This window comes from Carya illinoinensis, chromosome 11, assembly GCF_018687715.1.
Source record: "Carya illinoinensis cultivar Pawnee chromosome 11, C.illinoinensisPawnee_v1, whole genome shotgun sequence".
Taxonomy (NCBI): Eukaryota; Viridiplantae; Streptophyta; class Magnoliopsida; order Fagales; family Juglandaceae; genus Carya; species Carya illinoinensis.
In genome coordinates this window covers 25,844,402-25,916,490 of record NC_056762.1, presented here as the reverse complement: position 1 = coordinate 25,916,490, position 72,089 = coordinate 25,844,402, and the positions used below count along the sequence as shown (strand labels likewise).

At 36.7% G+C, this 72,089-nt stretch overlaps 2 non-coding genes across 2 annotated transcripts; one reads left to right on the top strand and one right to left on the bottom strand.

The window, feature by feature from the left end:
* Nucleotides 1-31,441: 31,441 nt before the first annotated feature.
* LOC122283557 lies at nt 31,442-31,548 on the top strand. The gene has a single exon (XR_006230956.1). It is a non-coding gene; the product is annotated as a small nucleolar RNA R71 (small nucleolar RNA).
* A 30,555-nt stretch (nt 31,549-62,103) lies between these two features.
* On the bottom strand, nt 62,104-62,212 carry LOC122283489. The gene has a single exon (XR_006230891.1). It is a non-coding gene; the product is annotated as a small nucleolar RNA R71 (small nucleolar RNA).
* Between the last annotated feature and the right edge of the window lie 9,877 nt (nt 62,213-72,089).

Below are 72,089 nucleotides of genomic sequence, written 5' to 3'. Positions count from 1 at the left end.
CAACCCATGTGGTAAAACCTTAGATTTGGCCTTTCTACATGCAATGCACCTGCCACATATTCGAATGACATCTCTTCTCATCTTAGACAAAAAAGAATGTTCATATAAAATTTTTAAGGTTTTCCTGACACCAAAGTGTCCTATTAATCTATCACCATGTGCCTCAATCACCAATAATTCACACATAGAAAAACTTGGCACACACAATTTGCTTTCTTTAAATAAATAACCATCATACTTATAAAACTTATCGAATACTGCCTTATCACATACCATATACACATCAGAAAAATCAACATTATCGGCATACATGTCTTTCAGATATTTGAACCCAATCATCTTGGCACTCATAGAAGTAAGGACACACCTCCGTGATAAAGCATCAGCAACAATATTCTCCTTATCTTGCTTGTAACGGATGGCATATGGAAAGATCTTGATGTATTCCATTCATCTAACATGTCTCTTATTTAATTTACCTTGACCCTTGAGATGCTTCAATGACTCATGATCAGTGTGGATCACAAACTCCTTAGGCCACAAGTAGTGCTACCACGTCTCTAGAGCACGAACAAGAACATAAAATTTTTTGTCATAAGTGGGATAATTCAGGCCCACCCCACTTAGCTTCTCACTAAAAAAGACCATGGGACGCCTATCTTGCATCAAAACGACTTCAATTCCTATTCCTGAGACATCACATTCAATCTCAAAAACTTTGTTAAAGTCAGGTAATGCTAACACAGATGCAGAACATAACCTTTCTTTAATAGTAATAAATGCATTCGCTTGATCAACCATCCAATGAAATCCAACAATTTTTTTAATTATTTCAGTGAGTGGTGCAGCAATGGTGCTAAAGTCCTTAACAAAATGCCTATAAAAGCTAGCCACATGATGAAAGCTTCTTACCTCAGTGATACCTTTAGGCGTTGGCCACTCCTCGATGGCCTTGACTTTCTCTTCATCCACCTCAATATTTTTTGTACTAACAACATAACCATACAAATAACTTTTTCCATGCAAAATGTACATTTCGTAAAATTAGCATACAACTTTTCACATCCCAACACATCTCAAATGCTCAATATGTTTATTTAAGTGCTTGGTGTACACTATGATATCATCAAAGTACACGATTACAAATTTGCCTATGAACACACACAGGACATGGTTCATTAATCTCATAAAAGTACTAGGTGCATTTGTAAGTCCAGATGGTATAACCAACCATTCATAAAGTCCATATTTAATCTTAAAAGCAGTTTTCCATTCATCTCACTCTCTCATTCTAATTTGATGTATCACACTTTTAAGATCCATTTTACTGAAAATACATGAGTTATGCAATTCATCAAGTATATCACATAATCTAGGAATGGGATAATGATACTTTATCATAATATTGTTGACCGCTCTGCAATCAACGCACATTCTCCAAATCCCATCCTTCTTTGGCGCTAGTAGTACTGGTACTTCGCATGGGCTCATGCTCTCCCTCATGTACCCCTTGCTCATCAAATCTTCAACTTTCCTTTGAAGCTCATTTGTCTCCTCTAGATTACTCCTATAGACTGGTTGGTTTGGAATAGCAACTCCAGGTACAAAATTAATTTGATGCTCAATGCCTTTAATGGGTGGCAACTCACTCAGTATCTCCTCCAGGAATACATCCTCAAACTCTTGCAACAAATAAACAGCCAAAATAGGAAGAGATTAGTTAATTTCATCAAGATTAAGATAAGATTATTTTTAAATAAGAAAAATCATAGGGCGATCTGTTAAGAATGCCCTCTTAACCTCACTCTCTTTTGCATAAAAACTCATATTTGTCTTTCCTTTTCTCTCTGCAGGCTCTCTTTCTTTTTTCTCTCGTGGCTCTACTCTCAGTCACCTATTTATTTTCTTTTTCGCTCTCTTTTTTTCTTGAGGCTTTGGCCTCATCCTTTCTTTCTGCTCAATGTCACTTTTTAGCTTCAGTTGGTCCTTATAGATATGTTTTGGGGTTAAAGGAGGAAGCTTGATTGTTTTGCCATCCTTTACAGCTTAAAGATGTACCTGTTCTTGAACCCGTCATGAATCACCCTCCTATCATACTACCATGGGCTCCACAACAAAATATGACTATCATGCATAGGCACTACATCACAAAGCACCCCATCACTATATCTTCCAATGGTAAAAGCCACCAAAACATGCTTATTGACCTTGACTTCTCCATATTCATTCAACCACTGCAGCTTATAAGGTCTAGGATGCTTCAGTAAAGGTAAGCCCGACTTCTTACCTAGGTTGGTATTAGCTACATTAGTATAACTTCCCCCATCAATAATCATACTACACACCTTGTTGTTTACATAACATTTAGTATGAAATATGTTCTCTCTCTACTACTCTATATCATCTATCTTAATTTTTGTATTGAGAGCACGCCTAGCAATAAGAGACTCACTTGTTACGGGGTATTCCACTCCATCATCATCACTAGCATCAACCAACTTGAGCATCTCATCACTATCATCCTCACTCTCAGTCATCACCTCTCCATTGTCACGCATAATATTCGTCACCTGCTTATTTGGACATTGAGATGCGATGTGCCCTGAACCCAAACATTTAAAATATTTAATATCTCTATTCCTTAAAGGTTGGAAATCTACCTTAGGTTTATCTTACTAGTTCCTTCATATTTTCCCTTAGATGCTTCAGCCTTCCAATTTGCTATAACTCGATCATTTCTATCCCACTTTGATTTTCAAGGAGTGTTAGAAACGAAGTATATCTTGCCGCCCCCTTCCTCTAAATAATTGTGACGATAAAAAATCAACTTTATTTTCTTCTCCCACTCTAAATAGGTTTCAGGGTGATTTCTACTTTGGAAAGATGGTATTTTCATTTTGATGCTCTCAAGGTTCCTATATACCCCATCTCGACCCCTTGGATTTCCCCTAAATTCTCTTCCTCGCTTACCTCCTCTAGGTCTATCCATTCCATCCATCCAAACTTTAGATGTTATGTCTTCCCCATCCTCATCATTTTCTTCATTCTCATACTTATTTTCAATGATATAATCACATCTCCTCCTATCTTGCCCACCTTGCAGATTTGTGTATCTTGCTAATCTATCCTATCTCTCACCTCCACCAACACCAAATTCAATAGTTCAAACAGTTGTTGCATGTCCTGCGACACAAAGAATAAGTTATTCACTTCCTCTTTTGGTGTTGAGTTACTCTTATGAGACATCTTAATGCGCTGCACAACAAGAATGTTAGTGGTAAAATCTGACACTTTCTTATGTGTTTACACTCAAATATTGGCACTCCACTCATATTTCACTCTTAAATTGGCATTTTCCTGATATTAGTCTCACACTCTCTTACCTTTTACCTCACTAGTTTTCCCCTCCAAGTTCTTTAAGAATTAGTTGAACTAAATCAAGATGCAACCTAGTATTATTCCAACTATCAATAGATCTAAGAAATAAGAAAGAATATAATGACACAAATCTCAAAGAATTTGTAAGAGGAAAAGAGCAATTAGGATCAATTAACACCAAATCACTTAATTTTCGGATTGAAACGTATTTCAAATAGCTATATCAAAAATTTCTTTCTTTTTATTTTGTTTTAACTATGTAGCAACCTTTGAATATGCTAGCCTTTTTTATTTTTATTTTTTATTTTTTTTATTTTTTTAACTAGGTAGCAACCTTAATTGCAATTTTTGAAAAACAATTGATATAATTTCAACAACAAGAAACGAAAATAGAAAGAACGAAAGCAAAAATTATAGATCTAGAAATTATAGATCTGGAAATTTCAGATCTGGAAATTAAAGCAAAGATTATAGATCTAAAAATTACAGATCTGGAATTCAGTCACACGGAATTAACAAGGAAGTAGAAGGAAACACAGATTATGAAAGAAACAGTAACATGCCTAGGACAAAACCCTAGAACATGGCAACTCTAAGCAAGGCAACCCTAGAACATACTTAAAGATGCAAGAATTAAAAGATAGAATCAGACTTGATTTGGAAATCAAGCTCTGATACCAAATGATATGAACCCGTGGGATTGAAATCCCTTGAATCCCACAATCCAATTGGAAACTCACCCAAGAAAGCCAATAATCAAGTTAATGAGATCTAGACCTGTTGATATCTTGTTTCAAGAACTTAGATTGCAGTGAGAACACCACATTAGTTTTTGCCTTTGATAAGTTCTTAGTTTATTCAAGAACAAGTGGAGAAAATTAAATTCTCTTTGAAAAATACCTCATTCACTAATCAATAATGCAAAGGACGGTTACAAGGTTTTATAAAATCCCTTCCCTAAAACCCTAGGTGTTGAATATGGCCCTTAACAAAATAAGTATATGGGTTGAACCTCTTAAAGCCCAAATAACCTAGACTACACTCCTATAACTAATAATAGGAGTCTAAATTAAAACAGGTCTAAAGCCTTCAACCACATAAACATAACAATAGGCCCACAAGCCTATACTTATTGAAATAAAAATCAACACTAAATCCCTAAGTCATGTCACCCCCTTTCATAGCTTGTATCACATGGATTAAAGTTGGTTCTCCTTGTTTAAAGCCCATCTTGAATGTTGGGGTCTTGTTAGATGAATTTGGAAACTCAACTTAAATGTATTGCACCAATCCTTGTATTGCTTTCTTAATCTTCTTAGCCCTTAACCTAGTGGCATAACCATCCGACTGGTCAAGAAGAAGATCTCTAACTTAGCCTTCCCAAAATTCCATTTCTCAAACTCCTTCTTCACCCAAAAGGCAAAAATATGCCTCAACCGAACCTCCTCTTCTAAATTTGCCCGATCCTCAATGATCCAAGGGGTCAAGTCATCCATACCCAATAACAATTAAATAATCAAATGTTAAGAGAGAGAGTGAGAGAGAGAGAGGGAGAGAAGAGAATAATCCATACTAAAGAAAGGAAACCTCTTAGTCGATTAACCATGTCCCCAACATACTCCCCTCTAAGAGGGCAGAAGGGACCTAGGAGCCTCTCCCCTTGAGTCCTCGACACCGAATCATGACGGGATCCAAGAGAATAACGACCTACGGTGATAAGGTTAGGAGAGATCTAGCCCCTAGGAGCACGACCAGCTTGCTTGGCGAAGTGAACATGCTCCACCATGACAGAATCAAGTAAAATGAATACCTCCTCATCTCTATCACCCTTGAAAGGATGGCCCTCCTTGAGGGGAGAAGATCCCTTGTCACCCCCAAAGGATGAGTCAAAAGAAGAAGGGGCGAGTCAGTGGGTGGGGTGTCACCCCTAGAGACAATAGTAAGAAGACAGCTTGGAGTAGTTTCTCTACCTCTATGATCCTCCTAGGGCTAGGGGCGACCAATGGTTCCTGATCTTGATCTTGACCATTGTCGACCATTAGTTAGGTAACCCTTGATGGTGTCAAGGTGGAGAGGCCTAATGAGAAGGTGGCACAAATATCTGTATCCCCCTCTCCTCTGCCCTCTACCAAGTTAGCTAAAGAGATTGTAGAAAGCTCGAAAGAAGCCGAGTGGGCCAAGCCAACCTCTCGAGAACGGTGGTCAAAATTGAAGGTGACGGCCAAGTCAGTAAGTGCTTGGCCCATCAAATTTTCAAGATTGTCAAGGCTAGGGAAAGTCCTATGTGTCGGCAATTGTGCAATGCTAGAAGGCGGGGTCAACGAAGGATGGTTGCTAGCACGAGCAGAAGTCACTGTGCCCACCCCAACGCCACTCTAGTTCTGGGACAAGGGCAACTCGAGAACTTCAATGCCCCCACGACGAAGGGGATTCTCTAGCATAACCAGAAAATGGTCAAAGTTGGCTTGGGTTAAGAGGACCTCAGTCAAAATAGTGTCCTCATTCTCCTAAACCCTAGTCAGGACCTCGGTCAATGTTACTTTGTTCTCACTCTGACAAAGTAACATTCAATACTTTGTCGTTAGGAACTCTAAGCCAATTGGCGTTAATAGGTAATTTGCCCTTTAGGGCCTCAAGACTAGGGAATTGCCAACCTTGACTTGAACAAAAAATGATCTTTCTTCGCCATTGTTTAGCATTGGAATGGAAAGATTAGAATCACTCAAGGCATCTAGAACGCATATGAAAACTACAAATGTTGCCCGCAGTGCCCCTAATCAAGTAAACTACAAGGAATTCGTGGGCTGTCAAATATGGATATTCCTCTTGTGCAGGCTCTAAAACCATTCACCACATTATACAGCTACATAGAAGGACCCACCAAGCATGGGAGTGAAGTTGGGCGGGAGCCAACTTCAAGAAATCAAGAATGTCGCACACTGGGCGACAAAAGGGGAGTCTTAAGCCATGCACAAAAGCACAGGTTGGTAGGGCTACCTTCTTAGCAAAGCCTTCCTCATCAACTTAGTAAGAATCATATATTTCGAAATCCCATAAGAGTCCCTCAACTTAGTAATATACCCAATGGTGAGAATCGAACAGCAGCCAACGCCCTCAAAATAATGAATGTCTTTCTGAATGGATGATTCTAGAGCCCACAAAGGTTGTAGTGAGTAGGAATTTGGGTGGAACTCTGTTGGGCCATTGTAAGACAAAGAAGGCTAGATTCTCATAGCAAGGACTAAAAAGAAGTCTGGGAGTTAGAGGGGAAGATGAAGAGAAAAGCACAAGAATTTAAAGGAAAAAGGGAAGAAAAAAGAAGAATAAAGAAGTGGTTATAAAGAAGAAATGGAGTGATGGTTATGTCCTTGAGCAGGAAAACGTAGAGGTTGACAATGCCATTATGACATGATCTGATGATGTAATGGAAAGAGGGCATCAAATCAATTGCATAATTTCCAAAGTTTAGGAGCATGTATCCCAAAGGCAAGCGGCTATTGGCATCCTCAAAGCCCTAGGGAAGTCAATTGTCGAGTGGGGTATTCATTTGAACCTCACCCACGGTGAGCATTAGTATTACCACCCATTTAATAACTACCACATCTATGAAATAAAATGTGGACAGTTACGCGCCTGAATGGGAAGTGAGTAACACATTAGCATGTCATTGAACTCCACTCACTCATTGTCACTAAGGATCAGAAGTACAAACAGTCGACAAGCTGTGTAGCATTAACATATCATTAAATCCCCCTCGCACCCACGCCAGGAAGATTAGCAGGTAACTGAATGGACCTTTACAGTCTAGAGACAAATGAGCCCAATCAGGAAGCCCATATGATACAAGCCCAAAGCTAGAACGATTTAGTGGCTTGAGTTTAAGAGACCTATACGAATCTATAAGGTAACCACCGAGTAGATCATATAAGATGATTAGCTTATTAAGTTAGGATAAGTCCACCCTTTTTGGGATGACTACCATATCAAGTCGATAAGAGTAAGGGGAGGATCCTATTCACGATGGATACTTATAAGTAATTTCCCCATCCCTATATATGTGACAAGAAGGTAACAACTCAGGTAATTCAACTCTTAGAATCTTTGTGATATCCTTTCCTACTCATATTTGACTTAGGCAATGGAGGTTCTTTAGGCATTCTGAGCTATCAATTTCCTTTGTTGCAAAAAGGGTGTGTTGGTGAATGGTGCTTGGAGAGGCATTTGGTTTAGGAATGAGCTGTTCATTAGGCCACAACAACTATGGAGTATGAGGTATGGGACCACAACAACTATGGAGTATACACTACATGAGACACAACAATTGTGACACTTAGAATACGTGGGGCTAGAACAACTGTGGAGTATGTATTAATGTACTCACAGCTGGTGTAGATACCTGTGTTGTGATAGGGACACACGGCTCATGGGGATCCATGTAGCACTCGTATGGTCACTTTATTAATTAAGTCCATTGAACAAGATTTCAAGGTTATGTATTTCACGTTCAAGTCATGTCTCATGTTATGTTAAGTTTATATTCATGTCAAGATTCAAGTTCATGTCCATGTTATGTTTCAAGTTCATGTCATGACAAGCCAAGTTTCAGTTTCAGTTCAAGCTATGTCAACTCACGCCATGTTATGTCAAGTCATGTTCTACTTATTATTTCATGCCATGTTATGTCAAGTTATTTTATGCTTACTATTGACTTTGATTGCGCATTTATGCCTTTACTGCCATGCATATATCTTTAACCTGTATGAGAGTTTCTTATTAACTTGCTAAGATTTGGAATCAAATCTCATCGTGGCAATCCTAGCTACCATTTCCCCCAAATGGTAGGTGATGTGTCAAAAACAGAGCAGGGAGTGGACATGGGCAGAATAGAGGAGGTTAACTAGAAGCCGTAGATGCGATGTGGAGCTTACAGCCTCTATAGTTAGGTTTTTTGATAGTATTTTGGCCTCGTGGTCGAGTTACGCTAGTTACTCGACAAACTAGCCCAATAGTATATTTTGGTAATGTAATATGGAGCCTGTTCTCCCATATTTTTTAGATTACAGTCTTCTAAGACCTGTACTGTAATCGTGGATGTTTATTTTGTTAAGTATGCATGGATTACGTTTGAACTATTTGGGATATTAAAAGTTTGGTGCATAGTATTGCTAAAAAAAAATTATTCACTGTGAATATTGCATAATGCTATATGCATGTTAGAAACATTGCATCTTGTATGTCATGAACGGGGGCAGCTAACCTTGTATTGCATATCCAGACACTTCAGATGTCTATCCGATCCCAAGCGAAATCTTGGGGTGTCATAGCCTACGCCAATTCTTCACTACTTCTATCTTGCTAGGGTCAACTGCTATGCCACTGCTAGAAATTACATGCCCCAAAAATTTTACTTCTTGAAGCCAAAACTCACATATATTGAGTTTTGCATATAATTAGTGTTCTCGCAATCTTTCTAATACTAGACCTAAATGTTTCCTATGCTCCTCATCACTTCGAGAATAGAGCAGAATATCATCTATAAACACCACTACAAAGCTATCCAAATAGAGCCTAGGCCCTAAAGATTCGATTCATAAATCAATGAATGATGCCAGAGCATTGGTCAAATCGAACGGCATTATTAAGAACTCGTAATATCCATATCAAGTCTTGAAAGTGAACTTAGGAATGTCTTGCTTCCTAATCTTAAGTTGATGGTATCCTGACCTCAAGTCTATCTTTGAAAACACCAAAACTCCTAGTAGCTAGTTTAACAAGTCATCAATCCGAGGTAAAGAGTACTTATTCTTTATTGTTACCTTGTTTAACTTTTGATAGTAGAAGCACATTCTCATCAATCCATCATTCTTCTTTATGAATAATATTAGTGCACTCCATGGTGAAGAACTAGGTCGAATGAACCTTTTATGTAATAATTCCTCTATCTAGGCCTTTAGCTCCTTTAACTCCGTAAGGGTCATTCTATAAGGTGCTCTATGTACAAGGGTGGTTTCTGGTTTTAACTCTATAAACTCTATTTCTCTATCCAAGGGTAGTCCAGGTAATTTATTAAAAAACACCTCAGAAAATCTTCTACCACAGGTATTCCCTGAACTCCTTTGGATTCTTCCTCCTTTTCTACAATGAAAAACAAATAGGCAGTTGCACCTTCTACAACCTCTTCTTAACATGACAGGCTAAAACAATCAATGGGGATGCCTTGATGGGTTATCCACTTAGCAAATCCTATTTGTGGTGGAAGGTTCAAATACTACTTCTCGCCTACGACAATCAATCTCATAATGTCTAAATTACCAATCCATGCCTCACATCGAATTCCATTAGACAGAATTCAATCAAATCAACCTTCAACACAAGTCTCCTGACTTCTAACAGATAGTCCCTGACTACTTGAGTACAACCAATTATGCTTCCATCATGATTTGTTACCAAAAACTTTCGGGGCAATAGTTCCATAGGGAAATCACACAGTTGCATAAAAAGTAGTGGATACAAAAGACTGTGAAGCTCCATAATCAAATAATGTGCATGCCATAAATTGCAGCAACTTAACCTTGCTTAATTAAGATATTGCTATCACTAAGAGCTTATACAAATCTAACTATATTGTTGACTAAGGTAGGGTTAGAGTATTACTTGCAATGCCAGCCACAATCCACTTGGGATTTGGTAGACTCTGAAGCGTCGGGACATGCAACACAAGGTTACCCACTCCTATTCACGACAGATAAATATGCAATGCACCTAGCATGCATCTAACAATATGCAATGTTTACAAAGGTTAATTTTTTTTCTTTGAGCAATACTATGTACCAAAAATAACATATCCCAAAAAGATAAACATACTTTATAAAATTCACATAACATACATTCAAAAGTTACAATATATGTTCAAAAGATTTGTAACATTATGAGCACTGAACGTGAAGTAAACATGATGTGAACTGGAAGTGAACCGAACTTGAAATAAACATGATGTGAACTGGAATTGAACTGAATTTGAAATAAACATGATGTGAACTAGAACTGAACTGAACTTGAAATTGAACATGAACTTCGAAGCTTGTTCCCATAATAACTACATAATTAAACATAAATTGTGGATTGATGAGAAGAGCATCGTCTTCAGGAATTGGAAACTTACTTTTGACAAGTATTGAAATTATACTAATCTAGACTTTATTTATAAAATTTACTAAGATTGTTTGTAATTGCAATTTCAAATAAAATCAATTCAAAGAAAAAATTTTGTAATTGCAATTTCAAATAAAATCAATTCAAAGAAAAAATTTAAAGGAAAAGAAAGCCGCTGTTCAAAAATCAAATTAATGAGAAATAAAACTTTAGAAAATTGATTTCGCCTAATCCCTCACCATGCTTCTCTCATCTAACTAATTGAATTTAATTTTTTCTGTTTGTTAGCAAATCTCTAACTCATCCAAATTAGCATAGAAATGCAAGAATTGTTTGAAACTAGATTACATCATTTTTTTAAAATAAATAAAATTTAGTTTATGTTAAAAATTAAATTCAGCATAAACAAATTCACCATAATTTTTTCTGAGAGGTATAGAAGAAAATCAATACTAGAAAAAATACTCGTTGCTGTCCACTGTCGTTCTTCAATTTTTCTTGAAGTCTCTTTCCGTCGGTTGCGCGCATCCCAAGTGAGTTGCTTTCTTTTTAACACTTTTTCACTTTTTGTTTTCAATTGCCCCTTCACCAGGTAGAAAAAACAAACTCGCTTCACTTTTTTTTTTTTAATTTTTTTTTAACTTCAACCTTTATTTTTTTTATCCGTGCATGCAACGGTGCAAGAGCCGAAAAGCAATTAACTCCACCCATTTTATTCGTGCCAGTTCTGCTTCGTGCGTGTTGCCAAGTCAAACCTTCAAATTCAAATCTCACTCAAGCGTACATCTAGCATCCAAGAGAAAGCCCGAAATTAGATCTACATGCTACTGCATCCAAATCAAAACCAAAGGGCCCACGGGAACTCCTTTCCTTTTGCCATTTGAATAGTTCAAATTTCTTCTATTATTTAAAAATTGAACTTGATCTTTATTCCCTAAATAGTATTGGTGATTAACTTTTATATTCAAATAAATATTCATTTAAATCTAAGAGTCCTTAGATGATAGGCTTCTAAAATTTAGATCTTCTTTTTTTTCAAATCTGAAATAAATTTAAATGATGACAATGAAGTCTAAAACCAACAAAAATAAATAAAATTAGATTCAAGTTTAAAGTTATGAAATAATAAAATATATTAAATTATGCAAGTCATCAAACACCCGCAAACTTAAAACTTTGTTTGTCCTCAAACAAAAATAAAAATAAAATAAAAGGCCACTATAGACAATATCAACTAGACCACATAGAGAAGTATCATCACTCACCAAGTCATGATTTGAATTTAGATTTCATCACTAGTATCTTGCTCTTTTAACATCAAATATAGTAGGAAAATCAATAAAAAAAACTAGCAATTTGACAAGCAAGAGGTTAGCATTTACATCAACCTAAAGCTAAGACCTTGAGTGTCTGTGATATAGTCAATTTAACTCTAAACCACCTGCAAAGTTAGATAAAAGTAGAACAACTAAAATCAGAAGAATTCTCTCAAAACTTAACCCCACAAGTCTAATTTTTAGAAATCCTCTCAACTAATGTAGTCAACACCAAAATCAGATATCAAAAGTTCTTTAATCAAGTTATAATGACAAGCCACAGTGTGAGGGCTAAGAAAGAAATAGATATAGAAAATCAAAATAAACTGGAAAAATACTTGGTGGAAATAACAATAAAAGAGATATCTACAGGATTTAAACCATAACTCTTTTTCGACTATATGCTCAAACTAGTAACATTATTGTTATTGTAATCAATGAAGCAATACCAAGTACACATTTAACAAAATCTAAAGTGATCCATAGTCCACATATTGAGTTTTCTCTTTTATTTATTTATTTATTTATTTTTTTATTTCTTTTGCCATGATGGATAAATCACCTCTAAGCAAAAGACAAACCCAGCAAAAATACTTCTTTTTTTTTTAGCCTCCCACCTTGTAATATCTCTCTCATTTTCTCTCTTATGGTCACGAGCCTCGTTCTGCATGTCGAACCTTGATGGTGTGCTTTTAAAAATATCAAGTGATTTTTAAAGTACGCCTTCAAATATTTTAAATGTCTTGAAAATATTTATATGGAAAATTTTCAGTGTTATTGGACCAAGCCAGATTTTAAATAAAACAATTATAATATTTTTGAAGAGTTCCAAAAATATTATAATTGTGAAAAATCAATTTAAATGATTTTAATCACTTAAAAATATTATAAGATTTAAATTATGTTGAAAATTCTAAATTATTTAAATGGTTTTATTCTCTTAAAAATAATTTGTAAAACTTCATCATTCAATTAAGGATGCAGATTATATTTTATAAATTAAAGTTTAGTTAAAATAATATTTTATCTTAACTCCGCTTTATGTTTTCAGCTAAATTAATATTTACGCATTTTCAAATCAGTGTTTTAATTCTCCACTGTTAGATCGTTTTGGAGATCCATAGGATGTAAGGCCAGGATTAAATACCCAAGACCCTAACCTCTCTCTCTCTCTCTCTCTCTCTCTCTCTCTCTCATTCTCATTTCCCACTACCCACTTCTATCTCTCAGCTCACCTAAGCCACCGCCGGCCACCACTGGCAACCTCCTCTCACATTGGCGAACACAATCCCACCCACAACAACTCCTTCCCCCCCCCCCCCCCCCCCCCCCCACGCAAGCAGCTCCCCCTCTCTATTTCATAAAACCCAAATGGGTTCCCCGTTGTGCCATCGCCAGGCGGCATTGCGGTCAACTTAGCTCCCCACCGTAGCCACCGATGAACTCCCTTGCACTTCCCCCCTCCCTCAAGCAGTCTCCCTCTTTCCCCTCCATCACATTAACCCACAAAACCGTTGGTCTCAAGACCCACGCCGCTGTACACGGCCACCCACGCCACTGCACCACCACCAACAACCACCTCCTCTCACCAGAGATCTTCCCTAACCATCCCCATGCCTAGCTGAGGTCCCTACCCTTCTTACTTTCCCCTACTCTCTCTCAGGTCTTCCATGACCCACATCTTAGATCTACTGGCGTGGGCCACCATTCCTCACCACCACAGCTCCATCGGACCTCTCTTAGCCCTCAATGACCAGCAAGCAACCCCGTAGCTCTCCCTCTCCATTTCGCCCACCCACAAGCCACGGCCTAGCCCTTGAAACCCAAGGCTCTGCCATACTTTGCCACCCCAACCACCATGAGGCCACGATGAACCTCCCAGGGCCACCCCTAGCCCATCCCTAAGCCCAAATCGCCACCTTATGTAGTGGACAGCCGCCATGCAAGGTGGATAGCCACCGTATGTGGTTTAGCTGTCACGTATGACTCTTTCAATGTCTTTGACTGTGATGGGTAGCTAGCTTGCACGGGTTAATCCCAATGATGGTATAACACTCGCTCCCTCATTATTTATGTTAGATGTTTGTTGGTTGATTGTGGTGTTCGCTGTGTTGTGAAGTGTTGGGCATAGTTGTGTAGTGTGCTATAAAGTATTGTGGATTGTGCTGTGAAGTGTAGGTGTGAAATGTGTGCTAGAGTAGTGATGTGGTGTGGCGTAGTGTTGTGAAGGGAGTACACATGGTGCATACTCCATATTGTGTAGCAATGCACCATGTGGCGTGCGTCGTAATGGTGTATGGTGTAGTGTGGATGGAAAGGAGTTCACATGGAGTGTATTCCGTGTGGTGTCATGATACACTGGATGGCATGTCACAAATGTTTGGATGGCTTAGTTGAGGAGCGTCGTGCGTGTTGTGTAGTGTCGTGAACAATGGAACAGTGTCATGAAGTAATGGTGAGTGACCTTGTTATGGTGACAGGTGTCACGGTGTAGCTTGGGATTAGCCTCGAGCTACGTGACAAGATGGCGGTGTAGTGTGAATGAAGTGTTGGGATGAACTTGTAAAGGGCCAAGAAGTAGGAAAGTCCTGCTAACCGGGTTTGAGTAAAAGTTGGTATTGAAGTATGGAGCTTGTTTAAGCAAGTGGGAATTCAACCGATTATATGTTGATCTTTGTGATAAGGGGATATGGTACATGTGCATCTGTGAGACACATGTGCTGGATGGACTTACCATATATGGTGGGTAATCTGTCCTAAACATGGTTATACGATGTTTAAGTCTTAGAGTTGGCTTAAAGTCATGTGGCATGTATGGATGGGAATGAGGATTTAGTGTGGTCTAGGATGCGTGAAGGAAGTGACGGGTATGTTGTCTATGATTGGGATGGGTGACTTAGCCGGTCTGAGTCATGCGTCGTTATATGGTTAATTGGAAGAGTAAGACGAAGGTCTTAGTGTCTTAATTCTAAGGTGAATCATGGAGGTTCACTTTAGTGGATAAACACTTGAGGTAGAACATTAAGTTTGGAAGAGGTAGTTATCGTAAATGGGTCCCGAAGGTTTTAGCATAGTAAGATAGTAAGCGACACGTAAGGGCACAAGATAGAAGAATAGTGTTTCCAAGTGAAGTGTAGTTCTATTTTTAGTTTAGTTGCTTATGTACTAGATAGAGAAATGATGCTAAGGTTATGTGTATGCATGTACATTACCATCTGACATGCACATGAATGGACTGCATGAAATGACTATGGCACAGAATCCAGATAAGTATTATGTTCATACTCTTTTAGAGTTTTCTAAATGATAAGAGATGAAAATGAAATGCTTTTCCTTTACGATGGTTTACAATGTTTCATGGAAGAATGCTAAATATAAGTTTTCAAATATATATATGTAATGACCCTTCTTACATTTATGTGTATGTAACTCTCTTTAAATTAAGAAACACATTTTATTTTATAAACAGTGAGTCTTTTGTATCATGGCATTAAGGGAAAAGTTGTTTTAAAATGAATGGTAATTCCCGTCGTTTTTCTTAAAATCATTTTCTAAAGGTCCCTCCACAAGGATGAGCAATACACACCTTTTTCGTTCAGCCACCTCAATTCTTGTAGCCTTTTCAAATTTTCAACCACTTTAACCTTTTTTTTTTTCTGTTCACTTTTTTTTTCACACTTTGATCAAACAGAGCAAACATATTGTGGATAAATTTTCTTTGAACTAACTTTCTTTTTAAATTTAAATTTTCACCAAAGTATTTTCTCAAACTATAAAAGGTAAATTCATCGTTTTTCAAGCTTAGAACGGAAATGGTTTATGTAGTTAAAAGAACAAATAAATGTTTATGTAAAATAAGACTCAAGGGAGTTGAGTATGGAAATACACCATGCAATGATCGCGTGATAACTAGGACGGTTGGAAAAGCTTTTTGGTTATGACAAAAAATGCGTAGATCATTTCTCTAATATTTGGTATTAACTAGGATTTCGCCTCAAGTATCCATCAATGGATTATAGAGTAAAGAGCAAAGCAAGATTGAACTTCCCTAGTCCAGTTAATTCAACTCCTTCTGTTAATAAGTAAAATGGAATAAAGAAAAAATAACTATGTACTCAATTATGTTCAAGGACAGATTTAAATCAAAATACCCACAAAACTTCACCCGATATTAAAGAAATTTTTGAAAAAATTTCTCAATCTCATCCTCAATTATGTTCAAGGACATAAAGAATTCAATCATACTCAAATACATACTTGGTACGAGAATCCAACAACTCAAGACTTATAGAATCACAAGTAAAATAAAATTTTGAAAATAAAAATAAAAAATAAAATGAAATAAACCAAATGATTTTAGGAGTTTACACCCCTAAACTTAAACTAAAAAATGTCCTCATTGTAATTCAAAAATGAGAAAGATTGAAGAAATGAAAGGAATTTCCCTGATTTCATGGTCAATAAACCGTAATTTGTAATTTTCAGCTCTTTATTCTTGTTAAATAAACCTGTATCAAAATCTAAATCACCCGTTTGTCTTTTACCTCAGTAGTAGTCAAAACCTCTAGCAATCTTCAAATGTTGACTTCCCTTCTAGAACTCTAGAGGCTAAAATCGAATCGATGTTCCTTCACACTCAAAGCACGGTCACACTCAAGAAGAGATGAAAAACTAAGTGAAAATTCTCAAGTGAATTTTTTCTCACAAATGCTCAAAATATACTCTTTAGAATTCGTGACTCAAACTCCTTATTGAGTTAAAAAACTGAATTCCTTTAAATAGAAAGTTTGGAAAGAGTTCCAGTCACAGTAGAATTTTGCTGACAGTTAGCAATAGTCACGAAGACTTGTTCTGACAGAGTCCTGACATTTTGTGATAACATTCTTCTGTTTTAACTAATCTTTGTTCAACTTTCTTCTGGATAAATACAAATCTACCAAGACTCGAATTTTAACTCAATGACTTATCTAAACAACACCTAAGACTTCTAGACAGACTCAATATTGTTTAGAGATAAATCAATAATTATTTTACATTCATCCAATAATTTGAAATATGATGATAAGATAAGCCTTATCATCTAGTCATCTAATCCTAGTCAATTTTTGCCTTTATAATCTTCCCTTTGGCAGATTGGTGATGAAACTAGCTTGATGAATGTAAATTCCCTAAAAACATGTCAATTAGAAAACCACAAAAATATAGAAAATTCTAAAGAGTTGTAATTCAATAAAAGCATAAGTGTCTATTATCCTAATAAAAGCATAAGCAAACACATACCAAATTGTATCTGAATTACAAAAAAAAAAACTGAAACTGAAACTGAACTAGAAAGCAGAACATAGATGAGCCAAAATAAAAACATGATAAAGTTTGTCTTCTCTGTTTGTCACTATTCTCCCCCTCTGGTGCTACTGCTCCCCCTCAAAATTTTCTCCCTCTTTTTATCAGCAATCAACAATGGAAATCTACGGTTCATCATCAGAATCAGCTAGATTTGCCATGATGTGTTGCACATCCAAAGAAAGTTGCTTGAACATTTGCTTGAACACAATCAAAGCGTACAACAGCCAATTGTTGCTCCAACTTGGACTGACATGCCTCCCATTTAGCAGTAAAATTAATCTTTTGAGACAACAAAGAGATTTGCTCAAGAACTTGAGATATAGGAATGGAAGGTTCAACTAGTGAAGATGCTGACTCAGTAGTTTGGGGTCGCTTTTTAGTGATGACAGCCTCATATTTGACCACAGTTAAGGCTGAAATAGGTCCTGGCATCTTCATGGTAGGTGTGTTTGCCTTAAGTGGAACTTTAACAATCATAGCCAACTTAGTAATTAAACTACCAAAAAGAAGGTTTAACTCTTTCCACATGAGAGCGATGAATAATATCAATAATATGTCATGGAAAATCAATGGAGACTCCAGTAGCGAGAGCATACATAAAATAAGCTCTCTCCAAAGAAATTTCTGTGCGATGACTAATGGGCCATAGATTTGTGAGCACTATTTTGGCCAAGAGACGAAACCGAGAAAGCATATGATGTAGAGGCAGTCTATGAGCTTTGGCAGTCCATTTAAGGCCATTGGGACCAACAAAAAGATTATGAATAGCAGTCTTTGTTGCTATGGGTATAGAGGTAATTTCACCACAGGAAGGTCAAATAAGCCTTTGAGGATAGCAGGAGAAACCTCAATTTGAATTCCTCGAACTACAGAAATGATGCTATGATCATCTAAGTTGAAGTGGGCTATGTTTGAATAAAATTCACGGACAACCTCAACAAAGGGTGTGGGGGATGCATGAGTAAGTTTCTCCCAACTTTGTTCAGTGAAGATACAGTGAATAAGCTGAAAGTCATCCAAAGGGAAATCACTTATACTTACCTCCCTTTCACTTGATACAGGTCTCTTGGAGAATGCATTACGATATGCATTCTCAGCTTCAATAGAGGGGAATCGATCAGTAGTGGCACTGTAGAAGCAGTCACAAATGGAGATGGAGGAGAAGTTGAAGTTTCTCCTAACTGCACAAGTTCTAGTAGCGGTACATCCTCACTTGAGGAGGTTTCAGATGGCACGGAAGGAGTGTCTTTCTTTCGCTTTGCCCTTTCTTTGAACCTCATCTGAATCAACACAATAAACAAGTTTTTTAAAAAAATTTCCAAAATCAATGTGTAAGAATCGGTTGATAGTAAAACCCCTGATTGATTATTTATTTATTATTTTTTTAATGTAAGACATATATATGATTTACTTACGCTTTTTTTTCCCAGAAGAGCCGATAGCCACCCACATAGTAGCCCTGTCTTAAGCTTATTAAAAAGTCCTCACATATGGCAGAGGAAAACCATGGTTACAAAGCAATCACTAGAGGGTTTACAAAAAAATGAAATAAAAAACCTAAAAATCCCAGTGATAAAAAATACCAACCAAAGAAAGTGCTTACAACGAAAGAAAAAAAAGAGAACAAACAATTACATCCTAATATAAGGAAGTCCCCAAAAATCTGTACATACTAACCCACGAAGGATTCCCCTATCAAGGTCAAACCCTGTGAAATACTTACATCGATTAGAAGCCCCCTCTTTAGCAAGATAGTCCGCAACCATGTTTGCTTCTCTGAAAATATGACGGATGGAACCATGTAAGTCAGCGAGCAATCTCTGGATATCATCCCAAAAATCCCACAAGTACCATAAGCTACATTTACCAACCTGAATCCATCTCATAATAACTTCCGAATCAGACTTCACCAAAATATCTCGAATACCCATCTGTTCTGCCAACTTTAAGCCATCAAGTAAAGCTCTCCTCTCAGCAACATTATTGGAAACCTGCCCATAATGATTTACAAAACCCGCCATCACTCGACCATCATGATCTCTAATAACCCCTTCGCCACCAACTAAGCCAATATGTTTTAGCGAACTACCATTAACATTTAGCTTATACTGTCCTCTATTTGGCTTAGTCCAAGCTACAACTTTCATACTTTTCATGACAACAGGAGCAATTGGGCAATTTAATTCCTATAAAACCTTCATATCGTGTGAATGCAGTCTATCAAATTTCTGATGCGGAGAAAAAATATCAGTTAACATTAACTTAATCCACCTCACCACACCTTTCCAATCAATTTTCTTTACTTCCATTCTATCCTCACACCATGCTCTCCACAAAGCCCACGTGATAATGATTGGTAAGATACCATGACAACATCCTGCTTGAGAAGATTCTGACGCTCGAAGCCACCAAACATTCATAACTACATTTCATCTTTGGAGCTAAGGTAGCCGAACCCCCAAAATACCTGCAAAATACCTCCAAACCATAGCAACCAACCCACCACTACAAAAATATATGATCAATGGATTCTTATTGTGGTAAAACACAACAATGACACTTTGAAGCTAGAGGAATTCCTAGCTTAACAATGATATCGTCCACATGTAACACTTCTTTTTTAGCACGCCAACAAACAAAAGACATTTTTTTAAGAACCAATTTATGCCAAAGCCATTTTTCCAAAGACAAACAAGCCTTGTCCCTCTAATTAGATGCCAAGCAGATTTGGTAGAGAAAGTACCATCCAGATTTGGCTGCCAAATACGCACATCTATTCCACCTGATATTTGAATCGGCGAGGCAATTATTTTCTCAAACATCTCTTCCGGCACCAGCATACGCAATTTAGTCACATCCTAGCCAGAGTTATTTAAGATATCAGCCACCAATAAATTCTCATCTCCACTAAGATCTTTGGAATTTGCAATGGCCCCATCCCTCAACCAATTATCAAACCAAAAGTTACAAGTACCATTTCTAACCAATATACATGAATTATGTTGCACAATCGACATCATTAATAGAATACCTTTCCAAAATCTTAAACCTGTGGAATTAGAAAGAGCCGTAGGGTACTTTCCACCCACATATTTCTTTTGAAAGAATTTTGCTCAAACCAAATTCCCCTCCAGTAATTTCCAAGCAAATTTCATGAATAGAGACATTTGGACATCAATGAGGCTCTGAATACCCAGACCCCCTTCCTCAACCGGCAAACATATATTTTTCCAAGACACCCATTTTCTTTTTCTTTTATCATCAGTCGAATTCCAGAGAAAACTAGAGAAAATACTTTTGATGGCTTTAAAAACACCCTTAGGTAAATTCATGACAGAAAGAACATGAATTGGCATGCTAGATAAAACATGTTTGAGGAGAATAATCTTACCCTCAAAAGAAAGGATGTTACTCTTCCAACCAGCCAATTTTTTTTTTTAAGCTTTAATAACAAAGGTTCAAATAATTTGATAGTCATCCATCCCACATGCAACGGAACCCCCAGGTAATTACATGGCCATTTACCCTCCATAAAACCTGTGATCCTCAAAACCTCTAATTTTCTAGCAACTGGAAAATTAGGCTAGAAAATTAGAGGAGAAAAAGATAAAAGACTTGGCCAAGCTTACCAACTACCCAGACATAGATTGGTACGCTTGCAAAGTCTTCATAATCTGCACTAGAGATCTTTTGCCTCCATTTGCAAAAATCAAAACATCATCATTGTAAAACAAATGAGAAATCAGAGTACCTCCATTAGCATTAAAAGGCTTGACTTTCTCCTGTTGAAAATCATCATTGATCATCCGAGAAATTAACTCTTGTGATAAAATGAAAAGATATGGAGATAAAGGATCCCCTTGTCTAATACCCCGGGAAGGTTTGAAAAAGCCCTTCAAAGATCCATTGAGCATCATTGAACACATAGGTGAAGGTATACAATTAAAAATCAAACCCCTCCTATGATCCGAGAAGCCCAATCTCTTCATCACCTCCAAGAAGAACCTCCAATTCACCCTGTCATACGCCTTTGCCATATCAATTTTAATCATTACATTACCACCTCTCACTTTTTTATTCATACTATGAATCATTTCTTGAGTAATAGAAATATTATCAAAAATGATTCGGCCCTTAATAAAGGCTAATTGCTCATCAGAAATTAATTTCTTCATGATAGGTTCCAACCGATTCACCAGAACCTTGGACAGAATTTTATAAACAACAGAACATAAGCTGATAGGCCGGAATTGCATGAAACCCCTTGGTTCATCCACTTTCAACATCAACACAATGTTGGTGGCACCAAAGAAAGTGGTTAGTGGCTTCCCCTCAAAAAAATTAATCACCAACATCAATAAATCTTCTTTGATAATATCCTAGGCATGATGGAAAAAACTAGCAGAAAAACCATCTGGACCCGAACTACTATCTTGTGGGATCGACCAAAGTGCCTCCTTAACCTCCATCAAATCTAGAACTTTGCAAAGAAACTGATTATCAGCCTCAGTAGTAATAGAAGTTATGAGATTCATACCAGGCTCCTCAATAGACACCGCCGACGTGTTTAACTGTTGCTGGAATAATTCAAAACCCTTCAAGGACTACTTCACCAGAATCAAGAGTGCTACCATCTTCAAGAGTCATACTCTCTAGAATCTTAAATTTCTTTTTACATCTAAGAGAAGCATGAAAGAATGCCGTGTTTTCATCACCTTCACAAATCCACTTAATTCTGGATTTTTGATACCCCATAATCTCCTCTCTATGACAATATTGGACATGCTTTTGCTTGCATCTCAAAAGTTCAACTTCCATTTCCTGTGTATAATTTTGCTGAACATTATTCTCCAGCTCTAGAAGCTCCTCTTCAATGACTTTAACGTCTACTTCCACTCTATCAAAGACCTCCCTATTCCACTTCTTCAATACTTGCTTCAATTTTTTTAACTTTCTACTAAATTTCACCATCGGACAACCTTGAACTTCTTGCCTCCAGCACTCACTCACCACACCTAAGAACTCCTCATGAAAGCACCACATTCTTTGAAAATGGAAAGGTTTAGGGACAACCCTCGTGTCAACCAATAGAGACGTAACCATTGGACAATGACCAGACGACGCGCAAGGAAGATACATCAAACAACTATTAGGGAAGCTCGATAAGAAACTAGTATTCACCAACACTCTATCAAGGCGAGCCTAGATTCGACCACCCCCTAGCCTCCCATTACACCAAGAAAACCGATTACCAAAATAAGGAATATCAACAAGACTACAATCTTGAATACAGTTATTGAACTCATCACACCCCCGAGAAGAATGACAAACACCACCAATTTTCTCACCTTCAGACTGGATAATATTAAAATCACCTCCAAGAAACCACGGTACATTATCACCACCATCTAAATCCTTAAGATAATTCCAAAGGATACGATGATGTTCTTGAAAACAACTTGCATAAATAAAAGTCGCCAAAACTCTAGAATTGCCAAGAGAGAACCAACCTAGGAGAGCTTGAGCCATCATTGAATGCAATTGGAAATCAATGCCATTTGCCCAAACTTTACCACCCGCTTCCACATTATTATAGAAATTAGGAAGATGTAACCACTGTGCCCAATGAGCACACTTATTAATTGAAAGAAAAGGTTCTAAAACTGCTACAACCGATGGATGATATTTATTAATAATTCACCGCAAACTTGCCTTCGAGGAACAAATCCCTCTAATATTCCATACAAGAATATTCATCAGTTAATAATGTCTGTTTGAGTGCGTCATCCGTTCAAGAACAACAGTAAACGTCTTTGCTTTATCATTACGATATTTTTTTTCAAGACTTCAATCTCACTATTCGACTTATAACATTTGGTAGCCAACTCTTCAATCTCATCCTCATTATCATTATCTAACAACAAAGGATATGTCGAGCAGTTATCATTATCATTAATATTGCAACATACTTCACATTCAAGAGTTGCATCTGGGCAATAGAGATAGAGGGAGTGGATGAGGTCCCATATAGATAGCAAGAAATAAGAGAAAGAGGGGGGGGGGGGGGTGTCTGGACGTGGGTTTGGTCAAAAAAAAAAAAAAAAACTTTAAGTCACATAAGTGACTTGTGCCTATGCATGTGCCATAAGTCATAGAGTCCCACTGGGACTTATGCTAGTGTTTAATAATACAATTCTCGGACTTACCGAATACCCCATACTGACCAAAAAATGCTTTATATTTTTATTTTTGTATTTATTTTATAAATGAAGATAGAAACAGAATATCACAAAATATTGTAAGGATACAAAAAAAAATTCAAAAATATTTTTTTTACTTAAAAAAATATGAATATTGAACAATGTAACAAGTAACATGCTTCACATTATCTCAACTCAACCATAGTGGATTTTGCAAAAACAATTCTGATCATAAACACACTCTCAATTGCAACAGTCTCTTTGGATGTCCACTCCCTATAGGATCATCAATGTCAAAATTCATGTGAGTGTGTAAGTGAGTACACTTATATCATAGCAATTTTTTTTAACTCTTTAATATATTTTTGGTACTATTATTCCAAAGTATTTTCTTCTTATGGATGCTCACAAAAGTTCTTACACACCTTAAAAGTCAAACTTTATGCTAGGACCTAGATACATGAGCATCTCCTCCAAACACTATTTTGCACAACTCCCCTTTTTATGTCCATTTTTGTTGCTCATATTTTTCCACAATTATTAGAGCAACAATTTTTTCTATAAGGACTTGAGAAGATAGATCCGTGTAGAGTGTTAATCTTTTTCTGCAATGATTTAACACTGACTTTTTCTGTATGAATCAATTCTTTGTGTTTGGCAAGGGGAGAGCTCTGTATAAATGTACTAGGTTCAGATAGCATTAGTCAATTCAAGGCATGACCTCCTCCTATGATAAGCATCTTGATAACCAATATAAATTTCAATTATAAGATACATACATACAAGTTCCTCACAGTGCATTGTAAGTGAACTTTGCAAAGATGACCCAAATGGTTAGTATGAATAAAGTGTACTACACAAAAGCTAACAGTGCATAAGTTCAGAAATTTTTAAAGTAATATCACACATGCTCAAACTTTGATATATCAACCATGTACCTTAAAAAATAAACCAAACAGAATATTTTTGTTAATGTATTTTCTTATTCGACACTTAAAAGAAATTGTTTATTATTTTTTTATATTAAAAAAAAAATTAAAAAACCCAAAACAATGTTTATCCATTTTAATAAATTATATATATATATATTTAGAAATTGGAACATAAGAAAAAAAAAAGGACACCAAACTGAAATAGAAAACAAAAAAATAAGTTGCAAATCCTAAACTAGTATGATAGAATGCCTCTCACTTGGGATCACACACACCAATGGCTTTCCTTAAAAACTCAAACTCAAGACCATCCAAAGGTTTAGTAAACAAGTTAGCGAGTTGATGTTCAGTAGACACATGTTCCAAGGATACTATTGTAGACTTAACCAAGTCTCTTATAAAATGTTGTCTAATGTCAATGTGCTTGATTCGAGAGTGCTGAACAAGATTTTTTGAAATACTTATAGCACTAGAATTATCACAATATATTGTCATAGTAACTTGAGAAAAGCCATAATCATCAAGCATTTTTTTCATCCACAAAAGCTGTGTACAACAACTCCTTACAGCTATGTATTTAGCTTGAGCAGTAGATAGGGAGATTGAGTTTTGCTTTTTACTCATCCAAGCTACAAGATTTCCACCTATATAAAAACACCCACCTATAGTACTCTTCCTATCATTAGCATTCCCAGCCCAATCAGTATCCGAATAACCAACAAGTGTTAGGTTAGTGTCTTTGGAATACCATATCCCATAATCAATAGTTGCATTAATATATTTTATGATTCTTTTTACTGCAGTAAGATGGGATTCTTTAGGATTAGCTTGAAATCTAGCACACACACCAACACTGAAAGTAATATCGGGTCTACTTGTTGTAATATATAATGGGCTTCCTATCATGCTTCTATAAAGAGTGGGATCAATGTTTTTACCTATAGAGTCATTTTTTATTTTCATTGAAGTGCTCATGGGAGTGCGATTAGTGCTTTTCCCTTCCATTCCAAACTTTTTTACAAGGTCTCTTGCATACTTAGATTGTGAAATAAAAATTCATTTTTTACATTTTTTTTACTTGCATACCCAAGAAAGAATTTAAGTCACCAATCATACTCATCTCAAATTTAGATTTCATTTCATTTGCAAAGTCATATGCAAGAGACTCAAGCATTGCTCCAAAAACAATATCATCAACATAGATTTGAGCAATTAAGAGTTGTTTACCTGATCTCCTTATGAATAGAGTCCTACCAGCTTGTCCTTTAACAAAATCATGATCAAGTAAGTAAGTTGTTAACCATTCATACCAAGCGTAGGGTGCTCGTTTCAGTCCATACAACGCCTTCTTCAACCTGTAAACATATTCAAGATAGAGGTGATTAATAAATCCTTTAGGTTGTTCAATATATACTTCTTCTTGTAACAATCCATTTAGGAAGGCACTCTTGACATCCATTTGATAGAATTTAAAATATAGATGACAAGCAAGTACAAGTAGAATACGGACAGATTCCAACCAAGCTACAGGAGCAAATGTTTCATCAAAATCAATCCCTTTTACTTGTGTGTAACCTTGTGCAACCAGCCTTGCTTTATTTCTCACAATAGTGCCATGGTCATCGGACTTGTTCTTAAAGATCCACTTAGTCCCAATGATGTTATAATTTTCTGGTCTAGGAACTAAAGTCCCAATGATGTTATAATTTTCTGGTCTAGGAACTAACTCCTGAACATCATTTCTAGTGAATTGATGGAGTTCTTCATGCATGGCGTTGACCCAACTTTCATTATTTAATGCTTTCTCGACTTTCTTAGGTTCAACCTGTGACAAATAACACAAAAGAAATCTAATTTAGTACTCTTCTTCTAAGCCTCATACCTTCATCTAGCTCACCGAGAATATTTTCCTTAGGATGATTTTGAGTAACTCTTGAGGAAGGTTCTTTGTCTTGTGGATTTTGTGGTGTCTCCTCTATGTGATCCTCCACATCTTGCACTTGTGGGTCTTCTTCAATGGTCTACACCAGCTCCTTCATATTTTCAAGCTCCTTCATGGTAGTCTCACCTGAAATGTCATCCACAACTACGTTAATTGATTCCATAACAAATTTTGTACATAAGTTGTAAACTCTATAAGCTTTACTATTAGAAGAATAACCAAGAAACAATCCCTCATTACTTTTGCTTTCAAATTTATGAGTGTTTTCTCGGTCTCTCAAAATATAGCACTTGCTACCAAAAATTCTAAAATACTTTACTGTAGGCCTTTTATTTTTCCACAAACCATAAGGTATTTGATTGGTGCTGGGTCTTAGAACCACTCAATTCAAGATATGATTTGTTATATTTACATCTTCTCCCCAAAAATATAAAGTCATCTTCTTGTTGCTCAACATTGTTCTTGCTATTTCTTGAATCGTTCTATTTTTCCTTTCCATCACTCCATTTTGTTGTGGAGTAATAGGTGCAGAAAATTCTTGATGTATTCCCTGTACATCACAAAAAGATGTGAAATTAGTATTCTCAAATTCTTGACTATGATCAATGTGTATTCTAGAGATAAAGACTTCCTTTTCTGTTTGTAGTTTCTTGAAAAGCTTCTTGGCAAGATCAGAAGCTTCAAATTTTTCTCTCAAGAGTATAATCCATGTAAATCTTGAAAAGTCATCTACAATCACCATGATATACTTCTTTCCTCCAAGACTCTTGGTTTGTGTTGGACCCATCAAATCCATATGCAATAGCTCAAGTGGCTGAGAGGTAAGAATATGAGAAGTCTTCTTGTGTTGAGCTCTAGTTTGCTTTCCTTCTTAGTATGCTCCACACACTATTTTCTTAACCATAATCACCTTGGGTAGTCCATCAATAATTTTTCTTTTCGAGATCTTTGTTAATTTTTTAAATTAATGTGCCCAAGGCATTGATGCCATAATTCAGCTTCATCAAGCATGACTTTATGACAGTTCAACAACGATTTTGAAGAAATTCCATAGCAATTGTCTAAGGTTCTATTACCTTTTAAGATCCATTCTCCACCTTGATCATATGCGTTGCATTCATCTTTTGAAAACTATACAGAAAAATTATTGTCACAAAACTGACTAATGCTGAGTAAATTAGCTTTCAAACCATTAACAAATAAAATATCATGCAAAATAGGTAATCCTGGTATTTCAATACTCACTTTCCCTTCTACGACAACCTTGCTCCCATCTCCAAAAGTCACAGTGCCTCAATGGGATGACTCAACCTTCTTGAATAAGGTTTTGTCTCCAGACATGTGTCTCGAACAAGCGTTGTCCAGGTACCAAAGGCAATCTTCCATTGATCTAAGTCCTGTGTGAGCAATAAGACACACCGCATCTTCCTTTCTCACCCATTTTGCCTTGAGTTTTGACTTATTTTTTTCTTATTTTGAAGGTAAATATGTGCTAGTTCCCCAAGCTTGAGACTTATGAAATTGATCTATTGGCTCACCTCATCAACTAGATTCTGTAGGCTCTTCCCTTTTCTTTTACCTTCAATTTTCTGCACTTGATACACGTTAAAACAATGTGATCTTATATGACCAACCACACCACACTTATGACATGTGGGAACAAATTTACCATGCAGATTTTTTGAATAAACTGGCTTAGGTTCAGCATGATTTTGAATACTTTTACCTTGACTTCCTTTAACAAAAATAATACCTTTGAATGTAGTGGCAACAGATGATGATACTAGTTTTTCTTTCCCCTTTGAAGTCATGTACCCTAGGCTAGTTCTATCACTACTCATTTTTTGAACACTCAACATCTTTTCTAATTTCTGTGTTGCTGTTTTTTCTTGAACATTTTCCAATTCTTTTTCTAGTGCAATTTTTTGATCCCTTAATCTTACTACTTCAATATCAGAAAATTTTAATGCCTCAGACAGGTTATTTTTCTCACTCTCCATATTAGTAAATTTCTTGTACAGCTTCCTACTGAGTTTCTTTAATTTGATCACTTCTTCACATATATCATTATAAGCTTCCTGTAAACTCAGTTCTTAATCAGCATCAACAAGTGATACATTTGAATCACGGTAATCACAACCACTTTTAGATTTTGTTATTGTAATTTCAGGAAAATCATGCACAATATTAGAGAAAACCATAAAAGATTTTTCACCATCAGATGATGAGTTTGAACTTTCAGAATCTGAAAGTTCGCTAAGTGTGACATTCAATGCTTTTCCTTTATTTTCTTGAAATTTGGACATTCAATTCTTATATGACCATACCCAGAACATTCATGACACTTAACCTTATCCTTTTTCTCAGTTTTATCTTTCTTCCAATTTTCAGATTCGTTTTTCTTAACGAAACCATTTTTCCTCCTTTTTGTTTACCACTCACCTTTTATTAAACATAAATTTTCTGAACTTCCTCGTAAGTAGAGCAATCTCCTCATCATTTATATTTTCTTCATCAGAAAAATCCTCATGATTTTTTTCTATAGTTTTTAAGGCAATGAACTTACCTTTTCTTGCTTGAGGAAGTGAAGATTCATATATTTGTAAAGAACCTACTAACTCTTCTACCCTTATTACATCCAGATCTTTACTTTTTTCAATAGTAGTAACTTTGGGTCGAAATCTTTTAGGTAAAGACCTTAGAATCTTCCTCACAACTCTTGAATATTCAACCTTTTCTCCAAGATTAAACCTGAAATTCACAATGTCATTAAGTTTAGCATAAAAGTCATTAAAACTTTCATCTTCTAGCATTTTAATCTCTTCAAACTTAGAGGTTAATGATTGTAATTTTGAGTCTCTCATAATTTTTTTTCCTTCATGCGTAACCTCCAGAATATCTCATGCCTCTTCAGCAATCTCACACATGGAGATTCTCTTACATTCTTCTAGACATATAGCCATGAATATAGCATTCAGTCCCTTGCTATTCTAATTACAATTGCTAATCTCTTCTTTTGTCCAAGCATCAATATTTGTTTTTGGTTTGATCCATTCTTGTACAACTGAATACCACACTCATTCATCCAACGATTTGAGGAAAGCTCGCATGCGTACTTTCTAATATGCATAATTTTCACCATTGAAATGCGGCGGGGCAGTCAATGACGACATATTCTAGGGGCACGGATCACACTTAAATGAGTGAACCACGCTCTGATACCAATGAAAATTTCCAACGTACTCCTGTAAATCACGAAATTGTCTACCAATTTCCTTGAACAAATTGGTTAGATCTCAATATTTAGAATTATTAAACGAATCAAAATACTCAAAGAGAATAAAAATATTTGTAAGACACAACAATTGATTATGAAGGGAAACCTTTTAAAAAATTATTCGAAGGTAAAACGCTACGGGGTAGCCAAATATAGGAAAGTCAATCTTATTATTTGAAAATCAATTACAAGCAATCATCAATTAGAAAACTTTTGCAATTTGACTCTCTTATTTGCCTAGACAAATAACCCATTTGTCTATTGCCTCAGTAGCATCCAGAACCTCTGGCAATTTTCAAATGTTGACTTCCCTTCTAGAACTCCAGTGGTTGAAATCCAATCGATATTCCTTCACACTTGAAGCACAGTCACACTCAAGAAGAGATGAAAAATCAAGTGAAAATTCTCAAGTAAATTTTCTCTCACAAATGCTCAGACTATACTCTCTAGAATTTGTGGCTCAAATGCTTTACTGAGTTACAAAACTGAATCCCTTTAAATAGAAAGTCTGGAATCCAGTCACAGTAGGATTTTGCTGAAGGTTAGCAATAGTCACGAAGACGTGTTCCGACGAACTACTGACATTTCTCGATAACATTCTTCTGTATTGATTGATATCTATTCAGCTTTCTTCTAGATAAATACAAATCTACCATGACACAATTTTTACCTCAATAACTTATTTAAACAACACCTACGACTTCTAGATAGACTCAATATTATTTAGAGATAAATCAATAATTATTTTATATTTATCCAACAATTTCAAATATGATGATAAGATAAGCCTTATCATCTAGTCATCTAATCCTAGCCAATTTTTGCATTTACAATGTCCTTTAGGAATTTGACATAATTTGACATTTGTTCCAAAACATATACAAAAAGAATATTTATGTGAATTTTCTTTAAAATATTCAAAAATTTAAAAAAATTGCTTATTTAATTTATGTTTTTGAAAACGTTGAGGATAAGGAAGTGGAGTAGAGAGAATAGGAGGATTGTCAGGAAATGAAATTGTTGGAGGCATGACAGTCTCTCTTAGTATATCATCAACAATATCCTATTCTTCTACTTTATTCTTTCTTTGGCTCTTGTTTGCAGCTATAGGGTGGACTTGGCTTCCTTTGATGGTGACTTCTAAATTCCTCTTCCCTCCTAAGTGTGATGGTCTTGCATTGTTCTTTTGGATTTACTTCTGTGTTGTTAGGAAAAGTTCCTCTTTGTTGGGCATTGATGGTTGTAGCTAGTTGCCTTATTTGCACTTCAAGATTCTTTATAGCAGTTCCCATGTTGCTATAATAAGTCTCAATGTTGTCCAACCGTGAATCAGTCATTTTAAACCTTGCATTTGTCTCTTCAACAAAGAAACCATGGCATCCTCAAGTGACATCTTCTTCTCGCTTGGTTGACTATCAAATCCTGAAGGAGGTTGCAACACATTCTTTGTGTTTCCGTAAGACAAATTCTCATGATTTCGAAGCCTTGATTGATAGTAATTTGGCATAGGATTACCACAATAGCTGTAGTTCCATTTGTTGATATATTGAACTTGTTCTTGACTCGCTTCAATACTTGAAACTGTCATACTTGTAGTTACAACATATTCTGCACTTTGTGGTATCCTTTGGGTTGTCAGAGTTGAAATCTAATGGGATAGAGTAGCAACTTGAGCTGAAAGGGCTACTAATGGCTCCAATTCATGAATTCCAGCAACTTTCTTAGCCATTGTTCTTTCGGTTGGCCATTGATAGTTGTTTGAGGTCATTTCTTCCGAAAGATATGTAGCACCCTCTGCTATCTTTGACATCAAAGTTCCTCCAGAAGTAGCATCAACTATAGTTCGAGTTTGCCTATTTAACTCATTATAGAACATCTGAACTTGCAACCAGTCTAGCAATCCATGTTGAGGACAACATCGAATCAAATATTTATACCTTTCTCATACTTCATAGAGTGAATCAAAATCATTTTGCTTGAGCTGACCAATCTCACTTCTGAGTTAGGCTATTTTTGCAGGTGGAAAGAATTTGGCAAGAAACTTTTTAGCCATGTTTTGCCAACTAGTAATGCTTCCCGGTTGTAGAGATTGTAGCCAACCTCTTGTCTTGTCCCTCAAAGAAAAAGGAAACAATCTCAGTCTAAAGGTGTTTTTAATAACACCATTGATTTTTACAGTGTCACAAATCTCCAAAAACATCGGCAAATGAATATTGAGATCATCAAGTGGGGATCTGCTAAATTGGGCTTGTTGCACCATGCTGATTAAGGCTGGTTTGAGCTCAAAATTGTTGGTATTAATGGTTTGACGGCTTATACCTGAGTAGTGGTCATTCACAACTAGTTATACATAGTCCTTCAAGATCCTTCAAAATGCGTGGTTGTGCATCATGTTGTCCATCAGCCTAGCTAGTATTTTATTTTTTTCATTATCTAAAAGTTCTTTCAATCTCCAAATCAAAAAGACTAATCGCATCCAAAGTTAAAAACACACTTGTAGAACAAAAAAGAAATAAAAATAAAAATAAAATAAAATTCTAAATTAAAACCAATATTACTTTGTATCAATATTAGTAAAAATAAAAAGAAATCAATCCCCAACAACGGTACCAAAAACTTGATCGGTGAAAAACTGCATGTGCATAGTATTATAGTTTTACAGTAAACTGATGAGAAAAGTATCGTCCTCGGAGATTTGTAACTTACTTTTGACAAGTATCAAAATTATACTAATCTGGACTTTATTTTAAAAAAATCAATGAGATTGTTTATAATTGCAATTTGAAATAAAATCAATTCAAAGAGAAAATTTAAAGGAAAAGAAAGGCGTTGTTCGAAAATCAAATTAATGTGAAAGAAAACTTCTAGGAAATCGTTTTCCTAGAAGAAAGAAAATTTAGTTAATGCTAAAAATTAAATTCAATATATACGAATTCTCCATAATTTTTTCTGAAAAGTATAGAAGAAAATCAACACTAAACAAAATACTTATTGCAGTCCACAGTGTCGTTCTTCAATTTTTCTTGAAGTCTCTTTCCGTTGTTCACATCCTGGGTGAGTTGCTTTCTTTTTAACTCTTTTTCACTTTTTTTTGTCAATTTCCCCTTCGTCGGGTAGAAAAAATAAACTCACTCACCTTTTTGTTTTTTTGAACTTAAACCTTTTTTTGTTTTTTCATCTGTGCTTGCAACGGTGCAAGAGCCAAAAAGAAATTAACTCCCCCCCCATTTCATTCATGCCAGTTTTGCTTCGTGCGTGTTGCTAAGTCAAACCTTCAATTTCAAATTTCACTCAAGCGTACATCTAGCATCTAAGAGAAAGCCCTAAATTAGATCTACATGCTCCTGCATCCAAATCAAAACCAAAGGGCCCCACGTGAACTCCTTTCCTTTTGCCATTTGACCAATTCAAATTTCTTCTACTACTAAAAAATTCAACTTGATTTTTGTCCCCTAAATAGCACTGATGATTAAATTTTATATTCAAATAATTTTTCATTTAAATCTGAGAGTCCTTAGAGGATAAGCTTCTAAAATTTGGATCTTTTTTTTTTTTCAAATTTGAAATAAATTTAAATGATAACAATGAAGTCTAAAATCAATAGAAATAAATAAAATTAAATTAAATTTTAAAGTTAAGAAGTGATAAAATATACTAAATTATGCAAGTCATCATGGATACTACACAGGTCTCCTTGAGCCATGTGCCCTTGCAGATATTGCATCACATCACAGATATCTGCATCAGCTGTGAATACATTAACATATGCATCAAACCATGAATATCTGCACCTGCTATGAGTATGTAATGTACACATCCCATGACAGGTATCTACACCTGTACGAGTGCGTATAACATGAAATTGAACTGTGGTTTGGCTCCATCGGGGTTAGTGCCTAACTTCACTCCGATGAGCCGTTACTTAGGCCCCTTTCAAAGCCTATTCAACCTAGAAAATTTCATACCAGTTTAAATACTCTAGTATGAACAATGGACTCCCACTAGGATATTATCTCATCCTAACACTTGGTATTGTGATAAACATATAACACTCAACTGACTTGAAAATACTATTTTTATGACTAACTCCAAGCTTATGGCATGACGTGGGGTGAAATGAAATGATAAATGACATAGCTTAACATGATGTAACGTGTACATGAGACTAGTGATATGACATAACATGATGCGTAATAGATAAACATGGCATAACGTGCAATAGATAAATTTGTATTGGAAGTAAATCATGGCATGGCATAACATAATGTGTGTGGGTGTGTATATATATATGCATAAATAACATAAATGATGGTTTCTTTTACCACCATACACACATAAATGCCCTAACAGTAAGTTAGAGGCTAACTTACAGTGATTGAAGCGTGATGAATTTAAACGTAAAATAACAGGACTGTAAGGAGACATTTATAATGTTTAGAAACTTCTCACTAGTACACTTAGAAATATCAAATCACTGATGCAAGTAAAATTACCATTTTACCCCTACTTATAGGAAAATGATCATTTTACTCCTAACTTAAGGATTTCACATCCTAACTCCAAAATTCACCAAAATTTATATTTTTCATGTAAATTTTGTCCAAAATCCAAATATATAGTTAGAAACATTTAAACACAACACAACTACAAGAATCAAGCATAGGCCGAATCATACTAAGGGTAAAATCCTTGACTTTTGTTGCAATTCTTTCAAACTCTAATTTTCATTCTAAAACAAAATCATGCAATATATAAAAGCCATATCTCATGCTTTAATATTATCCTAGGACATTAACAAACAAATATCATAAAAACCATAATTTCTTACATGCCAAAACATCAAGTCTTTTGACCATAAAGAACAACCCTTGATGTTCTTAGTCTATCATTCTTCAAATTAACTCTAAATACTCAAAAAGCTCAAAAACATACTCTAAACATGTTTATAAACTAATCCTAACAAACATATCAAAGATCACAAAAATCATAAAATATCAACCAATACAATTGGCTTGCACATTTACTCCAAAACTAAGAACTACATATATTTTGGTCTTTAATCAAACCACTAGATTTGACTTTTTCCATGAAGTAAACCATCAAGAAACAACATCATATGCTTTATATTAAAGTCCTAAAATTGATCTAAACATTAAACTCAAGATTGCATGGTAAAAATTGCTAAGAAATGGGGCATCAAGTACATGTATCTTTACCGATTAACCAATTTCTAAATGTTGGAGTAGATCCTAAAGAAATCCCACTTCCTCACAACCCGTGAGCCTCAAGTTTGTGTTTCAACCCGACCACCCAACCTTAACATGTGTTGCGCCTAAACTTTGACTCAAATTAATAAACCAAAAATTTAGTGCAGTTTTACCTGCAAGTATACAGGTTTTGTAGTATCTTACAGGATCGAATCCACAGGGATTGACTTTTGTGATAAAGAAAATAAATTCAGACAATGAAATGAAATTACTAAAAGAAACGTGCAATCAAATGAAGATTGATAAAATAACTTAATCAAACTAAAATGATAAAATGAATTGATATGGAAAAAGACTAAGATTTCGAGGATCCGTTTAATGCTTTATGATATTGTTTCCGATCGATTTACTTCAATTAAACTAGAATAGTGATTCTGTTTAATTGGAAGATTTAACATTTAAGATCAAGAAAAATAGTCGCTTATGATTGAGCGTAAACGATTGATGATTAAAATATTTACAAATCTATTTGAATACCACAGGAATTCCTCAAGCATTCACTGTATTCGAAAATCACAATGAATCAAGACGAGTATATAGATAATCAAAATATCTAATAATAAAATCTTTCAATCGATCAAGCTCGCAAAATAGATTTTATGTGGATCCAGAAACAATATTTAAATCATTAAACTTCACCTCTAATCTTAGTATGAAAATTTAGCCAAACATATTTATTACAAATACTATAGAAATCATATAAGTATTCTCTATTAAATAAGTAACACAAGAAATATTAAGCAATAACTTAGAAACAACAAAATCTGAAATCCAATTGATACAGAGGAATAAATCAGAGATTGAATTCCATCCGTCTCTTCTAAATGAAAATGAATCAATACAAGAGCTTTACGCCACAAGTAAAAAAAAAACATCCACTCCGAATGAAAAGCAAGGAAATGGAAACAAAGGAAAAGCAAGGAAATGGAAACAGCACAACACCTCCCTTTCTTCCACTCACAAGTCCCCTACTCTATTCAATTCCAACACATGAATTTATTCCAACCAATAAAAACTAAGAAACCGACTTGCTCTCTCACTAAGAAACCGACTTCTGCTTTCTTCTTTTAATCAAGACTCAAGCACCGACTTACCTCTTCTAGCCATCATGACTTTTCTCTCTTTTTGCTTGCTTAGGACTGAAGGATTCAATGGGTCTTTACTCTCAGCAAACTCCACCTCACTTACATCAAACCGACTACACACTTCCAAGAAAAAAATAATTCCAGCCGTCTCCCTTTAACTCCAGCTAATCACCTTTACATAATTCTCTCTATGTTTCTTCCCACGTCTCACTCTCCCTCTCTCCAACCGATTCCTTCCTTCTACCATCAACCAAGATAAATCCCAACCAATTAATTAACTCCACCTATTTATTTTCAACCCCAGAAAATTCCAACTGACCTCTCTTAATTCTTTCTCTTCTCACCTCAAATCTCTCTCTCTACTCATGACCAACACACCTCAACTCCTCTCTATCCCCCACGTAACCCTCTCATTCTACCTCTCTCCAACCGATTGCTTCCTTGTTTTTTTTTTACGTCCAGCAACATATATATATATATATATAGCTGCTTCTAGTCGTCCAAACTCCCTCCTCCAATCACAATTATTTTTTCTTTCAATCACCATCGATTTTCCTACACTTTTCTCTCAATTCCAGCTGACCGACTGCACACTTTCTTCTTTCAACTTTTGCACCCACCAACTCCCTCTCTTTTCTCTTTTCATCTAGCAATATATTTATATATTAAGTTAGCACCAAACTTCCCCCAACCACAATTCACTTCAGCCGACTTCTCTTGTTGAATATGGCACTCTACTTCAAGCACGACACTTCTCTTATCTCTTCTCTTAACAAGTCAAGCATGGCATTTCTTTTCTTCATCCAGCAATATATTTATAGCACTCCAGCCGACTTCTCTTATCTCTTCTCTTCACCTTTTCAATTTCTGCCGTCCAGCCACACACAGAGATATATATATATATATATATATCTTTAGATGGCTGCTTCAAGTTGGTGCTGCCCTTCCTCCAAGTCAAGTAATGCACGGCATCTATCTACTCCACTCAAACCCCCTAAAACTCCAATGAAATTAACCAGCCGAATTCCATCTTCAATTCACACTTGGTTGAAAACTCAAGCATGTCTTCACACTTCAAACGGCTTCTCTTCCAATCCATCACATGTTCCTTACCTTAATTTAGCTGCACCAACCGATGAAAGTTAAACCAAACAAGCAGCTGCCCAATTACTTCCTTCCTTCTCTTCATTCCTCTCAATTAATATGCACTTTTGGTCAAAAGTTCCAACCGGATCTCATTTGAATTTTATTTAAACTGAAAATAAGAAGAAAGAAATAACACTCAAAAATAAATTAAAAGAAAAATAGATTATCAAAAACATACTATATATGTGAGGAAATATTGTCCCATTAAATTATAGTTATAAAATTAAGCATAAACATGATATCAATCAATTAAAAATCACAACTCGTATTTATGCTTATTAACTATTTTTCCATCTAAAACCAATAATAGTGTCATGAAGAATTTAAAATACATTGGTTTTGAATAGCTAAAACATGCAATATTTCAGCTCAATCACACCCCCAACTAGCTTTTTGCTAATCCTTGAGCAAAATAGTGAAAATTAGTTGAGATGAACATTGCATAAATCTCGAAATTCAAACAAAAAACAATCAAACATAATTCTGAATTCTCACAAAAAATCTATTCGTGACTACTCAACACCAGGAGTTGTATCCACAAGGAAAGTCTCAACAATTGTTCACATAGAATTAGGGCAAATATCTTAGAACTTAGATATGTGTGTGTGGCTAAACCTCTGTGTGTTCCTCACTAATAAACATGATTTATCATAGGATTTTTCAACCTTAAGATTAATCATTATTGATTCTAACTACCTCAAAGCTTAAGGGACTAGCAGTTTTCATGCCAACTCTGTTTAAAGGTTGAACATTCAACCCCCAAAGTTTTGGGTAACTGTTTCTAGCCCTTTATTCAGGAAAAATTACATGATTTTTTTTTTCAATTTCTTTCTTTTTTTTTCTTTTTTTTTTTAAGGTACTAATAAATTTTCAACAGAAAACCCTCCCCCCAACTAAATGTGACATTGTCCTCAATGTTCAGGAATTGAATGTTCGATGATGTATGCTATATAGGTATGAATTGGAGCAAGATAAACACTGTAGAACATATATTGAGACGAAAATGATTAAACAGAGAGGAAAGAATTCACCTGAGATATTCGAGCACACATAAGGAGTAGATTTCTGTCAAAGTTAAAAACACAAAAAGCAAAAGAAAGAAAAACAAAACAAACAAATACGGTATATACAATGAGGAATCAGAAACTAATTCTGATAAGTAGGATCCTCCAGAGTAGTGGACTCAACCTCTGGAGTAAAATCATCCAAAAATGGTTTCAACCTTTGTCCATTAACTTTAAAAACATTACCATTCTCTGGATTTCTATCTCAATGGCCCCAAAAGGATAAACAGTTTTTACAACAAAGGGGCCGATCCATCGGGATCGAAGCTTGTCAGGAAATAAATGGAGCCTTGAATTATACAGCAAAACTTTTTGGGAAGGCTCAAAAGATTTTCGAAAAATATTTTTGTCATGAAAAATTTTCTTTCTCTCCTTGGCAATGCGAGAGTTTTCATAAGCTTCATTCCTGATTTCCTCTAACTCATTAAGCTGAAACTTACGAAGAAAGCAAGCTTTATCCACATCAAAATTAAATCGCTTGATTGCCCAATAAGCTTTGTGTTCCAATTCCATAGGTAAGTGACATGCCTTTCCAAAAATGAGTCGATATGGGGACATACCAATCGGGGTTTTAAAAGCAGTATGGTATGCCCAAAGTGCGTCGGTTAGTCGTAAAGACCAATATTTGCGACTTGGGTTAACCGTCTTTTCTAAAAAAATTTTGATCTCCCGATTAGATACCTCAACTTGGCCACTTGTTTGTGGATGATAAGGGGTAGCAACCTTATGAGTAATACCATATTTTCGCATTAAGGCCTCGAAAGGTTTATTACAAAAATGTTTACCCCCATCACTGATAATGGCTCAAGGTGTTCCAAACCTTGATAAAATATTTTCTTTCAAAAATTTCAGTACCACTTTGTGATCATTGTTTTTGCATGGAACAGCTTCAATCCATTTAGACACATAATCCACAGCTACCAAAATGTAGAGATTGCCAAAAGAAACTGGGAAGGGTCCCATGAAGTTGATGCCCCAACAATCAAATATTTCAACAACCAAAATTGGATTTAATGGCATCATACTCTGGCGGGTAATACCTCCCAACTTTTGACAACGCTCACAAGTTTTACAAAATTCATGGGTGTCCTTGAAAATGGTAGGCCAATAGAAACCACATTGCAAAATTTTAAAAGCAGTTTTCTTTCCCGAAAAATGGCCACCACATGCCCCAGAGTGACAAAAAGATATCACACTTTGAAATTCGTTATTGGGAACACATCGTCTAATTATCTGATCTGGGCAATACTTGAACAGATATGGATCATCCCAAAAGAATTTTCTTACCTCCACAAAAAATTTCCTCTTATCTTGTTGAGTCCAAATGTGAGGAATTTCACCTGTAGCAAGAAAATTAGCAATGTCAGCGTGCCATGGCACTTGAGATATACCAAAAAGTTGCTCATCTGGAAATGTGTCTTTAATAGGAACTGTTTCTATGGAATTTGAAAGAACAAGTCTAGACAGATGATCAACAACAATATTCTCAACTCCTTTTTTATCTTTGATTATCAGATCAAATTCTTGCAGCAAAAGGATCCATCTAAGCAACCTGGGCTTTGCATCTTTTTTCGCTAAAAGGTACTTTAACGCAGCATGATCAGTAAAGATGACAATTTGAGATCCGATCAAATAAGAGCGAAATTTGTCAAGTGCAAAAATTACTGCAAGTAGCTCTTTTTCAGTTGTTGAATAATTCATTTGAGCACTGTTTAAAGTTCTACTTGCATAATAAATAACACAAGGCTTTTTGTCCTTACGTTGGCCCAACACAGCTCCAACAGCATAATCACTAGTATCACACATAATCTCAAATGGTAAATTCCAATCAGGTGATCACATAATTGGGGCTGAAATCAACATACCTTTTAGCTTTGTAAAAGCTAACTCACAATTATCAGTCCACACAAAAGAATTTTCCTTTAACAATAAATTGCACAAGGGTCTAGAAATTGTTCTGAAGCCTTTGATGAACCTCTTGTAAAAACCTGCATGACCTAGAAAAGATCTGATATCCCTGATGTTCTTTTGGATGGGCAATTTAGAAATTAATTCAATTTTGGCCTTGTCCACTTCAAAACCTTGAGAAGAAACAATGTGACCAAGAACAATCCCTTGAGTGACCATAAAATGACACTTCTCCTAGTTTAAAATCAAATTCTTTTCTTTGCATCTAATAAGCACTCTTTCCAAATGAGTCAAACATTCATCAAATGAATCACCAAAAATAGAAAAATCATCCATGAATATTTCAACGAAACGCTCTACCATGTCACTGAATATACTCATCATGCATCATTGAAATGTAGCAGGAGCATTATAGAGTCCGAATGGCATCCTTCGATATGCAAAGGTACCAAATGGACATGTAAAAGTGGTATTTTCTTGATCTTCAGGAGCAATCTCAATTTGGTTATATCCAGAATAACCATCTAGGAAGCAATAGAATTTATGGCCCGCTATACGTTCAATGATTTGATCCATGAAGGGTAGGGGAAAATGATCCTTTCTGGTGACAGAATTCAGTTTTCTGTAGTCAATGCACATATGCCAACCAGTAGTAACTCTAGTTGGGATCAATTCATTATCAGCATTCTTAACTACAGTCACACCAGATTTCTTGGGTACCACCTGCGTGGGACTAACCCATTTGCTGTCAGAAATAGGGTAAATGATCCCTACATCCAAAAGTTTTAACACCTCTGCTCTGACAACCTCTTTCATGTTGGGGTTTAGTCTACGCTGCATTTCTCTAGAGGGTTTAGAATTGTCCTCTAGATAAATCCTGTGGGTACAAATCAAATGACTGATACCTTTGATATCAGCTATGGTCCATCCTATTGCTTCTTTGTGTTCAATGAGAACACCAATCAATTTGCTCTCCTGAATTTCATCCAGTTTTGATGAAATGACCACTGGTAATGTCTCTGCTTGACCTCAAAATACATATTTGAGATCAGCAGGTAGAGGTTTCAAGTCGAGTTTTGGTGTTTGTACACTTGAAGGGAGAGACACAACATCATGAGGCGGTAATTCCTCAAAACGTGTTCTCCATTTATCAATGTCCATTATAGGAGTAGATTCTAGCAAAAAATTCATAGATGCAAGTACAGAATCATCATCAAAATTTGCACCATGAACCAAACAAGCCTCAAGTGGGTCAGAAAAACTTGACAAATCAAATTTATTTTGAATAAGAGTTTGGATCAGATTTACTTCATGCACATCATCATCATCACCAGGTTGTTTACAAATATTGAAAATATTCAACTCCAAAGTCATGTTGCCAAAAGATATTATCATCACACCACTACTACAATTTATTAAAGCATTTGAGGTCGCAAGGAACGGCCTACCCAAAATTATAGGAATTTGAGTGCAAACATCAAAGACAGGTTCTGTGTCTAAAACAATGAAATCACTGGGAAATAAAATTTGCCTACTTGAACTAGCACATCCTCAACTATCCCTCTCGGTATTTTAATTGAACGGTCAGCAAGTTGGAGTGTTACCTTGGTGGGTTTAAATTCACCAAGACCCAACTGCTCATATACGTAGGGTAGGAGGTTAACACTAGCTCCGAGGTCAAGTAAAGCTTTTTCAATTTTAAAATTTCCAATCACGCAAGAAATTGTTGGACAACCTGGGTCTTTGTACTTAGGAAGAGAATTGTTCTGGAGGATGGCGCTTACCTGCTCAGTGAGAAAAGCCTTCTTCTGCACCTTCATCGTACGCTTCATTGTGCACAAATCTTTCAAAAATTTAGCATACGATGGAATTTGTTTGATTGCATCTAACAAAGAAATGTTGATTTTTACTTGTTTGAAAATTTCAAGAATATCAGCATTTTGAACCAACTTGTGAGAATATTGCAATCTTTGGGGAAATGGAGCAGGTATTGGGGCTTTCACAGGCATATCTAATTCAACCTTCCCAAGTTCACCATCACTCTTGGAATTTAAAGAGTTGTTGGTCTCATCAACTTTCGTTCTTGAAATACTCTTATCAATTATTTTTCCACTGCGTAGAGTGATGATGGACTTGGCATGTTCAAATTTTGAATCAGAGGGATTTGAATTTCTTACCTCAAATTTACCTTTGGGATTTGGCTGAGGTTGAGCAGGAAACTTACCCTTTTCTTGAGCATGCAACGCAGAGGTCAAGTCGCTAATAGAACTTCTCATCTCAATAATGGCCTGCATTGTCTGAGTGTTGATATTTGCTTGTCCCTTCATAAAAGCCTGTAATGTTTCCTCAAGGGTTTTCTTATGTGGAGGCACATAAGGACTAGAAGAAGATGGCCCTTGAGGATTTTGATTTGAATTGGACTCATTCCTCCAACTAAAATTGGGGTGATTTCTCAATCCAGGATTATATGTTTCCGAATAAGGAGAAGAAAATGGACTCCTATAGGAATTCATGACATTTGCTTGTTCGTGCAACACCTCTTTAAAAGCAGGGATTGTTGGACAATCCTGAGTTAGGTGTCCACTAATCTCACAAATGCCACAATTTTCTTCTTCTTCTTCACTGGCCTTAATCGAATTTACCTTCCTAACCTCCATGGCTTCGACTTTTCTTGTCAGACTTGCTATCCTAGCATTCACATCATCATTTCCTTTAAGAACATACATACCTTCTTGAGACATGGCACCGAGTTTGGGCTTATTTGACAGATCAGAACGATCTGTGTTATCCCAAGATTGGGCATTTTCAACTAACTGGTCAAAATAGTCCCAAGCGTCATCAGGATCTTTATTTAGAAAATCACCGTTACACATCATTTCTACAAACTGACGCATTTGAGATGTTAAACCTTCATAGAAGAAACTAATGGTGTGCCAAGTCTCATAGCCATGATATGGTCAAGTTAGCAACAATTCTTTAAAACGTTCCAAACACTGAAAAAATGTTTCATTTTCCTTTTGAGAAAAATTCATAATATTTCTGCGAAGAGTGTTGGTCCTATGAGTAGGAAAAAACTCTTTTAGAAATTCCCTTTGCATTTCTTGCCATGTGCCAATAGATCTTGGTCTCAAGGAGTTCAACCAATTTTTAGCTTTTTCTTTCAAAGAGAATGGAAACAACTTTAATCTAACAACATCATCATTGATAGTTTGGTTTTGTAAAGTTGCACAAACTTCTTCAAATTCTTTTAGATGCAAATAAGGACTTTCTGAATTTAAGCCATGAAACTTGGGAAGTAATTGGATTACTCCCGGTTTTAAATCAAAATTTCCCATGTCCGTAGGAAAAATCATGCAAGATGGAGTACATGTCCTTGTAGGCTGCAAATATTCGCGCAAAGTTCTCATTGGCAGATTATTTTGTGCCTCTTCATTTTCTTGTTCGTCATGAACACTACGATTGTCAGCCATGGTATTAGAATGAGAATTTTTAGAATCACCTGACAAAGTATCAACCAATTCTTTTAAAACAATTTCCTCTCTTCTCAATCTACCCGTTTGATCACGTTGCCACGAGATCTTTCATCATAGAGGATCGAGCACATTCAAAAGGTAAAAACAAAATGCAAAACAAGCAAGAAAGTAAAAGAAAAAATTTTGGAACGAGATTACCAAATGGTACGAATATGGAAGCAATGTTACATGCTCTGTTTTCCGTAAAAAACTGTACCTGCAAAAAGAATATGAAAAACAATTAGCAAAAGATTACTAAAACAAATTTTTTTTTTCTAAAAACAATTATCACACGTTGCAATCCCTGGCAACGGCGCCAAAAACTTGTTATGCCTAAACTTTGACTCAAATTAATGAACCAAAAATTTAGTACAGTTTTACCTGCAAGTATACAGGTGTTGTAGTATCTTACAGGATCGAATCCACAGGGATTGACTTTTGTGATAAAGAAAATAAATTCAGACAATGAAACGAAATTACTAAAAGAAACGTGCAATCAAATGAAGATTGATAAAATAACTGAATCCAACTAAAATGATAAAATGAATTGATATGGAAAAAGACTAAGGTTTCGAGGATCCGTTTAATGCTTTATGATATTGTTTCCGATCGATTTACTTCAATTAAACTAGAATAATGATTCTGTTTAATTGGAAGATTTAACATTTAAGATCAAGAAAAATAGTCGCTTATGATTGAGCGTGAACGATTGATGATTAAAACATTTACAAATCTATTTGAATACCACAGGGATTCCTCAAGCATTCACTGTATTCGGAAATCACAATGAATCAATACGAGTATATAGATAATCAAAATATCCAATAATAAAATCTTTCAATCGATCAAGCTCGCAAAATAGATTTTATGTGGATCCGGAAACAATATTTAAATCATTAAACTTCACCTCTAACCTTAGTATGAAAATTTAGCCAAACATATTTATTACAAATACTATAGAAATCATATAAGTATTCTCCATTAAATAACTAACACAAGAAATATTAAGCAATAACTTAGAAACAACAAAATCTGAAATCCAATTGATACAGAGGAATAAATCAGAGATTGAATTCCATCCGTCTCTTCTAAATGAAAATGAATCAATACAAGAGCTTTACGTCACAAGTAAAAAAAAACATCCACTCCGAATGAAAAGCAAGGAAACGGAAAAAGCACAACACCTCCCTTTCTTCCACTCACAAGTCCCCTACTCTATTCAATTCCAACACATGAATTTATTCCAACCAATAAAAACTAAGAAACCAACTTGCTCTCCCACTAAGAAACCGACTTCTTCTTTCTTTTTTTAATCAAGACTCAAGCACCGACTTACCTCTTCTAGCCATCATGACTTTTCTCTCTTTTTGCTTGCTTAGGACTGACGGATTCAATGGGTCTTTACTCTCAGCAAACTCCACCTCACTTACATCAAACCGACTACACACTTCCAAGAAAAAAATAATTCCAGCCGTCTCCCTTTAACTCCAGCTAATCACCTTTACATAATTCTCTCTATGTTTCTTCCCACGTCTCACTCTCCCTCTCTCCAACCGATTCCTTCCTTCTACCATCAACCAAGATAAATCCCAACCAATTAATTAACTCCACCTATTTCTTTTCAACCCCAAAAAATTCCAACTGACCTCTCTTAATTCTTCCTCTTCTCACCTCAAATCTCTCTCTCTACTCATGACCAACAAACCTCAACTCCACTCTATCCCCCACGTAACCCTCTCACTCTACCTCTCTCCAACCGATTGCTTCCTTTTTTTTTTACGTCCAGCAACATATATATACATATATATAGCTGCTTCTAGTCGTCCAAACTCCCTCCTCCAATCACAATTCCTTTTTCTTTCAATCACCACCGATTTTCCTACACTTTTCTCTCAATTCCAGCTGACCAACTGCACACTTTCTTCTTTCAACTTTTGCACCCACCAATTCCCTCTCTTTTCTCTTTTCGTCCAGCAATATATTTATATATTAAGTCGGCACCAAACTTCCCCCTACCACAATTCACTTTAGCCGACTTCTCTTGTTGAATATGGCACTCTACTTCAAGCACGACACTTCTCTTATCTCTTCTCTTCACAAGTCAAGCACGGCATTTCTTTTCTTCATCCAGCAATATATTTATAGCACTCCAGCCGACTTCTCTTATCTCTTCTCTTCACCTTTTCAATTTCTGCCGTCCAGCCACACACACAGATATATATATATATATATATATATATATCTTTAGATGGCTACTTCAAGTTGGTGCTGCCCTTCCTCCAAGTCAAGTAATGCACAGCATCTATCTACTCCACTCAAACCCCCTAAAACTCCAATCAAATTAACCAGCCGAATTCCATCTTCAATTCACACTTGGTTGAAAACTCAAGCATGTCTTCACACTTCAAACGGCTTCTCTTCCAATCCATCACATGTTCCTTACCTTAATTTAGCTGCACCAACCGATGAAAGTTAAACCAAACAAGCAGCTGCCCAATTACGTCCTTCCTTCTCTTTATTCCTGTCAATTAATATGCACTTTTGGTCAAAAGTTCCAACCGGATTTCATTTGAATTTTATTTAAACTGAAAATAAGAAGAAAGAAATAACACTCAAAAATAAATTAAAAGAAAAATAGATTATCAAAAACATACTATATATGTGAGGAAATATTGTCCCATTAAATTATAATTATAAAATTAAGCATAAACATGATATCAATCAATTAAAAATCACAACTCGTATTTATGCTTATTAACTATTTTTCCATCTAAAACCAATAATAGTGTCATGAAGAATTTAAAATACATTGGTTTTAAATAGCTAAAACATGCAATATTTCAACTCAATCACACCTCCAATTTCTAAACATCCAATTTAAAATGAAACTGTTCTTCCACCTCCAATTTCCAACTTTCTCATATCATGCAAACCTCTTAGTAAAAACTCTCAATATGCAACAAATTTAAACTCAAATTTCATGTAAATATGTTAACTCTAAACCATAAAACGATCGGACCAAGATCTTGCCAAGAATTTCATAAAAAATATCAAAGAATCACACACCATCCAGTTTATCTTCTAGTATGAATTTTCTATGCTCAAATAGACTTTTAACCAATCAAAACTTCATTAAAAATCACAAATAATATACCAATGGAAACTATACCCAAATAGAAAAAAAATTTGTGCAATGCATTTCTTGAGAATCTACTTACAAAGGTTTCTAAACATTCAAGCAAGAAAGGCCAAAAAAGTTGTCTAAAGTTTCTTCTTGAGTTCTCTCCAAGAAAGTGTTCCAAAAGTGACAAAAGCCTAAAGGGCAAGCCATAGACGACTCATATACTACTGGAGGGGTTGAGAAGGGATGTGAGGGTGACTATTTGGTGATGTGTTGTTAGCCAAAACCGTAGGTTATAACACACTGAATTTGTGATGACCCGTTTTTACGTGTATTTTCACTGAAGGGTTGTTTTTAATTTAATTAATATAGTGGTTTATTTATTTTAAATTATTGTATTTTAAATTGGTTTTTAATTTATTTGATGTTGTGTTTTATTTATTTAGTCGTTTTACGGTTTTTAAAATCGTCTTTGGCGGATCTGTTTTGGTTTCCGAAGTGAGGACTGGACCTCATTTCTTTTCTCTCATCTTTTCTTTTTCTCTTTCCTTTTTCTCTTTTCGTTTTTTTCTTCTTTCTCTTTTTCTTCTTTTTCTTTCTTTCTTCTCTTCCTCCCCAGTTCTCTCCCGCGCGACACTCTCTCTCCTCTCCCTCACGCCATTTCGTCCAACCGCCCAGACCCACTGCCGCCAGCCACCGTGCAGCACACCACCACCACCAATCTCTTCCCCTCCCTCCGGTGAACCACCCAACAAATTTCCACCACCAACGGAGCTACCGTTTAGCCAAAAAACCATCATCAAGCCAAACGGCTTTTGCTCCGATTTGCCGCCATCACTCCACCTCCGGCCACCACCTCTTCACCACTTCATCACCGACTCCTTGCTACCCTAACCCACCCATTTGCAGCCTCATTCCGTCACCAGAGCAGCTCCCACGAGCTAGCTTTCCGATTTAGGTATTTTGGCCTTCCTCCACCGTTTTCGCTGCCACCCACGACCAAACTCCACTTCCCTTAGTTTCATAAACACTAGACCATTCCCTATCAATCCTGAGGTTTGGTTTGTCCCCGTTCAAAAGTGGATATTTTACAACCCACGACCACAATGAAATTTCACTGTTACGTTGCTTTTCTTCCGCCGTTTGCAACGCCGCGAGCTTTCAAAAAGTACCTTATAGCGCTGTAAGTATTTTTTCAAACCCTACTTTTAGATTTAAATATATTTTGCTCATTCAATAAATATTTCCTATTTGTTGGCTGATTCCAGAATAAGTCCGAGGACTTCGGAGGTCGGATGGATTGAGGATGGAGTGCTTAGTTTTGGTTGTTTGTGATTGGTTGGTTGTTTTGTGCATTGAGATTGCATTTACATGGTGCATGCACGTGCATTTTATTTTATTTGAGAAAATCATAGTTCATTGGCGTAAATGAATTTTTGGGTGCGTGCATCTCACGAGCCCAAGCCGGGATGGGTTATTATCTCGGTGGAACTCCTCTGATCACTCGGGAGCGTAATATACTAAGTGATGTCCCCTGAGTTGTCGCTGGGCGACAACGGGAGCAGGGGCTAGAGGATACTTGGCTACGAATGCGCCGGACGCGGAACTAGGCATCGCTCTACGCACCGACTCTGTGGCCCTTCACTGGTGAGGGCTAGAGGATGCTTGGCTACGAATGCGTGGGGCACGGAACTGGGCATCGCTCGTTTAGGTGTCACACGCATGGTCGTTACCTGTGGTGTGACACAGGAGCCAAGGTGTGCGGATGACCCCTAGGGGAGGTCATGGTGCATACGGATTAATCGGTTAATAGATTGAGTTGGATATATGCCAAATGTGACTTTTGGCGTGATATTTGGAAAGGTTATGTTTTTTGGCCAAATGGGATTTTTGGCATGCGTGGAAAAATATGATTTTATGGGTTTTGAGCATTGGCATCCTTTCATCCATATTGTTTGAGTTTTATATGTTTTTATCTAGTGGTGTTTGGATTTTACTTACCTGCGGTACTATTTTTTTGGTTCCGTAGATTTTGGTGCAGAGTTCGAGGAGGAGGAGGAGGCTGAGCCCGAAGATGCGGCTCCGCTGGAGTTCTGAGTTAAAGTTTAAGCTTAGTTGTTTGGTTTAAAATTATATTTGTGTTTTGTAATATTTTATTATGTATGTTTTGAACAGTTTGTATTAAATAAGAAAATTTCTGGTACTTAGTTATTGACTTTGCTATTCGCTGCGTGTTTCTCGTGCACATTCGTTGCTTATCCACACACTTGGCACACGTCGATAGGGTGGTGACCCGTGATGTCATCATCCGGACATCTCAATTTCCCCGTATCCATGCATGGGGATTTAGGGCCGTCACAGAATTGGTCAGTGGAAGTACACTCATGGCAGTGGGGAAATTTCCTTAAGAAGTCTTTCATAGGTAGAGCTTCTCAATGAGCCTTAGTGGGCCTAAACCAATTGGGCCTCATTTAGGGTCTCAATAAGGTTTGGTCTGGGGTTTCGGTTTATATCAAGCCCAAATCCAATTATTCTTACCCCAATGAAAATACTATGGTATAAAAGAATGGATACGGGTGTAATGTCATGAATTTGAATGGTTAATAGCATGTGTGTTAAACCCAAGGTTTCAAGTTTTGTGTAATTATATATCTACACATGGATTTTGATGATAATAAATGAATTCAAAGAATAGAGGAGTCTCAAGCTCAAGTTGTCTACACAATGAAGTCAAGCACATCAAGGAAACAAGTATTAGCAAGAAGGGAACAAGTTCACATTAAAGTCATAGAGTAATGTTGTAAATCTCTTAAAAATTCGAAATTAGAATTAAGGCTCAAAAATTTTCATGTGCAAAAAGTAAAAAGATTAGGTTTGAAATATTTGAAAAGTAAAGTGTGCTCCTTTTGTCATATGCAAAAAGTAAAAAGATTAGGTTTGAATTTTTTTGAAAAGTAAAGTGTGCTCATTTTGTCATATGTCAAAAGTAAAAGATTAGGTTTGAAGTATTTGAAAAATGAATGATGTTGTCTTTGACAATTGAAAAAGAAGAACCTTTTATTTGATTTTTTTTTTTAAGAAGTGAATTATGTTGTCTTTGACATGTGAATCTTTTTAAATTTGAATATGAAGTCTTACATGCCTATAAATAAATCATTTGAGAGTCACATTTACAACATCTAGAGCATACAACATTCATTCAAAGCTTTCATTCTCTCTTCTCTAAACATTGAGCCTTAATCCTTATTCATTTTGAGAGATATAGTTTGCACTGTATTATTCTTATTTCACTCATTGAGGAGTGTTTTCTGATAACCTACCCACTATCAGCTCTTGTATCAGTAAAAAGGTGTGTATAACCCTTGTGTGTATAGAAAGTGTTCTACACAGGTAATAGTTGAATCACCACGTGTAAGGTGATTGCAAGTGTAGAGGGTGTTCTACACGGATCCTTTGCAGCGGTGTTGTTCAAAGGTGTAATAGGTTTCTATCTCCACCTGAAGGAGGTTGAATAGTAAATTTGGGAATCCTCAAAGGGTAGCTTGAGGCGAGGACATAGGCAGTGGGGCCGAACCTCGTTAACATACTGAGTTTGTTTCTCTCTTACCCTTACTCTTTATATTTATTGCTATTTCGTATTTTGTTTATATTTTATATTGTATATTTGATTTATAATTGTTATTTTTTTTAATACAACTCAATTCACCCCCCCTCTTGTGTTAGTCATCTGAGCAACAATGTGAAAGTAATTTAATCAAGTAATTAAACACTAAGCTAAAACCGACTTCATTTTGGGTTTGAGAAACCATTTAGGATTTCTGTTTCCACTAGGTATTTGGAGTTTCACTAGGGTTGAAACCCTCTTTGGTTTGATACAAAAATGAATGGTTGGATGGAATAGTGTTTGGCTTAGGTGGCATGATTACAAAGCTTGACTTTTCCTTCCTTTCTATCATATTTTAATCTCATGGGTCCTCTTAGTGCCAAGTATCCTATAATATTTACCAAGTGTGACTAAAATCTTGCCAAGTATCCAAATAAAATTTCTCTAGGCTGATTTGGACATTCCATACTGTGGTCTGAAAATGACTGGATTGGGTGCCATATGGTGCTAACAATGAAGTTACTATTCACCCCAAAAATGGTGAAAATAACTTTGCACCATAAAATCCTAAATAATTCTATGAAACTAGGAGTTCAATTCATTTTGCAAATTTCAACTACTAAGAGCCTCAAATAAATTGAAACGCATTTTTGAACAGTTGTTCAGAAAATGAAAAATTTTTTATTGCGCCGTGAAGTTCTAAATATTCATGTGAGACTCATGGCGCAAACTGTTTCTCATTCTCACACTCTTAAGTATTTCAAATAAATAAAATCACATTTTTGATGTCAAAGTAGGTAAGAAACTGACTATGCTAATAAATTAAAACCTACGTAATTTCATGATTTGTGAGACCTTTTCGGAGTTTTGAAGACATTCAAAAAGTCTAAGAAATTCATCTACTAAATTTCTTGTGGGTTGTTATAATACCAGTGATTACTCCTACTTCAACGGCCTTAGGGCTTTTAAGTCCACAACTCCTAGAGTCACTATATAGACTCAGGCTTTTACTAGAGTCTTATAGTTGGGACTTTGGGTAGCTCTACGTCCGAGTGTATTACAAGGACAATCTTGAATCAAATGTCCCAATTGCCCCTACTTAAAACATGGTCCTATGGCTATCCTACATTTGCCACTGTCTTCGCCTACAACTACAACATATCGGCAGTGTCACCGATGCTGGATTCCTGATCATCACTTATTTTCCTTTGTCAGTTGATGATGGGACTCTCTTCTATTCTATGCCTCCTCTAGATGCGTAAGGAAGTGTTCTTTTACATTTCACATTAATCTGAGTGATTAAACTCCTTTGCTTGGCTTCAACTATCAAAGCTATATCAAACAACTTCTGAAAATTCTCAATCCTTAAGCAAATCCTTGGTTGCATGCCTCTTGAAAATTTTGGGCCTACATCTTCTCCATCACTATTAGATGTGGGGAAAATATTCCTAGTACCATGAAAAGAGCCGCATATTATTCCGCGGTTTGATTCCCTTGAATCAAATTGGTGAATTCTTAATCCTTTTGATACTTAGTGGGTTCAAGAAAGACTTGTTTATTGAATTCCTCCTCAAATACCTAAGCCTTTCCAAACTCTCATATCAAAAGCTATCTTTTGGTGTCCCACCATATACCGGCCTCTCCTTGAAGCAAGTGTCCAACATACTGGACCTTTTGTTCTTTTGTACATCTACTAATGTTGAAAGTCCTCTCTAGACTATGTTTGGGTACTGAGAGTACCTCAGGTACTCTCAACACTTCTCACTACTATTCATTACTTTATTATTACTTTTCACATACTTTTTATTACTATTCATTATTTTATTATTACTTTTTACCTACTTTTTACTACTATTCACAACTCTTTTCAATACTTTTCAACACTCAAACCCAGTCAAATGAGCCACTTATTGGCCCTTACGCGTCCTTCTATACCCATAAGATTCGGATATCGATATATGAGAAACCTCTCAAATGGACAACCTCAATTTTTCATCCTTGGTGGCTCTTGCCTATTAGTTTGCCCTTAGGCTATCTGCTGTTGTATGATTTCCATCATTTGGCAGATTACCTCCCTTATGGCTTGTCCCCCCTTCTAGTAGAGGATTCCCTTCCTCCCATTCTTGGGTTCTTGGTCAATTTTTCATTACATCTCCCACGTGCTATAAGCTTCTTTCCTTCCTGAAATGCATAAAGCTCATGTGCATTAGTTACCACCCTTATACCAAATAGCCTTGATCCCATTCCAAGCCTAAAAGCTTGTGCGATTCTAGCCTATAAGCTACAAAGATTTAAGCCTATAAACTAAGAGATTCAAGCCTAAATTTTTGGTATCATTTCCCTAGGACAAATGTGACTTTACCTAGAGACATAATTGCTCTGATACCACAGTCTCTGACGCCCCCAGACTTCTCTTGAGATTTGGCCGAGACTAAAGTATCAGGATATGTAACACAAGGTCACATATGTAACAGCCTACTAGAAATTCAATTGTGAAATTTCTATAGGCTTTAGGAATCTCGTGGAAACTCCATAAGTTTCACAAATTGACCAATCACGTAGGATTTAGTCTGTTAGCATAGTCAGTGTTATCAGTAACTATGGTGCCAGAAGCGCGATTTTAATTATTTGAGATAATTATAAGGGTCAAAATGTGATATAGTTTGCGCCATTAGACTCAATTGGTTATTTAGAATTTTATGGCACCATAATCTCATTTTCAGTTATCAGACAATACGCTTATTCAAAAATGCGTTTTTCTTTTCTTAAGGCACTCCAGGGTGGAATTTCGATAAATGAAATACATACTACATTGGTACGAATATTTAGGATTTTACAGTGCAAAGTTTATTTTTGATTTTCTTGGAGTGAATAGTAACCTCAATAGTAATACCTAGTACAGTGTGAAATGTCCAAATTAGGTTAGAGAAGTTCTATTTGGACACTTGGCAAGATCTTAGAAACATGTTGTGAATAGTTTGGACACTTGGCATAGTGGGGAGCCATGAAATGGATTGTGAAGGAATCAAAGTGTGAGATCATGCCACCTAAGTAAAATCCTATTTTTTTTTCATCTAATCAACCAAATTGTGCTAGACCAAAGAGGGTTTCAACCACAGTGAAACCCTAAATGGTTGAAATCCAATTCAAACTCCAAATGTTTGGTTGAAACCAAAATCTTAAAGTTGGCCTCCAAATCCCTTTAGATCTGATTTCTAGCGTTGTATTTAATCACTTAATTAAATCACTTACACATGCTATTAATTCATCAAATATTTATTATGACATCATTATCCAACCTTTTAAACCTTGGAAATTTGATTGGGCCAAAAAAATTAGATTTGGTCTTGATAGCATCCCAAATACCCTTTAAACCCCAAATTAAAACACACTTGATTGAGGCCCACCAAAGCCCACGAATTGGGCCACTTTGGCAAAACTCTTGAAAAAGTTTCCTTCTCCAATGGTGCCTTGATGTGAAGGAGAAATCCAACTCATCACCCTCCATATCTCACAGTTGCAGCAGATAGTTCTTGCCTCTCACTATTCTTCACTTTATGTGACATAAGCACCTCCAATCAAGGGTTATTCAACCGCATACTGTCTCCTTCCAAAGGTATAAAGTCGTGCAAGACACACTTTACTTCATTTCATCACTTCTTCGCCCCACCCAAAAGAGCTCTCTAGGGGAGATTTCTAGGTCTTTGACGTGGCGAGTTTCTACTCTTTGTAAGTATTTTCTCACAATGACTCCTTCATAAAAGTTATTCATCTTTGAGTTTAGTTTCCGTAGATATCTTATTCATCTCATTTTATGTTCATTTGATCAGTCACAAGTATTTTTAACCATGGAAAGGTCATGTTACGAAATATTTTCTGTCAAGTACATCATGTCTTTCAGCTTACATTCATGTACGTCCTCGTACAATTTAGTTATTGTTCCGTTCAAGGTTATTGTTTAATCATGGTAACCTCATGAGATAAAAATATGCTATCATGGTAACTCCATGAGATAAGAATACGCTATCATGGTAACCCCATGAGATAAAACTACTCAATCATGGTAACTCCACAAGATAAGATTATGCAATCATGGTAATCCCATGAGATAAGATTACTTAATCATGGTAACCCCCATAAAATAAGAGTACGCAATCATGGTAATCCCATAAGATAAGACTACTTAATCATGGTGACCCCATGAGACAAGAATAAGTTTCAAGTTCATCTTCATGTTATGTTATGTTCACGTTCATATTATATTCAAGTTCACGTTCATGTTATGCTATGTTCACGTTCACATTATCTTTCAAATTCACGTTTATGTTATGTTATATTCACGTTCACGTTATGCTATTTTCATGTTCACGTTATGTTTCAAGTTTACGCTCATCTCATGTTATGTTCACATTCATATTATGTTCAAGTTCACGCTCATATTATGCTATGTTCACGTTCACGTTATGTTTCAAGTTTACATTCATGTCATGTTATGTTCACGTTCACGTTATATTTTAAGTTTACGATTATATCATGTTATGTTCACGTTCATGTTATGTTCAAGTTTATACTCATGTTACGCTATATTCACGTTCACGTTATGTTTCAAGTTTACGTTTATGTTCTGTTATATTCACGTTCACATTATGTTTCAAGTTCACGTTCATATTATGCTATGTTCATGTTCATGTTATGTTTCAAGTTCATGTTTAAGTCATGTTATGTTCAAATTCAAGTTCATGTTATGTATGTTCACGTTCATGCTATGTTTTAAGTTCATGTTATATTTCAAATTCACGTTCATGCTATATTGCAAGTTCATGTTATATTTTAAATTCTCATTCATGTCATGTCAATTCAAGTTCAGTTTATGTTTCAGGTCAAGTTATGTCAATTATGTCATGCTATATGTCAAGTTATGCTATGCTTACTTACGACTTTGATTGTGCATTCATGTCTTTACTATTCCTGTTAACTTGCTGAGATTTTTAATCTCACCGTGGTATTCCTAACTACCATTCCCCCTGAATGATAGGCGATGTATCAGGACCAGAGTAAGGAGTGGACACTGGCAGATTGGAGGAGGTTGACTAAACGTCGTAGACACGACGTAGAGCTTACAACCTCTATAGCCAGGTTTTTGGATAGTATTCTGACATTGCTAGTCGAGTTACACAACTTACTCAGTGAGCTAGCCCAATAGTTGTTTTGAAATTACAATCTTCTATAATTTTGTTAAGCATGCATGGATTATGTTTTAACTATTTAGGATGTTATAAGTTTGGTGCATAGTATTGCTCAAAAAAAACTATCCGCTGTGAATATTGCATAATACTAGATGCATATTAAGAACATTACATCTTATATGTCATGAATGAGGGTTGGTAACCTTGTGTTGCATCTTAAAGTTGTTTTTCTTCAACAAGGTTGTAATGGCAGCAACTATACTGCTATAATTCTTTATAAATCTCCTATAATAGCTTGTTAAACCAAGGAATACTCTTAGTGCCTTCAATGTCTTTGGTCTAGACGAATCCACCATGGCCTTGATTTTCTTGGGGGTCTACTCTCACCCCCTTTCCTGAGATTAAATGGCCCAAGAAGCCAATCTCATGATAGCCAAATTGACATTTGGAATTTTTAGCAAATAGCTTATTTTTCCTGAGAATTTCTAGAGTTAAGTACAAGTGCCTAACATGATCTTCTTCATTGCTGCTATAGATCAGAATGTCATAGAAAAAAACTAAGAATGTCATAGAAAAAAACTAACACAAACTTCCTTAAATAAGGTTTAAAAACCTCATTCATAATTTTCTAAAAAGTTGATGGTGCATTGGTCAGTCCAAATGGCATGACCAGAAATTCATAGTGGCGCATTCGTGTGTATGAAAGACTGTTTTATGCACATCAGCAGGTCTGACTCAAATCTGGTGATAGCTGGGATATGAGATCCATCTTAGAGAACACCGTAGAGCCACTCAATTCATCCAATAGTTCTTTGACAACTGGAATAGGAAATTTATCTTTTATTGTCACTTGGTTTAGAGCCCTGTAGTCAACACAAAGCCTCCATGTACCATCTACCTTTTTGACCAAAATTACTGGGGAGGAAAATGGACTTTGACTTGCTTAAATTACCCCTGTTTTTAATAGCTCTTGTACAATCTTCTCAATTTCATCCTTTTGATAAAAAATGATATCTATAGGATCGAACAATCACTAGTTTAGCCCCAGGTAGTAGGTTGATAGCATGATCGTGGGTCCTGCTAGGGGAAAGACCCTTGGGCTCTTGAAACACATCTGAAAAACTTTGTAGTATATTTTTTAAGTCTGGTGACAATCTGGACTCCCACGTTGACTCCACATCACCTAACAACTGCAATAATAGACCCCGTGTCTCTAACTTTTCCCTTTCTTGGCAAGAACTCTCTTATAGCCACTAAGTTGAAGCCAATCCAGCCAAACTGGCCTCTTAGCCCTCAAAAGTAAACTACATAATCAGTTTTTCAAAATTTCATGCAATGTTACCCAAGGTTTGTAACCGTTGGATCCCAAGAACCACATCACAACCCGCTAAATCTAACACAAATAGATCAATGGAAAATATGACTCCCTGGATGTTAACTTTAACTCCTTGCCCTTTTCCTTCACTAAGTAATTGATCCCCATTCGCCACCCTAACTTTTACATTTTCTTTCATACAAACAAGGAATTTGGACCTCTTAGCTATGGTAGGATCCACAAAATTGTGGGTACTACTTGAATCAATTAGGATAACAACCCACAATCCAGCTACTTTCCCTTCGACTCTCATGGTCCTAGGGTTGGAGGAACCCATTAGAGGATGTAGAGAAATCTTAGGTTTCTCAGGTATTTTAGGTAAATCCAGGATCTCCTTCCCTTTTTTGGATGGAGACAATTCAACCAACACTTTAGCTTCATCCTCAACCACTTCCTCTATAAAAATAACTTGGGATTTTTACATTTACAACCTGCATTCCATTTGTAATCACAGTAGTAACATAAACCACTCTCTCTTCTTTCTTTCATTTGCGTAGGGTTAATTTTCTATACAGGCACTAAGGCCTTAGCTTCATGAGTTTGTCCCTAGATTTGTTTCCTTTACTACCCCAAGGCTCAGTCACCGTGTGTACTAGACCCTTAAAACCCCTCCTACTAATTCTTACATTTTATTCTTGAAGCTTTGCCAAGCTAAAAGCAGTCAATAGGTCAGGGGATAAAACATTTTCACTTGTAGCCTAATTTCATCCTTAAGCCACTTAAAAAAACAGCTTAGTTTCAGATTATGGGGCAGTTGCTTGAGTCAATCATACACTAACTCAAACTCCATTTTGTAGTCCTCCACGAAACCTACTTGTCCTAATATGGTCAATGTTTCCATTGGATCATCATAAGTGTTTAGGCCAAATCTAAGCAAAAAGACCTTCACAAAAGACTCCCAATCCACAATGACCACTAAATCGTCTAGATCCTGGTACCAAACCATAGCTTTTTCTTCCATGTGAAAGGACGCCAGTCTAAGCTTATGGTGGATTAATGTATTATAAAACAAGAAAAACCGATTGGCTTTGTAAAGCCATGCCACAGGATCGTCACCAGTAAATGAAGGAAAGTCTAACATGACAGATCTAGGTACAACCTCACCTTCTCCTTTTCCTTCTCCAAATCTACTGTTGTTCCCAAATGTTGAGTCTTCTTGATGCTAATTTGTGTTTCTTTTCTTCATTTCCAGAGTGAGAGCTGCTAGTTGCTATACCACCGAATCAGACTGCTTCTTAATGGCTAGCACCTCTGCTTCCAATGTTTTGAACTACGATTCTATGGTCTTCTTGAGGCCCAATAGACTGTCTTGAAGCTAATTGAACTGTGTTCCTTCTACCATGTTGCTGCTAGGCGTTGCCAAGGAAGGATGGCTCTGGATACCGATTGTAACATGCAAGGAAGGTGAAATGGAAATCTCACTTCGAGGGGAGATACCTCTAGGAGAAAAATGGAATGTAGAGAGGAATTTTCAATAACTGAATTGTAATACTTTTTGCATAAAAAACTTTAGAGCACCTTCTAATGGAATATAGCTGCATTCCATAATAGAATGGAGTACCAACTAAAGTGACCAATACTGTTCACTAGAAAAATAACTGGCAACCCTAAGAAAGATCCCACATGTCATGGGCTAGTAAGCCCTACACTATTGGGCCGAAACCCTTACATTGAATTGGAATAAAAAAAAACTAATTAAAAGCAATAAAAAGATAATGGGCCCCAAAGCCCAGTTCTGAACTAAAGCCCGCTGCTAATCCAGCCCACAACACACACTTGGTCTTCACTCTTTCAGTTTTGTCTCTTTGTCTCTTTGAGTCTTCAACCCCAGTTTGCCCCCTCCATGCCTTCAGCCCCTGGTAGCTGCTGTTGTTCTTGGTCCCTTGGTTACATGATCTTAGCTTGATCTTATAACCAAATGGGGCCTAAGTAACAAGGGCAATGAAAGGGATATTTGTACCCTCTAGTAATCAAGCCCACATCCTATAATTTAGCTAAGAAATAAATTCAAGAAGAGATTATCATAGGTTGCCTTAGACTCCAAAGAGAAAAGAGACTCAGGTTCCTAATAGTCAGAGAGACTCTGACTTCTAAAAGGAAAATGTTTCACAAGGCTAATTGGACTTCTATCATTCCAAGGAAATAACCTCTATAAATAGCCTACAGGAGGTAACAAATTCTTGACTTGATTTACTTTATTTTCTACATACACTTACCCTCATATTATTATTCTGACTTTGGCATCGAAGAGTCCCCAGGGCAACTAGTGTTGCCCCTTTGTTCATTAAAGGTCATATGTGTGGTCGGTGGTGTGAAACATGTCCTTAACAATGGTGTTGTCTGTGGGATCCCTACAAACTTCAACGTAATTTTCACATGCCAACCATTACACGATCACATGCAAACCATGATCCAGAAGCAAGCATGGTGGACGTAGAGATGAGGTTGGCAGAAGCTAAGGAAAAATTGAAGTAAGCGATGGCCTTGTCGAGTAATTGCAAAAAGAGAATGAAGAACTAAAATGGTAGAAAGAAGGACCCTCTCTTGTCCAAAATGGGCAGGTTGAAGGAGATACGCATAGTGCAAAAGGTGTAAACATTGAAGAGATAGGGAAGAAAATGTTGCACGACAAACTGTACAGTCTGATTGACAGTTGCATACTATTAAAAATCTTCCTTACAGTGAGGAAGTCATGGCGGTACCCCTACTGTCCAAATTCAAAGTGCCACAGATCAACTTGTATGACGGATCCAAAGACCCTATTGAACACCTTGAAAATTTCAAGGCGCATATGACCCTTCACAGCTTTCTCGGGGAAGTGGCTTGTCATGCCTTCCCATTGACATTGAAAGGGATAGCACAAGGCTGGTTTGGAACTCTACGTCTCGGATCCATTGAAAGTTTTGAAGAGCTAGTAAAGTAGTTTCTTACACAGTTTATGATAAGTAGAAGTTGTCGTAGACCAGCTGCCTATCTGCTAACCATAAAACAAAAAGAGGGAGAAAGCTTGAAAGCCTATCTAACGCGCTTCAACAAAGAAGGCTCACTATGGATGAGCAAGATGAGAAGATCACCTTGGCCGCCCTCTTAGGGGGCATCTAGCCCCAAGCCCATTCATGGTGAAGTTAGCCAGGAGAACTCCATCCAGCTTAAGGGAGTTCATGGATCAAGCAGACGATTTTATGAATGCTGAAGATAAGTTTCAGGCTCTCTTAGGGCTAAGGAGGCAGGAAGTGAAGTCGCATAGCAGCTAGGGACTACCAATGAGTAAGTTGGGGGTGTGATAAGTGCACAAAAGTGCACTCTAAATAACTTATTATTAGATTAAAATGCTAAAATGTGAATATAAATAATAGAAATTAATGTGTATTCTTGAATTAAGTTTCTATTTACTTTAGGATACTCCTAAGCCGATTTTTATGTTTACTTTCAGAGTTTATAAACGAGCAAGTCAAAGCCTAGTCAAATTCAAAGGAAAACTTTCATGGGGTTTGAGAGCAATTTGGATCAAGAAAAAAAAGAACAAAATTATAAAAGGAAACTACAAGAAGTCCAAGTCCGAAATTTGCTAGGAGACAGCCTAGACATACTTTAGTATTTTGATCATAACTTTCTTCTCACATATCAGATTGATATAATTCTTGATGTGTTAGAAAACTGTCTTCAAGGGCTATAAATTTGGCTCTAATAAGTATTTCCAAATTTAAAATCTTGAAATTTGTACGTGACTGTTAAGATTAGTCCTAAACTTTAGGTAATTTTGTTATGTGGAAATTATGAAGACATTAGGGTTTTTTCTTACCCTATATAAGCATATCATTAGCATGAAATAGGAGAGTAGGAGAGACACAAGAGTTAGATTTGAATAGAGAAAAAAATCACTTTCATGGCCGCTGTTTGCTTTATTTTTCTCTAGAAATTTTAGTTGTCTATTATATTTATGGATAACTAAATTCTCAAGTATACTTAGGGATAAACTTGCACATTAGATGGTATTTTTAATTTATTTATTTGATTTTCAATTACTAAAACTCTTTTTTTTATCATTCTCAATTCATCATTGATATTTTCTTTTCCGAATAATCATAGAATTTATTATGTCTATAAATTTAGTCATGTTTTTTCTATTAAATGTATTAGTTCATTGATTATATTTGAATTAATTATTTATCTATATTGATTTAGTTCTTTGCTACAATATCGCTCTTTGAGTATATTGTCGTCGTTGGATTTTTTCAATAGTGATAATAATTTACATATTTTAAAAATTGTGAATGATTTTTCAAATGGCTACATTTGGTTTAATTTTAGTTTATAAATCTATACATTCCGATTGAGAATATCGGGAGTTGGGTTTCCAATTGAGTTATTCAATAAATTAAAAATAATTAAAATACCGGATTTGTACAAGGTATTCCCGACGCTCTACTGTTCGTTAAATTTGAGTACTTCTTCCGTTAATAACTTTGCTTTACTTTAATTTACATTTAAAATTAATTTTTTTCTCCATTAATCATTTAATATTTTTTTTAGTTTATTTATTTATTCTGCTATTTTTTTAATTTGTCTTCATGTAGAATCGACACCTTAAATTTGTGCTACAACTATTATGTTATTCTTTGGGCGTAATCAAATTTTGGCGCCATTGCTGGGGAGACGGTGAAGAATTGCTAAATAGTTTTTCTTTTCAACGGTTTGTAAAAGCAGTAACTTCGTTCCCTCTTTTAGCTTGTTGCATCTTTATTTTATTTTCTTTTTCTTTTTGTAGTTTTTTTTTAATGTTGCATTTTTCTCTACTTTGCATATACAGGTATAGAGACGTCTTGAGTCAGTTTGCTTGTAAACCAGTGTTAGAGTCAAAGTCAGAGCCTAATTTTTCTAACAATTTGTTTGATAATCCATCTAGTCCCAAAAAAATGAGCGTGTACAAAGATCAACCTAAAACTCAACATGAGTACCTTCAACCTACATGCATAGCAACACCATCATGCATTATATTTCCACCAAATATTCCTGCAATGGATTTCAAACCTGATATAATACAACTTATCTCTACTTTTCATGGTTTAGAGAGTGAAAATCCATATGTGCATATTAGAGAGTTTGAAGAGGTTGTTTCTACATTTCATGGTCAACCTGGCACTGTAGATGTTATTCAATTTAAGTTCTTTCCTTTCTCACTAAAGGATAAGGTGAAGAGTTGGATGTATTCATTGAGACCACGATCAATTAGGTCAGGGGCTGAGATGACCCAAATTTCTTTCAATAAATACTTTCCTCATTATAAGACTAATACTTTGAAAAGGCAAATCTCAACTTTTACACAAAAGGATAGTGAGACTTTGTATCAAGTATGGGAACATTTTAAAGAGTTATTTAGCTTGTGTCCCCATCATGGTTATGAAAGCTGGCGTCTAGTTAGCTATTTTTATGAAGGTCTCACTCCTAAAGAGCATCAATTTGTTGAAATGATGTGTAATTGTGAGTTTTTGTAGAATGACCTAGATGAGGCAATAGAGTATTTGAATGAACTTGCAGAAAAAGCTTACAGTTGGACAGAACCAAATGCTTTTGACAGTGTCAATCGAGCATGTTCCAGTCAAACTCATTCTAGTGAAGGCATCTATCATCTCAAAGAAGAAGATAACTTGAAGGCAAGGATGGAGGGCGGCCTAACTAGAGAGTTAGAGGCATTCAAGATGAAGGAAACTATGGCAACTCTTATTATTCCCCAAGTTGATGCCTCTAAACTTTATTTTATTTGTCAGGGAGTAGATCATCTTGCATAAGATTGCCTAACACTTGTTGAGATGAGAGTGATGAACATTGCAATTTTCTTGGCATGTATAAAAAACCATTTTCACCCTACTCAGATTCATATAAATCTAATTGGAGAAATAGCCCAAACTTTAGCTGGAAGTTTGAAAACCAGTCGTCTGCACAACTCTCTAGATCATATCCTACACCATATCAAGCATCTTCTTCTTCTAGGAACTCCTTAATAGATACTTTACATGCTTTCATTGAGACATAGGGTAAAACTAATCAAAAATTTGAATATTTGATTATGCAGGTTATTGAAGAAAACAGGTAGATAAAGAGCTATGTATCCAAGATGATGAGCTACTTGAGTGTGAATGAGTGTGACAAGTTCCCTTCTCAATCTCAATCCACACCCCAAGATCAACATATGGCGCAAGGAAATTTGAACGAGATCAATGCCGTTGTGACAATAAGTGGTAAGTCCTTACACATCCCAACAACTAATAGGCCAGAGGATGTTAAAGAGGAACAAAGTAATGATAATACCAAGTTCCCGAAGGAAGCCGAGGTAATTAAGAGCCCAATTAGCTTTAAAAATCTGGTATGCGAACTTTGAATTTTAGTAATGAAATCTTGGAGAACCTCAGGCAAGTAAAGATTACCCTTCTTCTTTTGCATATTATTAAACAAGTTCTTACTTATGCAAAAGTTCTTAAATATTTGTATACAGTTAAGAGGAAGCACCATGTTAAGAAGACAACATTCCTGACAGAGCAAGTTAGTGCTCTAATTGAGCAGCGAATTCCTCCTAAGTACAAGGACCCTGGTTGTCCAACCATTGCATGTAATATTGGAAATCATGAGTTTGGGCAAGCCTTGCTAGATTTAGGAGCTAGTGTTAATTTGATGCCTTATTCCATTTATTTGCAGCTTGGTTTGTGTGAAATTAAGTCTACTTCTATTATGCTTCAATTGGCTGATCGTTCAGTTAAGAAACCGAGAGGGATAGTTTAGGATGTTTTGATCCAAGTCGACAAGTTTTATTATCCTGCTGATTTCTTAATTTTGGACACTCAGTCAGTTGTTGAGTCTAACTCTAATGTTCATCTCATATTAGGTAGACATTTCCTTGCTACGACTAATGCACTTATATATTGTGATAATGGGTTAATGAAACTATCTTTTAGAAATATAACCATGGAGGTCAACATTTTCCATATTGAGAAACAACCAATAGATGACGAGTGCTACCAAACATACATGATTGACCCACTCATAGACAAGGAAATTCACACAACTCATTATTTCGATCCCCTTGAATATTCCCTTGTTAATTTTGAGTTTGATGATATTTGTGATTCATATGGTATTATTGATATTTGTTCTATTTTTTTATAAAACTCAGGATTAGGGAACACGGGCATGGCAACCAAAATTTGAGGAGTTGCCTAAGAAAGGTGAAAAATAGATTCCTTCAAGTATGAAAGCACCAAGAGTGAAATTGAAACTTTTGCCTAAATCTAAAATCTATAAGGTTAAAATGAAAGCGTTTCATGATAAAAATATTTTTAGGAAGACGTTTAAACCTAATGACCGAATACACATATATAATTCTAGATTTCATAAACACCTAGAAAAACTTTGGTCTAGGTGGACTAGTCCCTTTGTAGTGAAACATGCTTTTAGAAGTAGGGTAGTAGAAATAGAGGATCCTAAAAATAGTCGAATCTTTAAAGTAAATGGTCAATGTCTTAAAGTACTAATTGATAAGCAAGTTCCAGAAGTGGAAAACATTCCACTTGTGGATCCGGTCTATCAACCTTGACCACACCACTCAAGTATGTTTTTCTTTATTTGTTTTGCTTGTTTTGTTTTATTTTATTTTTCTCTTATTTTATTTCTTTTCCTTTTTGTTTGCTGCTGTTTTCTTCTTTTTTGTTTGCAAGATAGTTTCATTTCGTCATTTCAAGTTACCATCTTTAGTGCTTAGCTAGCTATCCTCATCACTCATCAGGTGTATTCTACCTTTTTTTGTTACTCCTCATTCAATTTTGATTATTAAACATTGAGGACAATATTTCATTTAAGTTAGGGGTGGTGGTGCAAATTTAGTATTTAAAATGCTTGTTGAAACTCTGTGGCATATTTTCATGTGTCAATTTTTTAAATTTGCATCACACGTGCATCCTTTTCACATGTGTACTTATTCTCATTAATAGAAATCTTCGTGAATTCACTAAACCCACCATAATCATTTTTTACTGAAGCATTCACAGAACCCCTAATGCACTCATTTAAGTTTTGTGGTAAATGGTGGTTTGACACATATAACTAGAGAACTTTTTTGCTTAAGTATTCATGTGAGTTTGGAGAGGATTTAGAGCCTACAAAGACACTGAATTGTGATAAGCGTTCATTGGTATGTTGAATTGGGTACTTCTTGTTTTTGGATTTCATGGGTTAATGTGTTTGGTTCAAGGAGAGTCCGTTTATATGAATTTTATGCTTGCACTTTGTTTCATCACAGTCATTTGTATCTTCCACTTTCGCTCGGATGTGTAATTTGATTATGGAACCTTTGCCAAAATCATTGGTAGTGGCTCTACCAAATGGTGAAGTGGTGTGGTGCTCCAAAGTTGCTTTCACCCTCATGACTCACCCTCATAATAGAGTCATGAGGGTGAGTGTCGGCTAAGTGGTGGAACCCATTGTTACCGATATGGCCAAGTGGGACATTTCACTCGTGAGTGCCCCGTTAGAGTTCAAGGAAGCCGTGGAGGTAGACGTGGAGGAAGAACAAATCAAAGGCAAACAGTGCAAGCCCAAGTTTATCCTGTTACACCCGGAGATGTTGATGATGAAGCACCAGTGACCCATGATGCTAGAGTAATTACAGGTATGGATCTAATTTAATTTAATTTTTGGATTTGATTTTTGGTGTGCTTTGGTTTCTTCCTTGTTTTCGGATTTCATGGGTTAATGTGTTTGGTTCAAGGAGAGTCCGTTGATATGAATTTTATGCTTGCACTTTGTTTCATCACAGTCGTTTGTATCTTCCACTGTCGCTCGGATGTGTAATTTGGTTATGGAACCTTTGCCAAAATCATTGGTAGTGGCTCTACCAAATGGTGAAGTGGTGTGGTGCTCCAAAGTTGCTTTGGGTTGCCCTTTGAATTTTGGTGGAAGGTTTCTGGATGTAGATTTAGTTGTGTTTAAGTTGCTGGAGTTTGATATCATCCTTGGGATGGATTGGCTATACCGATATTCTGCGAGTATTAATTGCAGAAGTCGGGTAATTAGCTTTCAGCTTCCAGATAATCAAAGCTTCCAGATGGTGACTATCTGAAAATTTGCGGGAAGTAAGTTAAAAGAAAAGCCAGTAGTTATATCGGCAATTCAAGAGAGAAGAGAGATTACATGTGGAGCGGATGCATTCTTAGTCCAGATGGTGTCTACGTCGTCTGAGAAGAAGTCTTTGGTAGATATCCCCATTGTGGAAGAATTTCCAAACGTGTTTGTGGATGACTTGCCTAGGCTACCCCTTGTTTGTGAAATGGAGTTTGTTATAGACTTGGAACCTGGAGAGGCTCCTGTACATAAAGCTCCTTATCGTATGGCACCAGCGAAATTAAAAGAGTTGAAGGATCAGTTGCAAGAGCTGGTAGATAAGGGGTTCATTCAACCAAGTACTTCGTCGTGGGGTGTGCCAATGCTGTTTGTTAAAAAGAAAGATGGTACCCTCCGAATGTGCATTGATTGTCGGGAATTAAATAAGGTGACCATCAAGAATACATATCCTCTCCCAAGATCGATGATTTGTTTGATCAGCTTTAAGGAGCAGTTGTGTTCTCGAAGATTGATTTGAGGTCAGGATACTACCAGTTGAGGATAAGGCAAGGATATACCTAAAACTGCTTTCAGATCGAGATATGGGCATTATGAATTTAAGGTGATGCCATTTGGGTTAGCCAATGCCCCTGCCGCCTTTATGGATTTAATGAATCGGGTATTTAGACCTTATTTGGATTCCTTTGTGGTAGTGTTCATTGATGATATTCTAATTTATTTATGAGATTTTAAAGAGCATGTTTATCATCTTTGTTTAGTTCTTGAGAAATTAAGAGAACACCAGTTATATGCCAAGCTCCACAAATGTGAATTCTAGTTGGAGGAAGTCAGATTTCTTGGGCATGTGATTTCCCGAGATAGGGTGGTTGTTGATCCTAGTAAGGTGGAAGCCATTTTGTCATGGCAGAGTCCGACGGCAGTGCGTGAGATCTGGAGTTTCTTGGGACTTGCCGGATATTACCGAAAATTTGTGGAAGGATTTTCTCGCTTATCCAGACCTCTCACAGCTTTGACTAGAAAGAATGCAGAATTTATTTGGTCAGACAAGTGTGAGAGAAGCTTCCAAGAATTGAAGAACAGGTTGACAACTGCACTAGTGTTGGCGCTTCAAAAATTGCACAAGCCATTTGTAGTTTTCAGTGATGCGTCTAAATTTGGATTGGGTTGTGTTCTTATGCAGGAGGGACGGGTTGTTGCTTATGCATCCCGTCAGCTAAAGGAACATGAGAAGAATTATCCGATGCACAATTTGGAATTGGCTGCGATTGTTTTTGCTCTTAAGATCTAGCGGCACTTTTTGTATGGGGAAGTTTGCGAAGTATACACCGATCATAAGAGCTTAAAGCACTTATTTTCCCAGAAGAATCTGAACATGAGGCAAAGGCGATGGCTAGAGTTAATCATTGACTAACAGTGCGAGATCAAGTATCATCCGGGGAAGGCAAATATAGTTGTGGATGCTTTGAGTCAAAAATCGCACTTGGAAGATGAAGCTGAGTCGTCAGAATTGGATTCTTTGCTTTGTGGGATGAGAAGACTCCTTATTGAAAGTTCACAGCAAGAGGAAATATTATCTTCAATTCTTAATATTCGAGTGGCTGATTTTGAGGAATTGAAGACTCTTCAAAGGAAGGATCCGAAGCTATTGGATATCAGAAAAAGAGTCGGAAAATCTCGAGGGCCGTTGCATTATAGTATGGATAAGGATGGGATTCTTCAGTTCCAAGATCGTAGGCTGGTCCCCAAAGATTCAGAATTCAAGGAGCGGATCATGGCAGAAGCTCATGCGGCCCTTTATTTAGTCCATCCTGGCAGTACGAAGATGTACCGAGACTTGAAGAAAAATTATTGGTGGGATGGAATGAGAAAGGGTATTGCCTTGTATATCGAGAAATGTCACACATGCCGTCAAGTTAAGGCTGAGCATCAAAGACCTGCAGGTATGCTCCAACCCCTCCCCATTCCTGAGTGGAAGTGGGATGACATCACAATAGATTTTGTAGTGGGCTTGCCGAGGACTCCTAGTGGGAAGAATTCAGTTTGGGTGATTGTTGACCGGTTAACAAAGAGTGCTCATTTCTTGCCTGTTAATAACACTAATTCCTTGGGTAAGTTGACTTGCTTGTACGTGAAAGAGATAGTGCGGCTGCACGGTATACCGAAGAGTATTGTGTCGGATCGGGACCCAAGGTTCACGTCTCAGTTTTGGAAAAGTTTGCAGGCAGCATTGGGTACTAAGTTGAAGTTCAGTACTGCATATCACCCGCAGACGGACGGCCAATCAGAGCGCACCATGTGTTATGGAATTTCAAGGAAGTTAGGAAAATCACTTGCCGCTCATAGAATTTGCGTATAATAATAGCTTCCATGCGACCATTCAGATGGCTCCTTATGAAGCTCTTTATGGGAGGAAGTGCAAATCGCCTTTGTGTTGGGATGAAGTCGGGAAGAGTAAGATAATTGGGCCCAAAATAATTTAAGAGATGCAAAGCCAAGTTCGGATCATCAGGGATAAAATGGCGGCAGCTCAGAGTCGTCAGAAAAGCTACGCAGATACTAGGAGGAGAGAGTTATCTTTTGAAGAAGGTGATTGGGTTTACCTCAAGGTCTCTTCCATGAGAGGAGTTAAGCGTTTTGGTAAAAAGAGGAAACTGGATCCGAGATATGTCAGCCCTTTTCAGATTTGGGAGAAGGTAGGGTCCGTCACTTATAGAGTTGCTTTGCCAGATTATTTTGTGCATATTCACGATGTCTTCCATGTATCATCCTTGAAGAAGAGTTTTGGACAACAAGAGCCGCGCTTTGTTGACCCAGAGCATATTCAGTTGCAACCAGACCTTACTTATGGGGTCGTTCCTTCACAGATCATGGACTGGAAAGAGCAACAATTGAGATCCAAGATGATACCTCTGGTAAAGGTAGCATGGGGAGATTCGTTAGCTCAAGATTTCTCTTGGGAAAGAGTAGCTGACATGAGGGAGCAGTACCCCTATTTGTTTGAGTAATGACGGTACGTTTCTTAAACTTGGTCTCAGTAGAATCGTGTGGCTTGTTTCAAGTTGGTGGTTGATCTTGTAAATTTCGAAGACGAAATTTGTTTTTAAAGGGGGAGGATGTGATGACCCGTCATTACGTGTATTTTCACTGAAGGTGTTTTTAAATTAATTAATATATTAGCTCTTTTCTTTTAAATTATTGTATTTTAAATTGGTTTTATTTTATTTGATGTATTGTTTAATTTATTTTAGTAGTTTTATGGTTTTTAAAATCGTTTTCATCGGGTCAGTTTTTGGATTCCGGAAGTGAGGATTGGACCTCATTTATTTTTTCTCATCTTTTTTTTCCCTTTTTTCTTTTTCTCCTTTCTTTTTCTTTCTCTTTTTCTTTGCTTTTCTTTCTTTTTTCTTCTTTTCTTTCTTCTTCCTCTCTCTCCCCGTGTGCTACTCCTTTTCCTTTCTTCCCGTCGCCACCCAGCTATCAACCTCAACCCATCGTCGTCCGACCGGCGTGGCCAACACCACCCCCACCAAAAAACCCCCCTCCGGCCGATAAACACCCCCACCAAAAATCTCCTCCATCCAAACCGTCATTAACCCCCTAGAGCCCCTTCTTTCCGCACGGTTTTGAGCCATTTCTAGCGCCGTCGCTCCACCTTCGGCCACCATCTCTTCACCACTTCTTCCTCTACCTCTTGCCGTCCTAACCCACCCAATTCCGGCCCCAATCCGTTGCCGGAGCAGCTCCCACAAGCTCAACTCCGATTTGACATTTTTCCACTTCTACCGCCGTTTTCACCGCCACCCACGGCCAAAGCTCACTTCCTTTAGCTTCATAAACATCTCTAGACCATTCCCTATCAATTTCGTGTCTTGGTTTGTTCCCGTTCGAAAGTGGGTAATTTATTACCCATGGCCATAGTGTAAAATACACTGTTACGTTGCTTTTTCTCCGCCGTTTGCAACGTCACGAGCTTTTGAAAAATACCGTATAGCGCTGTAAGTATTTTCCAAACTCTACTTTTAGATTTAATTATATTTTACTATTACAATAAATTATCTGGTTGGTTGGTTGATTTCAGACTGAGTCTGAAGAGTTCGAGGGTCAGATGGATTAAGGACAGAGTTACTTGGTTTGTTGTTTTGTGATTGGTTGGTTGTTTTGTGCCTTGAGGTTGTATTTACATGGTACATGCACGTGCATTTTATTTAATTGAGAAAAATCATGTTTTGTTGGCGTAAATGGATTTTCAGGTGCGTGTGTATCACGACCCCAAGCCGAGATGGGGTATTATCTCGGTGGAGCTCCTCTGGTTACTCGGGAGTGTAATATACTAAGTGACGTCCTCTGAGTTGTCGCTGGGCAACAATGGGAGCGGGTGGAATGGTAACGCTCTCGTACCGACTCCGTGGCCCTTCGCTGATGAGGGCTAGAGGATGCTTGGCTACGAACGCACGGGGCGCGGAACTGGGCATCACTCGTTTAGGTGTCACACGCGTGGTCGTTACCTGCGGTGTGGCACAGGAGCCAGGGTGTGCGGATGACCCTTAGGGGAGGTCATGGTGCATTCGGGTTATTTGGTTATTGATATGAGTCGGTTTTGGGCCAAATGCGACTTTTGGCGTGAATTGGAAAGTAATGCGTTTTTGGGGCCAAATGGGATTTTTGGCGTGCATGGAAAAAATGTGGTTTACAGGTCATGTGCATTTGCATTCCTTTATGCATATTGTTTGAGTTTTAATATGCTTTTATCTAGTGGCGTTTGGGTCTTACTTACCTGCAGCACCATTGTTTGTACCGTAGATTTTGATGCAGATGTCGAGGATGAGGAGGAGGCTGAGCCCAAGGATGCGGCTTATTGATTTGGGAGTTTATGTTTTGTAGTTTGTTTGAATCTATAATTGTGGTTTGTAATATTTTAACATGTATGTTTTGAACAGCTTTGTTTTAAACTAAGAAAAATTCTGGTACATAGTTATGACTTTCGTTATCCACTGCATGTTTCTTCGTGCACATTTATTGCTTATATACACACTTGGCACATGGCGATAGGGTGGTGACCCGTGATATCACCATCCGGACGTCTTGATTTCCTCATATCCGTACGTGAGGATTTGGGGGCATCACATACTACAAGTACACGCCCCTTGGCGGGCAACAAGTTCAACACCCCTTGGCAAACAAGAAGGCCCATGCCCCTTGGTGGGCAACAAGAACTAGCCCTTCAATGGGCAACAAGACCCATGCCCCTTAGCGGGCAACAAGAATGTGCCCCTTGGAGGGAGACAAAACCAATGCACCTTGGAGGGCAACCAGGCCCACGCCCCTTGGCAGGTAAGAAGACTTGCATCCCTCGGTCGGCAACAAGACCCACGCCCCTTGGTGGGTAACAAGACATGCACTCCTCGGAGGTTGACAAGACCAATGCCCCTTGGCGGGCGACAAGACTTTTGCCCCTCAGTAGACAACTAGAACATAGAACTTCTAGCGTGCAACAAGTAGACAATTTAATGGAGAAGGTTTCACACAACGGCAACCAAAGTTTCACACTACAAAGCTCCTAGCTACCTTATGGCAACCAAGTTGTGGCAACCACCGTGCACCACCTCACCATCCTTGTGGCATGTAGTAGCAAGCCTCACCAAGTACAACATCTCGCCATCCCATGGTGACCTAGGTTTCATGTATCATAAGCTCCTTGCCAACCCCACATACGCTCCACACTGGGGAAGCTCCTTGCCACGCTCACAAACCTTGTACTCGTTGGATATTTCCTAGCTCATGGAGACAACCTTAAGCAACCCATAATGGCGGTCAACCGAAAGGAAACATTGAGCCACTCACACGGTAGACCATAGCTCACCAGCACCTCGCCCGCCCCTATGTGCTCAACCACAATCTAGCCATCCTTGTGGTAGACAACAAGCACACACACCTCCAATGTGCGACCAACATGCAGCAACTAGCCTCAACTGTAGTGCATCTCACCACCCCATGGCGAGCAACACCATGCCAAATCCCCACAAGTGCAGACGATATCTCTCAACTATTAGCTACGTACATGACAAGCAAAACCTTTGGGCAAGTAATGAAAGTAGTTTCATTACTAACAAACCAGACCAACTCCTCTAAGCAAGCAATAAGACCAATGCCTATCAACAAGCAAAAGT